Source organism: Cucurbita pepo, chromosome 18 (assembly GCF_057944985.1).
Source record: "Cucurbita pepo subsp. pepo isolate OVF chromosome 18, ASM5794498v1, whole genome shotgun sequence".
Lineage (NCBI taxonomy): Eukaryota > Viridiplantae > Streptophyta > Magnoliopsida > Cucurbitales > Cucurbitaceae > Cucurbita > Cucurbita pepo.
Genome location: NC_141815.1, coordinates 618,117 through 690,205, shown reverse-complemented (window position 1 = coordinate 690,205; position 72,089 = coordinate 618,117). Strand labels below are relative to the sequence as shown.

Here is a 72,089-nt window from a genome sequence, read left to right as displayed (position 1 = left end):
CTACACACTACCAACATGTGTGAGCGTGGATCCACCAGGCAGGTTTGCACACCCCCTAGACTTGCTGGTCGGGCTAACACTCTCTGGGCTATTGTCGAACACCCAAAGGGAATAGCTTCGGTCGTAGCATCATGGGAAACATAATGGTCATTTCAGTCTCATAATGTACACATCTGTTCTTATACAACTATGGATGAGGTTCCCATATTTTCTATCGTAGTGTAAATAATCATGCAAGACAACTCTCATTTTTTCATCATATATTACGTTCTATAATATGCGCACATAAACTCTTATAAAATCATTTTATTCATAACATAACTTTCAAATCATAGCATAGGGGTTGTGTTTCCTTATTTTAAAATATATCATAGTATGTCATATCATATCATGGTCTAACGTAACATATTATAGTACATCGTGACATCTCATAGGATAATGTAGCTTATCGTACGTAACATGAACTTTCATTTATATCATAATATTATTTGGCATATCATATAGCGATATCTAACATAACATCACATATCAAAGCATATCACACATACACGTGGAGGACCACTGGGCAAGGGTACCATGCATAAAAGATAACAATACTCTAAATCGTGCTAAAACGATGTCATATACAAATCAAGCTTATTAACTCACACTCTATTCGAGTTTCTTGGGTCGGACTCAACCCAACGTGTGTACACCCGTAAGAAAATAGTTAGAACTATCGTTTATCGCCCTCCTTCAATTGAGTTTAAATTTTATGTAAATTGGAATATATGATAAGAAAAAGATAATTAGATATTAATAAAAGGGTTAGGTATGGAAGAATAAGATGACCCTTATTTCCACATTCACATCTCTCATTCTCTCTCTCTTCCTCTCGTGGCATGAAGGTTCGTGGTTCGTTCTTGGCTATGATAATTGGAAAATTCATTAGTTCCTTATTACTCTTATAAATTCATCCTTTTTGGGTGTTTTCTTCTTCACTCACCCCAGCTCGAAAACCCCACGAACCTTCTTCCAAAGAATTCCGTGGGGCTCCGTCCCAACAATCCTCTCTTCATGAGGTCAATAGAGCCCTTGAAAAACTTCTCCTTAGAGGCTCGACTCCTTTCTCTAGAGACATCGACACTTGAGGATTCTATTGGCATGGCTAAGTTAAGGGCATGACTCTGATGTCATGTTAGAAATCGCGACTCTCCAAAATGGTATGATATTGTCCACTTTGAGCATAAGCTCTCATGACTTTAATTTGAACTTCTCCAAAAGGTCTCATACCAACGGCGATGAAAGTTCCACATCGGCTAATTTAGGGAATGATCGTGGGTTTATAATCAAGAAATATTATCTTCATTGGTGTGAAACCTTTTGGGAAGCCCAAAGCAAAGACAAGAGAGCTTATTCTCAAAGTGAACAATATCATACCATTATGGAGAGTCAGTTAATCTAACAACCAATAGTAATAAAATTGTTGGGGCTGCATATCGTTTGTTGTCGCTCTTGGTTGAGGTGATCGTGCTTGATGGAGAATTTGATGGTGAACGAGCTCACTAGAGTGTTTGAAGATTTCGAGGAAAGTGTCTCAATTCGACCTGACCCAACCCAATCCACGAGAATATTGGATCGGCGTCTCTTCTATAGACCAAATCTTTAAATAATAATTAAATTGACAGAATACGATGTGTGATCATAAATATGTTATCATTAACCATCATTAACCGTTGAAAAAATAACATTGATCTTGATAAAAGTGATAGTTTTCACTTTCCAATGATTGGCCCAAGTTGTGGGGTTTTGTGTAAATATTTTAAAACCAAAGAGACAATTTTTAATAACTCATTCAAACATTATTCTTAACTTAGCTATTTAATGACAACCTAATGTGAATCTTATTCTTAGGGTAGTTGTGCACGGGTTACGTTACAAAAATCTTTTGGACTAACCAAAATTTTGAGACTGTCGGGTTGATGCAGCTCGAATAGAGTTCATAACCCAACTCAATCTAGCCCTCTATTTTTAAGTTAGGCTGTCGGGTTGTTTTTTTTTTTTTTTTTTTTTTTTTAATTATTTTAAAAAATTCTACTTATCTACCATACATGTTACATTAATAATTAAAATATTAAACATTTACAAGTCACAACACATTATTAACATCGACTATAAACGTTAAATATTTTTTTTTAATAGGGTAGAACTGTATTGTAAACCCTATTTTTAGATGGGTCGGGTTTAGTCAATAAAAAAAATGTAAATAAGCAAACTAAACCAAAATTTCAATTTCCCAAAAACTCAAACCAACCGAACTGAACAAAAAAAATCTAACACAATCCAACCTTTATGATTTGGGTTGGATAGTCCATTAGTCCAATTATCGATTAATATAAACACCCTTATTTATTCCGACATTAGAAGGGGAAAATGGGTGATAAAAATGTACAAAAAAAGTTAAATAAAAAACATCTTACAACCCACTCCAATAACTTATAAACTCAACTAATCTTGTCAACTGGATTACAATCAACTTGATTACAGTTCAATTGGTTGATACATAGATAATTGATAAATTTTGTTTAACCTTAACTCCCAAAGCACTCGTGACCTCTACATGGGTTCTATTTAATAACATTGTTTTCATTACTTTGGTTTAGGCACCAACTTGATTCTTGTTGGTTGTATTGGTTGTATATGCTTATATCGTTACGATTATTTGAGGTCAAAGCTTCACCGTGTGACAACAAAGATTGAAAATCTGCATACGAAAATGATATTTATACATATGATATGATAGCGAAGAAGAGATAGCAAAAAAATAGTTGCAATACCTTCTAACGTGAAATCATAGCCTTGATATCCATCAAAGCCTGTTTGGGGTAACCCATGGCTATCACTTATAATAATTTGTGGGTTGCCAACCTCAAGGCTTTGATAACAAGTAGTAGGAGAGTCACATTCCAAAGCATTATCAACCATTGCCTTCCATGTCTTGTTTGGAACTTTATCACCAAGCAACTACCATGCATGCAAATGAAATTAGTGTTTGAAATGAAGTAATTAAGGATGGTAAATTTTTGTAGCTACCTTTCTTAGAGAGCGAGAATCCTTTTTATAAGCGTTTTTGAATTCCTCCACACTTTTGATACCTTTGGACGATAAGTTCTTGTGATATTTACCGTCTTTTCCTATCCCTTCGAGTCTCCATACTTCATCTTCTCCCTTTGGTGGATGGTTCTTCTTGATTACTGATATTTCAAGTCGAGTGTTAAAATATTGATATAATTACGTTTACGAAGAAAGAAACGAGATACCTTGTCCACGGTTATCCATGACTCTAAAAGGTTTCGATATAGCTTCTCCGATTCTCGGGTACTTGGCTAAAATATCATTATCAATGATCCTTACTCCCAATCGAAACGTTCTCGACCGCCTCCAGCTTGAGTTGTCGGTGAATCTCAAATGTTTGATGACCGCAACTCCATTTTCCAGACGAACCCTAAGATCGTTACCAACAAGTAAAGGTCTTTTTCCCTCTCTTTCAATCAAAATGCCTTTCTTGAATTCGTCAACACTCCAATGAACTTCGTCGTCTCTTTGGGTAGAGCCAAATTCTCCATCAATGACGACAAACTCAATCAGGGTTGATAATAAAGGATCTGTTGGAGTGATGTCGTTGCAGTTGGTGGGATCAAATAGCGCAATTCGTAGTGGCTCACCGTTCTCGACTTCGATGTCGTTGTTGGTGAAAATAACGGAGGGAATCTTGTTCATGAAACGTAACTTCAGCTTCACTGTTCTAGATTCACCAACGTCTTCGTCTCCCGTTTGATCGTTAACAGTTAATGATCTGACAAATGTTAGGATGGTTGTGAACTAGGTAAGTGATTTTAACAATTTCAAAGTCGAGATTGTTAGACGAACACGACTCTCCACAATGGTATGATATTGTCCACTTTGAACCTAAGCGCTCCAATGGAGTTAGTATTCCTCACTTATAAAACCATGATCATTCCCTAAATTAGCCGAAGTGGGACTTCCATCATCCAACACCTCCCCTCGAACAAAGTGCGCCTTCCCTTAATTGAGGCTCGACTCCTTTGGAGTCTTAGTCATTTTTAACTGCCTTCGAGGAGGCTTGCTCCTTTTATTTTGGAGTTCTTTGTTCGATATTTGAGGATTTACCAATCTATTGGCACGACTAAGTTTAGGGCATGACTCTGATACCATGTTAGACGAACACGACTCTCCACAATGGTATGATATTGTCCACTTTGAACTTAAGCTCTCATGGCTTTGCTTTGGGCTTCCCCAAAAGGCCTCACTCCAATGGAGTTAGTATTCCTCACTTATAAAACCATGATCATTCCCTAAATTAGCCGAAGTGGGACTTCCATCATCCAACACCTCCCCTCGAACAAAGTGCGCCTTCCCTTAATTAAGGCTCGACTCCTTTGGAGTCTTAGTCATTTTTAACTGCCTTCGAGCAGGCTTGACTCCTTTTATTTTGGAGTTCTTTGTTCGATATTTGAGGATTTACCAATCTATTGGCACGACTAAGTTTAGGGCATGACTATGATACCATGTTAGACGAACACGACTCTCCACAATGGTATGATATTGTCCACTTTGAGCATAAGCTCTCATGGCTTTGTTTTGGGCTTCCCCAAAAGGCCTCACTCCAATGTAGTTAGTATTCCTCACTTATAAAATCATGATCATTCCATAAATGAGCGGATGTGGGACTTCCATCATCCAACAGAGATAAGACTCAATTTAGTGGAGAAAAAATCAACCTCAACTTAGTGTAAGACTCAACATTCTTCTCCACCTCATCACGAACCTGAGAAAAAAAAAGAGTTTAGCTCTAAATTTGGAAAGACTAAAAGATGGTAAAGAGAAAGAGAAAGAGAGGAGTTTGAAAGTACCACATGGCGAAGGAAAGTTTCAATATTAAACTCATATTTATCATAAAACCCCTTATCTCCATCGACGGATTCAGCTCTAAACCTGAGAAAAAAAACCCAAATCAAGATCGTCAAAAACAAACCCGGAGAGAAAAAACATTAAAAAAAAAGTTCAAAAGTTCAAAACCCGAATCAAAATCCTCAAAACCCGGAAGAAAAACGTCAAAACTTCAAAACCCAGATCTTGATCCTCAAAACCGAGAAGAAAAACATAAAAAAAACTTCAAAAACGGAATCAAAATCCTCAGAACCCAGAAGAAAAACTTCAAAACTTCAAAACCCAGATCATAATTGTTAAGAACGAGAAACAGAAGTGAGTTCGAAAGTGCAAGAATCATAGAGGGGATCAAAAGTTCAAGAAATAGAGGTGGGATCAAAAATCTCAATCCACCTATATTTCTCTAACTTTTGATCCCAAGCTATGTTTCGAGCAGTTTCGATTCCACTTCTATTTCTCATTTTTAACATGGTACAAGAGTATATTCTTAACCATGGTCCTCTGGATCCTCAAAACCCAGAAGAAAAACATAAAAAAAAAAAAAAAAAAAAAAACTTCAAAACTTCAAAACCCGAATCAAAATCTTAAAAATCTAGAAGAAAAACGTCAAAAATTTCAAAACCCAGATCATGATTCTCAAAACCCAGAAGAAAAAAAGTAAAAAAGTTGAAAACTTGAAGCCCAAATGAAGATCCTCAAAACCTCAGAAAAGGAAAAGAGTGGCTAAGACCTTTTGGGATAGGGTTGATGATCCCGAACATGAAATGGAAAGCCCCTCTTTTCCATAATCAGAGAATTAGAATTATGGAAGTGTCAAACAAACAAACAAGTTTGGTGGTGAGAAGTTGATTGGAAATGAGACATTTAAATGAAGTTATGGAAGTGAAATTTAAGGTTAAATTTTGTTCCATTTTCAAGGAAGATACGAGGAAACATCCTTCGACCCCAAAGCGTGTGCGCTATGAGATTGGGACAAAGAGTTGAGAAGTTGTAAAGAAGTGGAGGGAGAGACGACTTGGGTCTCCTTTTGCTTTCCCTAACCCTTCCAATCCAATATTAACCCTTAACTAAACCTTAATCATAGTTTTTAAACAATTTATGTAATGTTCTAACCCGAGATTTTGTTGAGAATTATTGGGAGTGAGTCTGCTAATTTAGGGAATGATCATGGGTTTATAACTGGGGAATACTATCTCCGGTGTGAGGCCTTTTGGGGAAGCTCAAAGCAAAGCTATGAGAGCTTATACTCAAAGTGGACAATATCATACCATTGTGGAGAGTCGTGATTCTTAACATGGTATCAGAATGAATCCTCAAATATTTAACAAAGAATTGTGAGCCTCGAAGGTGTAGTCAAAAGTGACTAAAGTGTCGAACAAAGGGTGTAATTTGTTTGAGGGCTCCAGAGAAAGGAGTCGAGTCTTGATTAAGGGGAGGTCTCCATAAGCGAATTAAGAGCCTCGAAGGTGTAGTCAAAAGTGACTAAAGTGTCGAACAAATTGTGTACTTTGTTTGAGGGCTCCAGAGAAAGGAGTCGAGCCTTGATTAAGGGGAGGTCTCCATAAGCGAATTGTGAGCCTCGAGGGTGTAGTAAAAAGTGACTAAAGTGTCGAACAAAGGGTGTACTTTGTTTGAGGGCTCCAGAGAAAGGAGTCGAGTCTCGATTAAGGGGAGGTCTTCATAAGCGAATTGTGAGCCTCGAAGGTGTAGTCAAAAGTGACTAAAGTTTCGAACAAAGGGTGTAATTTGTTTGAGGGCTCCAGAGAAAGGAGTCGAGCCTCGATTAAGAGGAGGTCTCCATAAGTCTGTGGAGGCTTATAGGGTACTTTGTTCGAGGGGAGGATTATTGAGAATTATTGGGAGTGATAACAAAGAATTGTGAGCCTCAAAGGTGTAGTCAAAAGTGTAATACTATCTCTATTGGTGTGAGGTCTTTTGGGAAGCCCAAAGCAAAGTGGACAATATCATACCATTGTGGAGAGTCGTTATTCCTAACAAATTTGAATTAGGATTCAGAATTCGGATTCAACATCTAATAGCCCTGGTGACATAGTCACGTTGTTTACTTCGAGCAAAACACACTTAACTTTAAAGTTCTTATAATTGAGTCACCCACTAAGAAGGTGCACCTTTTTCGTATAAGTAGTAACTTAAGTAGTAACTTATAATTGAATCTTAAGTTAAGAGTGAATTAATGGGGATATAAAAGAAAAATATTAAGAACCATGAGTTAAGGGCCTGAACCAAGTGTTTTTCTCTAGAATCAAATATCGTTAAAATAATCTTTTAAAAGAACTCCGCCGCCCTTGAAATATTAAACCAAAGCACAATATGACATGCTACAGTTATATATGAAATGTAATGATCATTTTGAGACGGGTAAGTGGCTAAACTAAGAAATGCAAAATGACTGAAATGCTCGTATGACCGTTACCTTCGATTTAAGACCTAAATAACCTCTAAATATCATAAAGATTTATAATAACACTTATTTCATGATGAATAAGGTTTATCTAAAATTTCAAACTCATTGAAACACGTTTAAGGTCTAAACCAAGATTTAAGGGTAAAATGACCATAATGCCCCTAGGGTTCCTCATGGCATTTGAAAACCCAAAATATTCTCCAAATGGTTTAAGACTTTAAGTAATACTTATTATAAGGACATGAAGATATGTTCGAGATTTCTGACCATAATAATATAAGTTAAAGATATAAATTAAGCAACAAGACTACCTCTAACAAAGATATAAAATCTTTCTAGAACTGTGACCAACATGACATGAAGAAGTTAATGGTTTGTGCTCACTTTAGGAACTTAAATATTGTTAAATCATAATTAGGGTAGTTATAAGGTGCGGGGTTAGCCTTTCATTTTTAAGCAACTAAGAAGTTACCCTATGATTAAAAGGAGCTCTAGGTTCATCCTCGATTTTAAGTAATTAGTATGTTATCTCGTGATAAGCTATAGATTAGCCCTTGGTTTTTAAGCAACCAGAAGGTTATCCTCAGATTAAGATGAGTTCTAGACTCATCCTTGATTTTTAAGTAATCAGGATGTCGCTTCATAATAAGCTTTAGGTTAGCCCGTAGTTTTTAAGCAACCAGAAAATTACCCTAATTCAAGATGAGCTCTAGGATTACCCTTGATTTTTAAGTAATCGGACTGCTACCCTAATATTAAAATGAGCTATAGGTTCATTTTTTATTTTTAAGCAACCAAGATGTTACCTCATGATAAGTTTTAGGTTAGCCCTTGGTTTTTAAGCAAGTAGGAAGCTACCCTAACTCAAGATAAGCTCGAGGTTAACTACCCTAACTCAAAATGAGCTCGATATTAACTCTTAATTTTTAAGTACTCAGGATACTACCTCATAATAAGATTGAGATAGTTCTTGATTTTTAAGTAATACATGGATACCCTAAGTTAAAATGAGATCTAGGTATGCAATCATTGATCAAGATGGTGCAAGAGGTAAGTCTTAGGTAGCCTTGATTTTTTTGGTAATCAATGTGCTACCTTAAGACCAAGGATCAAGAAGATAGGTAGCATTGATTTTACCAAGGATTAAGAAGATAGGTAGCATTGATTTTTAAATAATCAATATGCTACCCTAAAGCTAAGGATTAAGAAGTCCGTTCTACTTAGCTATTGATTTTCTAGTAATCAATTTGCTACCCCACAGCCATGAATCAAGAAAGGAAACAATCTTTATGGATAGCCCTTGATTTTAAAGTGGTTACGAGACTACCTTAAGGACATGACTCAAGCCAAGTATACCACACCCTAAAGTAGCATTACAGAAGTCGAGTCCATTAAGACATGAAGACTGTTAGGTACCACGTAAGAAACAAGAACCAAAGACAAGAACCAAGAACAAGTCAAGAAAGAGTGTGGTACGCTATTATACCTTAAGAACATGATTAAAAACCTACAAGTAGGCTACTTACTGAGTCTTTGTATTTATTCAAGTTTTCTCATGTTTTTCAGGTGACAAGAAGAAGTTGGTTAAGGATGAATGCAGGTCTGGAGCAGGAGCCATACAGAGCCACACCGTTTTCAACTACTTAGTGTTTGTTTTGAGGCTCAATGTATTCAAACTTTAACTTGGATTTGTATAAAATATACTTATGTTCTGTTTTAAATGCAATATTTTACTTAATCTTTCAAGTTCTTATTAAAATAGTATCGACTCGAGTGAGAAAAATTGAGTCGTGACATCTTTCAACATGTATCATCGAAAGGATATTATAATTCCAAAACATAGAATCGCATAACATGGCATAACATAGTATACTGGTTATTAATGTAATATGTATCGTCGATAAGTAGAATTTTTTTTTAAGTAGTTAAAAACAAAACCCGACAACTCAACGAAACCCATCCCGAAAATAGAGGATTGAGTTGAGTTGGGTTGTGAGCTTTATTCATGTTACTCGAGTCACCGATTCAACCAACCTAAAATTTTGAGTCGTACTAACTTTGAAAAATAACATTTCCAAAACACCAAAAGGAATGAATGTTGAACTAATAACTTACTAGTAAAGTTATTTGAGGAATAGAAAAATTTATGACACAAAGGTACAAGTTCTAAAATTCAATGTACTTTGAATTCAAAACCAATAATGTGTCTTTGACCAATTTGGCAATACCTTTTGTAAAGCTATAATAAGAATATGATTGGTAAAGCTAACTCCCAAAAGTCTTTTCAACCAACTTGAATAGAGTTTACGATCCAATTCAACTCAATCCTCTATTTTAATTATTTTAAAAAATTAACATCCTTACATTAATAACTAAAATTTCATAAATATCACCCTAAGGTTTTGTAGACGTGAATAGGTTCGGGTTGGGTTGTCAAATTTTTTTTTTTTTAAGTTTTATTTATCCACAATTTATAATTATTCGGATACAATCTTGGATAAAAGGTATTAAAAGTTCAAAACACAAATTAATCTATAATTATTCATAAAAAAGAAAAAAAACAATTCAATAAAAAACAACGAGCGAAAATTATAACATATTAACATAGTTCAACATGGTCATAAAACTAAAGACAACAAAATACCGACATTTCTTGAGAATTCGTTAAAGTGGAAAAAATATAAGAATAGATCCTAAAATTAAATAAACAATAAAAATGATTAGTTTAAAGACATGGTATATAACAAAAATAATTGAAATATGCTTAGTAACCTTAGAGAGTCCTAAAATATTAGAAAAATAAAAATATATATATAAGTTGTGATATAATAATGTTGCAACAAATAAATAATAAATACATTAGAATATAAACCCTAATAACTTGTATGTATAAATCATAATTAATAAACTTAAACAAAATAATAAGAAAGAAACATGTATTTGGTAGGCGTGAAACTCTAGCATGAGTGTTCTTAGACTAAGTAGAGTAACACTCTGGCAAAAGAAACATGTATTTGTCGGGCGACAAACTCTAGCATGAGTGTCCTTAGACTAAGCAAAGTACCACACTCTGACTTATGACATGTGAACCATTAATATAGAAAGATTCTTAATATATTTTATATATTTTTATGACGGGCGTCAAAGTCGAGCATGAGTGTCCTTAGACTAGGCAAAGTACCACCCTGGCAAACCCATTAATACAGACGATTCTTAATACCACTCTCGAGATGATTTTACCACTCTCGCAAACCCATTAATACAGAAGATTCTTAATACCACTCTGGCAAACCTATTAATACGGAAGATTCTTAATACCACTCTAGCAAACCCATTAATACGGAAGATTCTTAATACCACCCTGGCAAACTCATTAATACAAAAGATTCTTAATACCACTCTAGCAAACCCATTAATACAAAAGATTCTTAATATATTTTATGTTTTGTCCCAATCCAACCCATCTCAACCCTTATAGTTCGGTTGGGTTGGTCCAGGTTGTCGGGTTGAGTGTACACCCCTACTTCTAAGGGAAGGTTTCCACACCTTTATAATCTGGCAAACCCATTAATACAAAAGATTCTTAATACCGCTCTGGCAAACTCATTAATACAAAAGATTCTTAATACCACTATGGCAAACCCATTAATATAGAAAGATTAAGACTCGAGCATGGCAAAGTACCTCTGGCAAACCCATTAATACAAAAGATTCTTAATATATTTTACGTTTTATGCCAATCCAACCCATTCCAACTCTTATAGTTTTGTTGGGTTGGTCCAGGTTGTCGGGTTGAGTGTACACCCCTAATGCTAAGGGAAGGTTTCCACACCTTTGTAAAGAGTACTTTGTTCTCCTCCCCAAGGAACAGCGAGAATCCTTACTAGCAGATATTTGTTGAACACAACTCACTGTGGGAAACACTCGCTCTCTTTATTAAGACCAATCGAGAAGAGAATACAAGACACTCTGTAGAATACTTCTGCTTTTTTATTGTTTTTGGATTTCTTGGATGAATAACCTAGGTAGGGTGGAGAGGTATTTATACTAAGAGTAAACAATCTATATTTTACCAATCTAAATCTAGACCTAACCGATTTGAATCTAGACCTAACAGAATCTTTCTCCTAAAATATCTAGATCTCTTCCTCCTGCAATCTCTACTAAAATAAATATACTAGCTCATACAATAATTGGGCTTGACTCTATTGGGCTAGTGATGATATTTCAACACTCCCCCTCAGCACTAGTCCTCATTCGCTGCACCATGTTGAGCTGACAGCGAAAACTCTCATGTTTGCCAGTATTCAGCCCTTTTGTAAATAAGTCTGCCACTTGGTCATCTGTCTTGATCTGCTGCATCTCAATTTCTTCCTTTAGGACCTTCTCTCTAATGAAATGGTAGTGCACCTCCACATGCTTTGTTCTAGCATGAAACACTGGATTTTCTGCAAGGCGAATCGCAGATTGGTTATCGCAAAGAAGTGATATTGGATAGTCAATTTTCTGGTGCAAATCTTCCATCAAGAGTTTCAGCCATGTACTTTCCTGAGCTGCTCCAGCCGCTGCTCTATACTCTGCTTCTGTAGTTGATAATGGTACTGTTGGTTGTCTCTTGCTACACCAAGAAATTGTTCCCGAACCAAACTTGAACACATACCCAGTGGTTGACCTCCGAGTATCGTGGTCTCCTGCATAGTCAGCATCACAGTATCCAACTAGCTTGCAGTCTTTGCTTCTTTTGTACAAAAGACCATAGTCGATTGTACTCTTGATATATCTCAAGATCCGTCGAGCTGCATCCAGATGAAACTTCTTTGGACTTTGCATGTATCGACTCATAACCCCAACTGCATAAGAGATATCAGGTCGAGTTAAAGTTAGGTAGATAAGACTACCTACTAGTTGTCGGTACGTTGTTTCATCGTTCAACTCTTTGCCTTCATGTGCACAAATCTTGGCATTTATCTCCATCGGTGTTGAAACTTGCTTGCACTCTAACATGTTGAACTTCTGAAGCATATCTCTTATATACTTTTGTTGGTAGAGACTTCCAGTACGGCTACCTTGTTACGACTTCACTCCAGTCACTAGCCTGTTCAGGGAGAGGAAAGAAAAGCAAAGAGAAGAGACCGACAATGAATAGGTTCCGGAGCTCAGCAGCTTTACCAACAGGTGGTGAAGGAGTTCAACAAGTCCTTCATCTGTGCGATCAACTTCTAGGCCTAAGAAGTGTTTAAGCTCTCCTAGCTCTTTTATCTGAAAGCGTACTGATAAATTTTCTCTTGTTTGATAAATTTCTCTTTCATCGTCCCCGGTGATAATCAAATCGTCCACGTAGACCAACACAATTGTCAAATTTCCTTCTCTTTCTTTGATGAATAGGCTTGAGTCTGCATGCGCAACTGAATAACCACTTTGGGTAAGAAATTCAGCAATCTTACCATACCAAGCTCTCGGTGCTTGTTTCAGTCCATAAAGAGCTTTTCTAAGCTTGCATACATAATTAGGATTAGCTGCACTCTCAAATCCCTTTGGTTGGTTCATATAAATCTCCCTGTCTAACTCTCCGTGCAAGAAGGCATTCTTCACATCTATTTGCCACAGTTTCCAATCTTTACTTGCTGCGAGTGCTAGCAGGACTCGTACGGTAGTAATCTTTGCCACTGGACTGAATGTTTCATCATAGTCTAGTCCATATTGTTGAGAAAATCCTCGAGCCACGAGTCGAGCCTTGTATCTCTCGATTGATCCATCCGGTTGACACTTTATTTTGTAGACCCACTTGCAAGAGATGGGTTTGACATCTCCTAGTCTTGGCACTAGTTCCCAAGTTTGATTCTGCTCCAAGGCTATAATTTCTTCCTCCATCGCTTTCTGCCAAACCGAGTTTTGTGATGCTTCTTCATATGTTCTGGTTCGTAAACTCTATCTTCTACAATAGCTGCATTTGCATACTTTGGATTTGGTCTTCAGATTCTATTTGATCGCCTAAGTTGTTGATGTATCGTTTCATTTTTACCAGATTCGCTTGATTGAGTCACCTCTTGCTTGTCAATATCAATGTCACTTGGATTTTCAGGTGCATCGACATTTGATTGAATTTGTGTAGTTTGCTCCCCCAGCTTCTATTGTAGAATTTCTTTGATGTTTGAATCTGGTAAGACTTTCTTCTCCGAGGACCACCATGTAGATGCTTCATTCAAAAACTACATCTCTTGATGTATAGTATTTTCCACTTGTTGGATCACAGCACCTCCATCCTTTTCTTTGATTGTCGTATCCAACAAATACACACTTGACTGCTTTCTTGTCAAACTTGCTACGTAGATGGTCAGGCACAAATACATAGCAAACACAGCCAAATACTCGGAAGTAACTAATTGCAGGTTTCATATCCCATAGTACATCAAATGGTGAGACGAACCCTAGCTTTGGTTGAGGAAGCTTGTTGATCACATGGGCAGCAGTTCGCATAGCTTCAGCCCAAAATCTTCCTGGAACATTCTTTGCGTGTAACATGCTTCGACAGGTTTCTGCAAGGTGTCGATTCTTTCTTTCTGCTACACCATTTTGTTGTGGCGTGTTGGCACATGTAAATTGACGTCGTATCCCCCACTCGTGTAAATATTGATCGAACTCATCTGACGTGTATTCTCCGCCATTGTCTGAACATAGACAACGAATCTTCGCTCCTACTTCTCCTTCGACCATCATCTTGAATTCTTGAAACTTTGAGAACGTGTCAGACTTTTCTTTCATAAAGAAAATCCACACATATCTTGAGTAGTCGTCAATAAATGTCACCATATACCGCATTCCGCTGATCGATGCTTGTTTGACTGGGCCGAACAAATCAGAGTGAATTAACTCTAATGGTTTCTTTGCTTTGAAACTTGACTCTTTGTATGGTAATTGATGAGCTTTACCATTTGGCATCCAGCGCAAACAACGTCTGTTTTGACTTCAAGTTGAGGTAGACCTTTGAGCATAGATTTCTCCATAATCAGCTTCAACTTATGGTAGCTAATATGTCCCAATCTTGTATTCCATAGATCTGTCGTCTCATTCTTTCGGGTCTTGTCAACATAGGCAGACTCTGCTGATAGAACGTAGATAGACTCTACTCTTCGTCCTTCTATTGTCGGCTTTCCTATTATCTTAACATCTTGATAAACTTTTACATCTTCTGGCCCAAATAAGACATAGCTTCCTGATGTTGTTAGTTGTGACACTGACAACAAGTTCTTCTTTATACCCGGTACATGATAAACATTATGTAGCGACACTGTATCAGACTTATTGCCAGGCATGATTGTCGTATTGCCAATTTGAGCAATTGATAACTATGTGTTATTTGTTGTACGTACCATACGACTTCCTTTGTACTCTTTCTTGTCTTGCAATTTTCTCTGATCGCCAGTCATGTGATTTGAACATCCTGAATCAACGATCCAGTCATTCTCATAGTTGATATGGTCTTCCATTGTCGCCATGAGTGCTAGCTCGTCTTCTTCTATGGGACATAGTACCTCTGCATCCCATTCATCTTCTATCTTCTTTTTGGATATTGCCACATTGTTTTCAATGGACTTTTTCCTGGACCAACAATCTCTAGACATATGGCCCTTTTTCCCGCAATTATAGCAAATACCACCAAATCTCATTCTTTTGAAACTCTTGTTGTCGTTCTTCTGAGCTCTCTCAGGTTGTGCAATCCCTTGGTGGCTTCTTCTTTTGTCACCATTGTATCCACGTTTGGTAGACGGCCTATTATTGCTCCGACTTTCACTCGTGTAGAGTGCTTCTTCTTCACCCTTCAATGTGAAGCCTCCCATTTGTTTAGCATGGCTTCTTGGCTGGCTAACAAATTTTCGAACTCTACAAGTGTTGGTTGAGTGGGCCATCCTTGTACAGCAGTAATGAAGCTTTGATATTCCGGTCGTAATCCGTGGATTATAATCCTCTTCATTCGAGATTCTACAATGGCGGACTTTGGGTCTAGTTCAGTAATCTCCCGACAGATTGATTTGACCTTGTGGAAGTACTGAGCAATTGTCATATCACGTTGTGTAATTGACAACAACTCATTCTCCAGAAGTTGTAGCCTCGTATCGTTCTTCTTTGAGAACAACATCACGAACGTGTCCCATGCTTCTTTCGGTGTCTTGTCATCCCAAATATGTTCTAACATCTCTTCTCCGATTGTGGTCTTCATGGCAAACATTGCTTTGCCTGCTTTGATTCTCCATTTGCGCAAGGCGCCGTTGGAATCATCCTCTGGTGGCGTAGTTTCGCACCTGCCAACGATCTCCCAAAGATCCTGTCCTTGTAAATAGGACATCATGCATGTTGCCCACGTGTTGTAGTTGTTGTTGTTGAGTTTCTTAATTCCTCCAACGATTTGGAAATCACCCATCGTGTTGGCCATACCTCAGTAATACCAAACAAGTTCTTTTGACACAAGACTTGCAGAGTCACAGACTTCTCACGACACAAAAGAAACTCACTCACCACTAATCTCAAGAAATCGTTTCTGATGTGGAAGATCAGACAGAGCTGCAACCACAGAGTATACTAAGGATTCCAAGAGATCAGATAACCTACACTAACCTCGCTCTGATACCAAATGTTGAACACAACTCACTGTGGGAAACACTCGCTCTCTTTATTAAGTCCAATCGAGAAGAGAATACAAGACACTCTGTAGAATACTTCTGCTTTTTTATTGTTTTTGGATTTCTTGGATGAATAACCTAGGTAGGGTGGAGAGGTATTTATACTAAGAGTAAACAATCTATATTTAACCAATCTAAATCTAGACCTAACCGATTTGAATCTAGACCTAACAAATTTGAATATTTATCCTAAAATATCTAGATCTCTTTCTCCTAAAATCTCTACTAAAATAAATATATTGGGCTCATACAATAATTGGGCTTGACTCTATTGGGCTAGTGATGATATTTCAACAGATATTGTTCTCTAGCACACCGCCTCGTGTCTACCCCCCTTCAAGGAACAGCGAGAAGGTTGGCACATCGTCCGGTGTCTGGCTCTAATACCATTTGTAATGGTCCAGATCCACCGCTAGCAGATATTATCCTCTTTGGGCTTTCCCTTTCAGGCTTTCCCTCAAGGTTTTAAAATGCGTTTGTCAGGGGAAGGTTTCTACACTCTTTGCTGTTTTGTTCTCCTTCCCAACCAATGTGGGACATCATAAGCGAGAAGGTTGGCACATCGTCCGGTGTCTTGCTCTGATACCATTAGTAACGGCCTAAGCCCACCCCTAGCAGATATTGTCCTCTTTGGACTTTTCCTTTTGGGTTTCCTCTCAAGACTTTAAAATGCGTATGCTAGGAGAAGGTTTCCACACCCAAAGGGTATTTTGTTCTCTTCCCCAATCAACGTGGGATATTAGAAAATCTCATTGCTATTACTCAAAAATGCATGAATGGTAAGCTGTGTATTCGTCTTTCAGTCCAAATCGGTCCAAATCGGATATATAATTATGGAAATAATTGTTAAGATACGGTCGAAAATCTATATGGGCCAGGAGGTCTTATAGAGTGGCTATTTGTTTACACCCCACATTCCAAAGGCCATATGTGGTAGGCCATCTAGACAATCTCATGTGTTCAGTATTGTGACCTTTGTGGGTTTTGTGGAGCCAAATTGAACATCCTAGTATGCATGACCGACCGAGGGAAGAAAGTCGTGAACGTATCACAAAATTAGATACAGCCACATTGTAATTTCTATAGAATTGACAAGCTACTTTGAGCATCTCATCAACGCTGCAACGACAGAAACCTTGAGTGATATTTTGCTGGGAAATGTCGTGGTCATCAGATGTTGAATTTGGATTTTAAATTCTGATTCGAATTTGTGTGTGGGTCGTTGGTATCAGAATAGTACCTCTCTCAATAGGATGTGGACAAATCAAAATGAAAGTTGATGGGCGTGGAGACATTGCAAACAATGCATGTGGGTGTAGAACGTGTCAAGGAAGCAAAGATGCAAGCCTGAAGAGAGAGTTCGAGGCTATCCGCATGAAAGACGGTGAGTCAATAGATGATTTTGCGATGAAGTTGACGATGATCGTCAGCGACATCCGTTTGTTAGACGATAAGGTGGAGGAGATCTCCGTCGTCAAGAAGTTTCTTTGAGCTGTCCCCCCGAGATTCATGCAGATTATTAACTCCATCGAGCAATTCGGCAACCTCAAGAACATATCCGTTGAGGAGGTTGTTGCTCATCTTAAGGTCCATAAGGAGAGACTTCAGGACTCCGATGACTGAGAGGAGGAGAAGCACCTCTTACTCACACACAAGGAGTGGCTCGCACGGACAAAAAAAAAAAGATGTGGTTGCTTCTTCGTTTTCAGGAATGAATGGACATGGCAACCAAAAAAAAAAAAAAAAAAAAAAAAAAAAAAAAAAAAAAAAAAAAAAAAAAAAGGTCGTGGGCATGGTTGGGGTCATGGCCACAGACATGGTGGCAGGGAGGTCGTGATAATACATCACAAATCCATGACAAGGTCAACCCTTGGAAGAACAAGAGTATGATCAATTGTTACTCTTGTGAAAATACACGCACTATGGGGTAGAGCATTGTATGAATAAGCTCGATGAGGAGGCAACATTGTATGAATAAGCTCGATGAGGAGGCAATCTCATACTCATACATGATCAAGAGCCCACAGTGATGTTGGTCGATAAGATGCCCAACCTGTTGATGCTCAACGAAGAGAAGGTTATGGCAAACCTTCTCACAGAAGTCAAAGACCGAGTGGAGACCAACATGTAGTATCTAGACAATGAAGCAAGCAACCACATGACCGAAGATCGAGTAAAGTTCAAGGAGCCTTATGAGAAGCTCATTGGAAACGTGAAGTTTGGTGATGGATCAATTATACTGATCCAAGGTAAATGATCTATCTTGTTCCAGTGCAAGAATGACGACCAACGTCTATTGATCAAGTATATTATATCCCAAGCTTGAACAGTAATATTATCAGTCTCAGTCAAATAACAGAAGAAGGTAGCATAGTGGAGTTAGTCAGCTCGTTACTCAAGATATTCGACAGAAATGGAGCCCTATTAATGAAGGTAAAACGGTCGCAGAACTGCCTATATAAGATGTTATTGAAAGACCATCAACATCTTCCAAAAGTATCTATTGACGTGGAGCAAAAATAAAAATAAATAAATAAATAAATTAAGAAGAAACCAATGGGTCGAGAGAAAAAGAAACTGAAGAACAAATCTAAGAAAAGACCAAAGGCGGCTTCAATCAGAAGTGTGACTTAGAAGTCGATGTATTTCATTAGACTTATTATCTCAACCAAAGAGGCCTAGAGAGGCGTAAGAAAAAACGGGACTTCACACTTGGCATGTACAATTAAATTACAACAAAAAAAAAAGAAAAAAACTAAACTTTTTTTCTCTCTATTACAAAATATACTTACACTAATTGCAATATTATCAAACTTTTCACGGACGTTTTAAAACTACTCTTAGAATATAAATCTGTTATAAGAACGTTGGACATACTAAGACCTCAAATGATGTGAACGGTGACCCAAGACAGAAATCGAGACGTGAACACGACCCCACGAGTTTTAGGTCACCTCCACACTCATTCTAGCTTCTCAACTTTCATCCAAAATTCTAATCGATTTATATTCGAATAGTAGTTCTGAAACAGGATCAAGAGTAATATCGCAACTCTAAACCGAACATCTACTCGCCTTACGTGCGTTTAGGCACCAACCCAGTCCAACATCGACCTTGATTATATTGTTCGTGAGTCATTACATTATCATTGTTATGGCTATCTGAGTTTGAAGCCTCTCCATGTGGCAACAATGGCGGATAATCTGCAAATGAAAGTAACTATTTTACCACAAAGATCATATATGTTCATGAACAAGAAAGAAATCAATAAGTTGAAATACCATTATCAAAAATGAAATGGTAGTCTTGTTCTCCCATCCCTTCAAAGGCTTGGCCTCCGATAATTCCTTCATAATTTCCCGACAAACGTTCCTACAACACATATCATACGTTAATATATCGGTCTAACGGGTCAAACCCAATAGTTATTTGAGCCAGTTATCGATAAAAATTTAGATATCTAGATATTTTATGAACAAATCTAAGAGACAAATGTATTGTCTACATTGTCCGACCTCTACTATATCTATAAAACAAAGTGTAATATTGTCATGCAGTGTCTGTGGGTCAATAAGCCTTAGTTATACTTTGTTCGAGGGCTCCAAAGAAACGAGTCGAGCCTCAATTAAGAGGAGACTGTTCCAGATCTCTATAGGCCTCAAGGGAGGCTCTATGGTGTAGTTTGTTCGAGGGGAGGATTGTTGAGAATTGTTGGAAGGGAAGTGGACAATAGCATACCATTGTGGAGAGTTGTGATTCCTAACATTCAATCCAATTCAAACCGTTCAAGAAGAAAATTATGAGCATAGGAAACCCAATTCGTTCAGTTCAATCCTCGTTCAAGTTCGAACTGAATCGAATCGATTAAAGACAGATATTCACTCGAGAGAAAGAGAAGAGAGAGACCTCAAAGGTTGGAGGGTAAGATACCAAGTCTTGAAGCTGGCCATCAAATCGTAGTCCATCGCTTTCACAATAATTCTTCGGCTCACTAACCTCCGAGTTCATGTCGAAAGCTTCACCTCCCATGTCTTCATTTCCCATCGAACGAACCCTAAAGCTCGGATTCGAGGCCATGGAGGCTATAAAGGCATCACATTCTAAAGCGTTATTAACCATCCTTTTCCATGTATTTTGGGGGACTCTCCCACCAAGAAGCTGCATGCATGAATTATCGAAATTAAGTGAAAATATTTGTTAAAACCACTCCACTCCAAAGTTCTCTATTTATAGAATCAAATAAATTATAAAGAAAATAGAAAAAGTAATAAATGGATAGCAAATATGATATGTATATAAATTGCAGTGGAAGGCTAAATATTATACAACATATTTACACTGAAGATCAAATATGATAGTTATGTAAACGGTAATGGAAGGCAATATCATACAATATATTTGTCTATAATAAAGGGTCAAATATGATAGATATGTTAAATCGGAAGACAAAATATCTTCGATCATACAAGATATTTGCCGATAATAAAAGGTCAAATACATACATACATACATACATACATACATACATACATACACACATACATACATATATACATACATATACATACATACATATATACATACATATACATACATACATATACATATACATCTACATATATATACATACATATACATTACATACATACATATATATCAACCCGAGGGTTTTGTCCCATGTACCCGAAAATGAACCGAGTCAGTTTGGATTCAGAAAATGAACCCAAAACCAACTCGAAAGCTAATCCAACTCAACCCAACCTTTATAGTTCGAGTTGAGTTGGTCCGAGTTGTCGGGTTGTCGGGTTGAATGTACGTACAGCCCTACATATACATATATACATACATAAACATTACATACATACATATATATCAACCTAAGGGTTTTGGCCCATGAACCCAAAATTGAACCGAGTCAGTTCGGGTTCAGAAAAATGAACCCAAACCAACCCAAAAAGCTAATTCAACTCAACCCAACCTTATAGTTCGAGTTGGGTTGGTCCCAGTTATCGGATTTTTTGGTTGAATGTATACCCCTACATATACATATATACATATATATATATATACATACATATACGGTTAATCATAATTCAGGATTAAATATGCATTAACATCGCTAAATATAAACTTGAGGATCTTGAATTTTTACCCTTCTTAGGTAGGTTGGACCCTTTTTGTGATAAGCCTTCAAAAAATCATCGACATTTTTTATGCCTTCGGACGACAAACGATTGTGGTATACGCCATCTTTGCCGATGCCTTCCAATCGCCATATTTCATCTTCCCTCCTCGGCGGGTGGTGCTTCTTGTAAACTAATGTCGTAACCAAAAGGAATTTTTTTTATTAATTAACATGATCTAAGATTGATTAAAATTAGCTATAATCATTTTTTTATAAAGACAATGATCGATATTTGTCGTGGTCCATCGCTATGGACCACGACTAATGTCAATTTGAGTCTATCATTACAGATTACGTCTAACGTCAATTGTTTATACCAACAACTATAGTTAACATTGACTCTAGTCTATTTGATAGAGCATCCGTCAAATGCAGTCAGTGACAATGATTGATATTAGTTGTGGTCTATTGCTATGGACCACGACTAATGTCAATTTGAGTCTATCATTATCTAACGTCAATTGTTTATACCAACAAACTGTAGTTGACGTTGACTCTAGTCTATTTGATAGAGCATCCGTCAAATGCAGTCAGTGGTGGTAAACTAAAGGTGTTCATATGATCTGATAATCCGACCAATCTAGACTACCGAACTCAAACCATAAAAGTTGGGATGGGTTGTGTTAGGTTAGGTTGAATTTGTGAAGAACTGAAAATTTGGCTTCGTTTGCAGGTTGACATTTTTTTGGTCGAGTTACTCGAAAATAGAGTTACAACTCAACCCAATTTAAACTTTCTTTTTTAAAAAATAAGAATATTTAACGATCGTAAATGTTAGTAAGAGGTTTTAGTTATTAATATAACATATATGGTGAATAAGTAGAATCTTTCTAAAATAATTAAAAAATAACCTGACAACCCAACATAACTCAAAAATAGAGGGTTGGGTTGTGAACTCTGTTCGGGTTACTTGGGTCACCAACTCAATCGACCTGAAATTTCAGGTCAGTTCAAAAGATTCTTTCAACCAACCCATGTACCGTTGACATCAATTTCTCGTGCCCTACTGGGATAAATTACCGTTGACATCAATTGTGATGTAATCACCAAAGAATCTGTAGTCATAGACCACGATTCTTGTTAGTCATGCTCTCGTACTAGACCATGACAAACGAGAGTCGGTGCTCTAACCAATAGTCGATACAAGAGAACCATAGTAGTCCCTACGACCGATTTTAAAACATTATTAAAAGTACAGTGACTAAAATGAAATAAGTTTAAAGTATTGGATCAAATATCGTTCGAGAAAAATAGGGTTAAAAACGACATACCTTCCCCACGATGATCCATCACTCTAAACGGTTTCGAAACAGCTTCCATAATTCTTGGAAACTTAGCCAAGATGTTCTTATCAACAACTTTTGCTCCCAATCTAAACTTCTTAGACTTAGTCCAGCTCGAATTGTCACTAAAGCTCAAACCTTTGATGAATCCAACCCCATTTTTCAAGCAAATTATCATATCATTCCCCACGATCAAAGGTCTTTTCCCCTCTCTTTTAGAAACAACATTGTTGTTAAAATCGCTCGAAGTCCACGAACTTTCGTCTACTCGTTGGTCGGAGCTGAATTCTAAATTGAGGACGACCAACTCGACCGACGCCGACGATAAAGGACCTGTCTTGATGATGCCATTGGAGTTGGTGGTATCACAAATTGCAACTAGAAGTGGCTTGCCATTTCTTGCTTCTATTTCATTGTTGGTGAAAATTGTTGGAGCTGTTTGATTCAAGAACAATAGCTTGAACTTTGAAGCTCCAAACCCATTTATTGTTGCTTCTTTTCCAATATGATTGCTAAGGTGGCTGTTTCTGTTCATGAAATTGATTGAATTTGATGAACAAAAAGGGTTTAAGGAGGAAACCCATGTGGATTAATATCAATTTAGTTCAAGAATGGCATACCTCGATAGAATGGAGTGAATGTAATAATTAACTTGGAGCTCCACCACCTCGTGCACCTATAGAAAATTATCAATATGAGAATTTTGATTTTGATTTTGTTCGATTTGGCAATCGTAGATCATCTCTAGGAGAAGTTATTGGTAACTCTCTCGTAAGTTATAGTGTAACTTGAGATTTACCATTTTGGCCCGTTAGGTATCGTCGTTAGCGTCACGGTTTTAAAACTCGTGTATTCGGGAGAGGTTTTCACACCCTTATAAGGAATGTTTTGTTCTCTTCTCTAACTGAAATGGGATCTCACAATCCACCCACTTGAGGGACAGCATCCTCGCTAGCACACTGGTCGGTGTCTGGCTTTGATACCATTTGTAATAGTCCAAGCCCACCACTAGCAGATATTGTCTGCTTTGGCCCGTTCCGTATTGTCGTCAGCCTCATAGTTTTAATACACGCCCGTTAAGGAGAGGTTTCCACATTGGAATGTTTCGTTCTCCTCTCTAACCGATGTGGGATCTCACAATCCACCCCCTTGGAGGTTAACGTTCTCGTTGGCACACCACTCGGTGTCTGCACTCGGTGTCTGCTGACACACCACTCCACTGGTGTTGGACTCTGATATCATTTGTAATAGCCTAAGAGAGAGAGAGAGAGAGAGAGAGAGAGAGAGAGAGAGAGAGAGAGAGAGAGAGAGAGAGAGAGAGAGAGAGAGAGAGAGAGAGAGAGAGAGAGAGAGAGAGAGAGAGAGAGAGAGAGAGAGAGAGAGAGAGAGAGAGAGAGAGAGAGAGAGAGAGAGAGAGAGAGAGAGAGAGATGAAATTAGTACCACTGATCGAATAAAACCTTCGAATATGGCCACTTGTCTAGCAGACAAACCCTGATATAGAACAGATTCAGCTTCCAAACTGAAAAAAACCCAACAGTTCCAAACAACACAAAGAGAGAGAAAACTCAGTAAAGAAACAATTTTTAAGCAATTAAAACAAGTATAAACAGAAAACAAAAGAGATCAAAGAACAAGAAACAAAACCCATTAAGAAAAATTGGGTGTGTTCTTGAGCTGGATTGAGTATCAACAAACTCATCGACATCCCAAACCGGCCCCTTGTCTTTTGCAGTTTGAGTATCCATTTTATATAAACCTAACCACCCTTGGCTCTTGTGGCTCAAACAAATGATACTCAAAGGAAGATGCGTGGGTAGCTTCTGCGCTATTGGGTGGTATTATTTATATATGATATTTGGAAGACTCTAGGCCATGTCTTTGTCCTCCTTCATTTCTATACAAATACAAGGAAGTTTCATGGCAGACAGATATTTTGACCAACATTAGGGTTTTGGAATTCTCGAGTAATTTCATTCCATAAAATTTGGGTTAATTTACGTTCAAAAGTTGTTCATGACATATGCCTAGCCTAGATATCTTTTCTTTCAAGATTAGTGGTGGGTTGCTTTCAATACTTATTTAAATAATACAATTATCCATGAATGTCACATAAGCTCGTTATTTGTGATTATTTTAAGCTCACCGCTATTAGATATTGTCTGTTTTGACCTGTTATGTATCGTCATTAGTTTCAAAGTTTTTAAAATGCATCTGTTAGGTAGAGGAATGTTTCGTTCCCCTCTCCAACCGATGTGGAATCTCACAATCCACCCACTTGGGGGCTAGCGACTTCATTCCCCTCGAGCCCACCACTAGCAGATATTGTCCATTTTGGCCCGTTACGTATCATAGTCAGCCTCACGGTTTTTAAAACACGTCTAGTAGGGAGAGCTCTCCACACTCTAGCGGCTTCGTTCCCCTCTCCAACCAATGTGGGATCTCACAATCCACCACCCCCCCTTGGAGGCTAGCGGCTTCGTTCCCCTCTCCAACCAATGTGGGATCTCACAATCCACTCATCTCCAACTTGGTGTTGGGCTTTATTACCATTTGTAACAGCCCAAGTCCACCGCTAGTAGATGTTGTCCGCTTTGACCCGTTACGTACCGTCGTCAATCTCACGGTTTTTAAAATGCGTCTGCTAAGGAGAGGACCGTCAATCTCATGAAAGTTTAAGTATATATTGAAATTTTTAATGATATATCTTAAGTTCAAGGACCAAAGTGTTCATGTACAGACATGTGAATATGAGTCTTATGTAATGAGTTTGTATAAGATTTAACCACGAAATACATTATTTCACTTTAACAATATTTTACAGGATGAATATATATGACTCGATCTTATGATTAGAGATTCAAACGACGCTTGATCATACGTTGTTACACTAAAATATATATGACTCGATCATATGATTAGAGATTCGGTCAACATTTCTCGTGTAGATTTTCTGTAGTCAATTGTCGCTATATTAGATCCTAAATTGAGTTTACGCTGACCTTCTTCTACCGCTGCAGATTCTACTATAATGAACATTACAGATAGTGACCCTAAAACTCATGCTACAAATAAAACCTCTCCCTAGTAGACGCATAAACTTATTCTACCTTGAGGAAAAGCTCGGGAGGGAAACCCCAAAGAGGATAGTATCTAGATGAGTACCGGTTCCGCTGCATAACTCTGAAAGACACGTTTTAAGACTGTGAGGTTGATGACGATGCATAATGGGCAAAAGCGGATAATATCTGTTAACGGTGTGCTTGGGTTGTTACATTCTCCCTAAATTATTACATTAAATCTTGAGAAGTACCCGTTAATTACAATTCGTATTATACACATCTTTTTAAATCCAGAATTATATTCTATCCATGTTTGAAGTTTGAATGACCAAATGTGTGATGTCCCACGTTAGTGCGGAGGAGAACAAAACACCATTTATAAGAGTGTAAAAACCTTCCCCTAACGTTTTAAGGCCTTAGCCCAGAACAAAACACCTTTTATAAGGGTGTGGAAACCTTCCACTCGGGATAAATTACTAAGGAAAATATTTAAATAAACACATAAAATATTGAATTGTATATAATAAAATATATATTAAATACATGATTGACTTTCAGTTATTTTATTTTATTTTATTTATAAATATTTTAATTAATTTATTTGGGATTATTAAATTAATTTCTGTTAAATCAAGAGACGTCAGCATGTTTGAAAGAACCCGAGTTTAGGTTTGTCTGTCCATTTAAAATATTAAATACTTTCTCATAATTTAATTTTTTACTTTCATTTTCCGTAGCTTAATGACACAATATTTACCACTCAAAACAACGGTAAATAGATCTGAAAATATTATTAATATAGAGTTAAGAATGAACCTTCGTTGATAATAAAATAAAATATACTACTAATCAAATAATAAAGAAAAAATATTAACCGATTAAACGTGTTTTACTTATAACAATTTTATGTTAGGTGATCTCTTCGTAATTTTCCTAGAATATATGTGAGTGAAGTCAAAATATGCTAGGCGGACTCGTACTGGTCTGTAGGGATAGTCTTCGCTCTTAAAAAGTAAGAAGTAGGTAACTTTACCAGGAGAACGTTGAGGCCATGAGGTACTGAATTTGGATCCCGAATTATGAGCATGGATCGGAACGTGTATACGATATGAAATATTTAATAAACAAAAATTAATATTATATATATTTTAAGTTAAATTTTATCAAAATGAACCCTATATTTAAATTTAAGTTGGATTAAATTTTATTTTATTTTAGATTAAATAAATAAATTCAATTTTAAGATTGGATTTGCATATATTTATAATTTATCAATATTAAATAATAAAATTATTAAAAAAAGAAAGTCTCTAGAAAATCAATCCCCATCAATTATAAATATATATATATATACACAAAGTTTAACTTTTTAATCTTTTTGGTTTTTAATTTTGAAAAATGGTGATGGAATTCTTTAAAAAAAAGAAAAGGTTGCTTAAACGGATCACAAAATAAAGTTTGTTCACCAAACAATTGTCAAATAATAATAATAAAAGATAGAATCCATAATTTTCAAGATGTTCGAGATGATGTGTAACGACCCAAAATTTCTACATATCTAGAGTTACCATTAACGTCTCATGTTCATCTCTAATGCAGACTATAACTCTAAGAATGCTCGTCTTTATTAGCGGGAAAATTTTAAACTTCAGAAGACGTTAATACATTAGAAAACACTGTCAAACTTACGTGTTTCAAACATCATGCTGGAGTTCAAAATAAGATAAAACAATTACAAATTAAATAATTTAAATAAATGAAATGCAAACATCCTATCCTAACCAAGACTAGGAATTTTAAATATGCAACTATCCTATGCACGCGCCACAGTCTCTGATCATGATATCGCTGTCAACCGTACATGGGTGTCTTGCCTTTACCTAAATAAGAATATAGCACACGACCTTAGTATTTCGAAGAGGTACTCAGTATGTGACCCCACTATAGGGGTCATGCTAATGCAAACACATGCAATCATGAATTAAGGACCTATCGCTAATCATCTTAAGGGTGACCTCCAATCTCAGACAAATTGGATGTGTAGTACTTCCCTACATACGACTCACACGTGCGAGTGTGAATCCCCAGGGCGCTCGCACATCCCCTGGAGCCACTGGTCAAGCTAATCTGTAGCGACGTTCAGAGGTCAGCGGAACCCCATAGTGTCATGCGCCTCATGAACATCCTCATATGTGTGTATTCGCACCTGTGCGCATTCACACTCAGGTGCGCGTCCGCACTCATCAGCCCTATGCTTATGAACATACAATATGCATGAGGTCCCTCTAAGTCCAATTATACATCTCTTCTGACACAACCCTCTAGTCTCATCTCTTGGTTACACTATGTAACACGTGCTCGTGGATATTTACATTAATATCACTTTCATACTCTTAGGGTTGTATCCTATGTTGATCTAACGACATGATGCAATATGACAAACAATATCGTAAGACATGTTCAACATAGAAAACATCATCATGCATACATCATAGTCATCATAGAAGCCATTCAGTGCATCAGATATAACATGTACGTCATGCATCGAAACATAAATAACGTACACTTAACATACATCATAACACAACGTCATACTCATACATCATCATAATTCAAACAATCTTTAGTCTATCCTATAGTAAGACCACTTACTTGGTAGGCCTTGGCTGAAGTATCCCCTAATTAGCTAAACGTAAGCTCTCGTTCCGTGAGAGCTGCTTTATATGTTGTCGGAGTTTGTTTCCTATCACACCGTTCGCCACCTTCCGTTAATATTTTACAATTAATTTACTAATAATTCAATAAATATGAAATATTGCTCTAAAAGAGCCTTGGATACCTTAATCGGGGCCGAAAACAAGTCCGGGAGGGTCAAAACAGGGAAACTGGGCGAAAAACAGGGGAGCCAAATCGAATAGCCGCTAGGAGCCGCCGGAGGAGCCGTCGAGTCGTTTGCGCCGAGCAAAGCCGAGGGACCACCTGTGCCGCTGTATGCCATGTGGCAGAATCAAAGCACGCCATGTCGCGCGGTGTGCGTCGGGTCGAGGCGAGGGTCGCACTCCGATTTGGGTCGACTGCTGCAGAAGGCTACTGGGCCGGGCTGGTTGTTGGGCCTCGGTTTACTAGATTGGGCCGCAAGTATATGGATTGCAGGCTAGTTCGATTGGACCGTGGGTCTGGTCTTGGGTCGGTTCAGCTGAACCGTGACTTATGGGCTGGATTGAGGTTTGGGCCGCTGTAATTGGGCTGGGCCGAAGGCAGAGGCCGAGAGGAAAGAAGTCGGGCTGCTCTATCGGGTTTTGGGTTCGGGTTGACCCGAATTCGTGGATCTCGTCTTCCTTACCCAACTTCGGCCGATTTTCTGGCGCATTTTCTCTCTCCTTCCTGCGGCATTTTCGTTGCCGATTTCGGTCCTCTTTCTTCCTTTTCCTCTTTGTTTGTCGTCCTTCTTTCCTTCCTCGAAGTTTAGTGGCCTAAAAGTTCCTAAAACCACATATCTATGAACGTTTAGGAAAATTCAATTTTTCGACCTTGATTACCGACGACGGCGCTTACGAAAAGGCACAAAACGTAACCTGAATTATTTTGTTTTCGTTAGGGATCCTTCTCGTGGTGGTAACTGAGCGTTTGGCGTCGATTTTAGGGTTGTTTGGGGCTCGTCGGAGGGATTGGAAACTCGCTAACGTTATTCAAAATCTCTCTCTCTCTCGTATTTTCATTCTTTTCTCTGTTGCAGGTATTCTGATCGATTCTAGGAGTCGTGGGCTGAAGGCTGAGCGAGGTGTGGCTGTCTTTCGCATGGGGTCCGCGAAACTCAGTGGTTGCCGGAAAACTCGCGATGATATGTGGAAATCACTGCAAGGGGAGTAAGATTCGGATTATCTTGTTGATCGAATATCTCAAGGCAAGAACATTGTTTAAGATTCGAATCACTCCACAAGCAAGATTGATCATGTCGAGTTTGAATGATTCTACATGCAACCTAAACTACATCGAATTGCAAAGAAACTTAGTCATTGGCTAAAGAAAGCACAAATGCTCCTCTTACTATATTTTTCAACTCTACTTACAAATACAACATACATAGCTTTGACCATAATTAACCATTATGTAATTGTAACCTAAAGTAAATAAAAAATCTTAAAATACATTAATGAAATACAATAACTCTAAATTATAATCCACCCAAAATTTATAATATGAAATTTCATTCTTCTTCGCTGTGGCATGAATTGAAATATCTTTTGATAATTTCAATAATATTTTATTCACATCTTCATTGAAATATATTGTATGATGGATGTCTCTTGGTTCATATCATTCTCCACTTCTTCAAGAGGATTCGTCCTCGAATCTATTTGTGAAACTTTGCTGCAAAAAATAAGTTATGGAAATACAAAGGACCTCATAACATTCTCTCACGAGTATACACTCAAGGAATTTTAGGCCACTCTTTTTGCACTCATTTACACAAATGACACTCATTCTCACCTTTCAAAATTTTAAATAGAGCAAAGATTTTGAATTTTAAACTCTGGATCGATTAAAAACTAAAAAGATAAAAATAAATAAAAAACAAATTGAGAAGAAACGCAAACGAAACATATATCTGATATTGAGCCTGAAGCTCTGATACCAAATGATATATGGAAATCACTACAAGGGGAGTAAGATTCAGATTACCTTGTTGATTGAATATCTCAAGGCAAGAACATTGTTTGAGATTCGAATCACTCCACAAGCAAGATTGATCACGTCTAGCTTGAATGATTCTTGTTGATCAAATATCTCAACGCAAGAACACTTGCTTGAGATTCGAATCACTCCACAAGCAAGATTGATCATGTCGAGCTTGAATGATTCTACATGCAACCTAAACTACGTAGAATTGCAAAGAAATTTAGCCATTGACTAAAGAAAGCACTAATGTTTTTTTTTTTTTTACTATATTTCCCCAATATCTTACAAATACAACATATATGGCTTTATACAGTCTCAAAATGAAACTATTAAACGCATTCCAAGAGTTGTAACATTTATACTTAATGGCCATAATTAGCCATACTCGGTGACTTAGTTTTTTTTCTTTTTCTTTTTTTTTCCCGAATCGTTACACGATGATCTTCATGATTTTTCGTTTAATTAAAAATAATTATTTGATTGAATTATTAATTTGGTCTAATTTTTAAGATTTTTGGTTTATTATATATTTTTAAAGTTTAATGATAAATAAAGTTTAAAGGGGTTAAAAGTGTAATTTTCACATTTTGGATTAATTAAGGTTGAAATTAATTAAAAAAAAAAAAGTAAAAGTATGATGAATTTTATGCGTCTTTGACTAAAATTAAAATAAATAATGAATAAGTAGCCGAGGTGTCATTTTCTACTTTTCCGAAAAAAAAAATAAATAAATAAGTAAAAGTCCACAATGCCCTTTACAACAACTCCTCGACAATTTCCTCGTATATGGAAAATTCTTCACTTCTCCTCCAATTGAGTGGTCGTTTTTTTTTTTTAATTAATAAAAATATCTTTAAATTTTGTAATTTATTAAAAAAAAAAAAAAAAAATTGGACGTAAACCATTAGTACAATATTTTTTTATTTTAAAAAGTTTTATTAATATTTTTTATTTTTTAAAAATTTAAAAAATACTCCGTCGGGGACTGAAAATCCTCGTATTACCAGTTCAAATCCGCTATTGACAATAAGGATAATGTGTAGGAAAGAAAATGGCCGGTATAGCTGAGTCAATAGAGTAGAGGACTCAAAATCCTCGTATTACCGGTTCAAATCTGATATGAAAATAAGTCTAATGTGTCGGAAATGGCCGGGATAGCTCGGTTGGTAGAGCATAGGATTGAAAATTCAGTCATTGCTAGTTAGAATTAGTCCAAATATTCATAATCAGTTAATATTTAGAGAATATATTAGTTATGGAATATATCTTAGATATTCGTTAATATTTTTATTAATAATATTTCTTATTTGTACGTATTAGTTGGTAGCTTGTATTCTATTTAATGTTATTTTTGAAAATTTCTCCGTACTAATAATAAAAATATTTTGAACTTTTTAAAAAAAAAAATTAAAGGGGTTTTAAAATTTTTTTAAAAAAATTTAAAAACATTTAAATTTTATTTAAAAGATATCTTAAAAATGAAAAATTGCTATTTTTTTATAATAATAATAATAATAATAATAAATAAATAAATAAAATAATTTAATTTTTATTTTATGGCTTTTTGAAAGAGATGGATCAATACCATCAAACCATGGGCACACCTTGTATTGATTATTTTAAAATAGATATTAAATTTAAGGAAATGAAAAGGAAATAATTATATAAAATTTATGTTTGATTTGACCATACTTTTGAATCTCATTTATATTCTAATATGTGGAGGTATTAATATTTGATTCAATGGCCGATTCGGATTATTCAATCTGAACTATAAGGTTGAGTTAGGTTAGATGAGATTCTGCATCGATTGAAGAACGGAACGGAACGTTCTTTATAAGGGTGTGAAAACTTCTTCCTAGCATACGTGTTTTAAAATTATGAGGCTGATGACGATACCTAATGGGCTACAACAGACAATATATGTTAGCAGTGGGCTTGAGTTGTTATAAATGGTATTAGAGCTAGACACCGGACGGTGTGCCAGCGATGATATAGGCCCCTAAAGGGGTGGATTGTGAGATCCCGCACCGGTTGGAGATGGGAACGAAAATTTGTTATAAGGGTGTGAAAACTTCTCCATAGCAGACGCGTTTTAAAACTGTGAGGCAGACGGCGATATGTAATGGGCCAAAATAGACAATATATTATTAGTAGTGGACTTGAGTTGTTATAAATGGTATCAGAGCTAGACACCAGGTTGTGTACCAGCGATGATGTAGGCCCCTAAAGGGGTGGATTGTGAGATCCCACACCGGCTGGAGAGGGAAACGAAAATTCTTTAGATGGGTGTGGGAACTTCTCCATAGCAGACGCATTTTAAAACTATGAGACTGACGACGATACGTAATGGACCAAAACAAACAATATCTGTTAGCAGTGGGCTTGAGTTGTTATAAATGGTATTAGAGCTAGACATTGGGTGGTGTGCTAGCGATGACGTAGGCCCCTAAGGGGTGGATTGTGAGATCCCACACCGTTTAGAGAGGGCGACGAAAATTCGTTATAAGGGTGTAAGAACTTCTCCATAGTAGACGCGTTTTAAACCTATGAGACTAACGACGATATGTAATGGGCCAAAACAGACAATATCTGTTAGCAGTGGGTTTGGGTTGTTATAAATGGTATCAGAGCTAGACAGCGGGCGGTGTGCCAGCGATGACATAGGCTTCTAAGGGGGTGTATTGTGAGATCCCACACCGGTTGGAGAGAGGAACAAAAATTTGTTATAAGGGTGCGAAAACTTCTCCACAGCAGACACGTTTGAAAACTGTGAGGCTGACGATGATACGTAATGGGCCAAAATAGACAGTATCTATTAGCAGTGGGCTTGGGTTGTTATAAATAGTATCAGAGCTAGACACGGGGCGGTGTGGCAACGATGACGTAGGCCTCTAAGGGGGTAGATTGTGAGATCCCATACTGATTGGAGAGGGGAACAAAAATTCGTTATAAGGGTGTGAAAACTTCTTCATAGTAGACGCGTTTTAAAATTGTGAGGTTGACGATGATACGTAATGGACCAAACAAACAATATCTGTTAGCCGTGGGCTTGGGTTGTTATAAATGGTGTCAGAGCTAGACATGGGGCGGTGTGGCAGCGATGACGTAGGCCTCTAAGGGGGTAGATTGTGAGATCCCATACCGATTGGAGAGGGGAACAAAAATTCGTTATAAGGGTGTGAAAACTTCTTCATAGTAGACGCGTTTTAAAATTGTGAGGTTGACGATGATACGTAATGGACCAAACAAACAATATCTGTTAGCAGTGGACTTGGGTTGTTATAAATGGTGTCAGAGCTAGACACCGGGCGGTGTGCCAGCGATGATGTAGGGCCTTAAGGGGGTGGATTGTGAGATCCACACCAGCTGGAGAGGGAAACGGAAATTCCTTAAATGGGTGTGGGAACTTTTCCATAGCATATGTGTTTTAAAACTGTGAGGCTGATGACGATACGTAGTGGGCCAAAACAGACAATATTTGTTAGCAGTGGGCTTGGGTTGTTATAAATGGTGTCAGAGCTAGACACCGGGTGGTGTGCCAACGATGATGTAGGCCTCTAAGGGGGTGGATTGTGAGATCCCACACCGGTTGGAGAGGGTAACGAAAATTCGTTATAAGGGTGTAAAAAATTCTGCATGGTAGACGCGTTTTAAAACTCTGAGGCTAATGATGATACATAATGAGCCAAACAGACAATATATTTGTTAGCAGTGGGCTTAAATTGTTAAATGGTATCAGAGCCAGACACCATATGATGTGCTAGCAACGTAGGCCTCTAAAGGGGTGGATTGTGAGATCCCACACCAGCTAGAGAGGGAAACGAAAATTTCTTAGATGGGTGTGGGAACTTCTCCACAATAGATGTATTTTAAAATTGTGAGATTGACGACGATACGTAATAGGTCAAAACAGACAATATCTGTTAGCAGTAGGCTTGGGTTGTTAGAAATGACATCAAAGCTAGACATGGGGCGGTGTGCCAGCGATGATGTAGGCTCCTAAGGGGATGGATTGTGAGATCTCACACCGGTTGGAAGGGAACGAAAATTCGTTACAAGGGTGTGAAAACTTCTCCATAATAGACGCATTTTAAAACTATGAGACTGACGATGATACATAATGGGCCAAAACAGACAATATATGTTAGTATTGGGCTTGAGTTGTTATAAATGGTATCAAAGCTAGACATTGGGCGGTGTGTTAGCGATGATGTAGGCCTTTAAGAGAGTGGATTGTGAGATCCCACACCGGTTGGAGAGGGGAACGAAAATTCATTATAAGGGTGTGAAAACTTCTCCATAGCAGACGCGTTTTAAAACTGTGTGGTTGACGACAATACGTAATGGGCCAAAACAGACAATATTTGTTAGCAGTGGACTTGGATTGTTATAAATGGTATCAGAGCTAGACACCGAACGGCATGCCAGCGATGACGTAGGCCTCTAAAGGGGTGGATTGTGAGATCCCACATCGGTTGTAGAAGGGAATGAAAATTCGCTACAAGGGTGTGAAAACTTCTCCATAGTAGACGCGTTTTAAAACTATGAGGCTGACGACGATATGTAATAGGCCAAAATAGACAATATCTGTTAGTAGTGGGTTTGAGTTGTTATAAATGGTATTAGAGCTAGACATCAGACGGTGTGCTAGCGATGACGTAGGCCCCTAAGGGGGTGGATTGTGAGATCCCACACCGGCTGGAGAGGGAAACGAGAATTCCTTAGATGGGTGTGGGAACTTCTCCATAGCATATGTGTTTTAAAACTGTGAGGCTGACGACGATATGTAATGGGCCAAATAGACAATATTTGTTAGCAGTGGGCTTAGGTTGTTATAAATGATATCACAGCTAGAGACACCGAGCGGTGTGCCAGCGATGATGTAGGCCCCTAAGGGGGTGGATTGTGAGATCCACACCAAATGGAGAGGGGAACGAAAATTTCTTAAAAGGGTGTGGGAATTTCTCCATAGTAGACACGTTGGTAGACGACAATACGTAACGGGTCAAAGCGAACAACATTTGTTAACGGTCGGTTTGGTTTGTGGATTGATATCGTTTTGGTTGGGTCAATCTGACCAACATGAAAATAGGGTTATAAACCAACCCTACCTTGTTTTTAAAAATAATAAGACTATATATCGTTGTAATTGATGTTCGTGATTTGTAAATGTTTGATATTTGAACGTAATAAGTAAGATTTTTTTAGATAATTAAAAAAAAATAAATCATGCACGATTAATTAATAAAATTACAATTAAGTTCCCCAAACATTCCAAATTTACATTTTGACCCACAATCTTTTGTTTATTTAACACTCTTAACCATGGAATTAGCTAATCTAATGGGTCGGTTCAAGACTCAAACCCGACCCAAAGAGTTTGGGCTGGGCCTTTATTTCACGTCGGGCCGGTCGGCCCAATAACGAGGGTGAAACGTGGATTTGATCAAATTCATAATCCTATTAATTTTTAATAATTTTCAATAATCCGTTTCTCTTCTTCCATCTCTAAATTTGATGAACATCGATAGAGATGTATAAATGTATTATAAATTTGCATCCGTGTTCTTGATGCAGTCGAAGCGTACGAACTCGTTAGAAGAATTTTTCTTCCTCAAAACAACACTGATTGGATTCCTTCTTGCTTGATAAATTCTGTCCTCGTTGTGTTGATTTGCTTCTCTGCGTTTTTTCGCTGAGATTTTTGACGAGGAGAGGGAAAATCCGGGACGAAATTCGAAGTTCTTCGAGTTTGAGGTGGTCTACTCATTTTTCTTCCCACCGCATTTCGGAAACTATGGCAATATGATCGTTTAAGGTTGATATTCGACTGTTATTGTTGACCTCGCTTGAATGTTTCGGGATTACTTCTGTTTGCTTCGGATTTTGTTCAATTTTTTTTGGAGCTCTTACATATTTCTCTTTAACGACTGATCTTGAAAACTAATTTTGTTCTCTATATTGCAATTTCTCTTCTGTTCTTTGCTTATTTCTGAGTATTGACCATGAGTATGTATGGTGTGTTGTGTTATTCTTAGAGTGTCGTTTCTTGTCAGCTTATTAGTGTAAATAGTTTAGTTCTTCTTCATATATATTTCAGTTTGTGAAGTCAACTGGGGTCTTTTGATTTGACTTGTGGGGTAAAAGTAGGGAATAGATCTTATAGTTAAAGTGATTGATAAAGAAAAATATAAATAAAAGTTCACTGTTCTTCTGTGAATAGAGAACTCATCTAGAACTCTATTTGTACTTGTAGGCTGTTTAGGGTTTATGTATAAAAATAGAGTTAGGTCTTAAAAATTAAAATTATCGATATCTTTTTTTAATAAAAAGTTTCATCTTGATTGCTTGTTTGACAGTAATTCTTAGAAAAGAAAAATTAAGAGAGACAGTAGGTTTTAGGGGCACATAACAGACAAGTGTAGAAGGTTCCTGAAGGCAAGAGGCATAGTCAGAGCAAAGCCCTATTGGACTAAGGCTTTGTATAGGCTGACGATCATAGTCTTTAAACAAATTTTCTAAGGATAAAGCTACTTTTTAAACAAATGTTCTTCTTTTAGGATGTAATTATTAAACGGATTATTTATTAGAACTATTGGGTTCATAAAAATAGATGCAGAAGATGAAAAGGTAGAAAATTATAAAAACAAATAAGGAAATGTTGAAACTTATCAAGATCTGAACTCTGATGCCACTGTACATTCACGAGTGCTTATAATCAATGGAAGCAGAAAAAGAGCTTAAATGTTACTTAGGAAAGAATTCTGTAGCAAGCTTGTATTTTGACTACTTCGTGAATTTGGCTGTGGAGGAACAACAAGATCTTTAGAGGGACTTTAGAAGTTGGTTTGGTTTAACTATTTGTTATGGACGGCAAGAGGGCTCCATTCCCCTTTCCCATTTCTCCATCTTGCCAATATCTCTAGCTACTTGCTTCATGAAGGCTTTTGGCTAATAGAGGAGAGATTACACATTTGCAACTTGCTGAAGATACATATTTTGCTTGGGCGACTTAACAAACATTGAGAAATTCATTTCTCCATATTGCCAAGTGTTGATGTTATATGGGAAGAAGTAATATCTTTTGCTTACATCCTTTCTTGTTCTGATAGACCCCAAATTACTAAGGTCTACACTCGGAGAAATATGAGGGAAATAGGATGGCCAAAATGATGTAATTTGTGAAGAATGAGAGTCGTTATCCGTAGGTGTGAGTGCGGGGGATTGTGTGGGCCCATAGGGGTTCTGTTAGTTTGGAGAAAAGCCCTTTTATGGGTCAGTGAGGAGGGAAGCTGGTTTCTTCATGTTTTGACATTTTGCTTTTTGTAGCTATTGTTGAGCATTTTGAAGAGGAGGGAGTTCTTGAAACTCGCTTGGCTTTGCCAAATTAGTAAGTACATAATTCGAGCTCTATCGTGTTCTTACTTTAAATGGTCTGTCAACTACCTAGTGCTTCCCCTTGGAGGCAACCCTCACTCACTGATTTCTGGAATCACATGCTGGAGAAAAGTAAGGGGAAAACATAGAAAATGGAGGAAGGGGAAGACTTACCCTCATCCCAGCTACCCTTTCTACTGTTTTATTATAGTGGATGATCTGGTGCTGCACTGCATTCTTTTGATGAATATTTGTGATATTGTGAGGCTTTCAACTTTACTTGGTACAATCATCCACATGGAGGGGGATTTTATGGTTATAGGAAGTATCTTTGGCCTCCATGGTAAAGTTAGAAAATTATAAATTGAAATAGTTGTGATTATTTGGGTGTTTTGGCTTGAGGATAATCATATAATTCCTTGGCTCCTTTGGAAAGGGAAGGGACTCTAGAATTTTATCAGATAAGAAGTCTAGTTTTTCTTTCTTTTATGATTTCGTACAACATACTCTCTCAACTTGGAGAGTTCAGCATAGGCTTCTTTGTAATTACTCCACAGACTTCTTCGATTGGTAAGTCTTTTTGTAACTCTTCGGTTGGGAAAAGGGATGCCTCATTCCTTTGTCCCCTAGGTTGTTTGGTTTGGGTTCGGCGCTTTGGATGAATCTCTCTCTTATTAGATAATAATAATAGTAGTAATAATCAAATGTCTTAAAATATGATCTCCCTTTTATAAGTAATGGTGGGGACAATTATTTTTTGGTCTCTAGATGACGGTTTCTTCTTTCATTTATCTTCCTTATTGGTTGTGTTTGAAGCCCATACAATAAAGGTTTTTCGTTTACATGCTATGAGTTAACATGGCTGTGGTCACTATCTCATGAAATGTACAAATGGAAAAAAAATGGTGAGTGATACAATCCAATAGAATCAAAATGTATTGCAATATAAAAGATAAAGAACATAGAAGGTAAATCAAGTCATTTGAGGTATTTGGACTCTCCCTTCTTGAGATACCACTCAAGCCCTAATTCACTTACCAAATGCTTACCGTCCACTCTTCTGAACCACTCTATTTATGACAAAAAATCTTCTAGCAAACTCCTTAGCCAATTACTAACATTCCTAATAGCATTCCTATTAATAAGAGGCAAGCGCCTACTTGAAGTTGATTGTCTTAGAAGATGCTGAGGCACACACCGCCTTAATTTCCATGCCTTTCGCTGCAATCTTTCACCTTGAAGACAGTAGCAAAAGAAGAGATGGTATTTTGTTACTTTCACGTGTGTTCATATGGCTGTCTTCTGAGTTAATTGTTTGCACATAGTTATCAATTGCTTTTTTAGTATATCTTGATTTAAATATCTTATGTTTTAAAATTATTTCATACTAGAAGTACAACGAAACAAAATACTGGGAGATCTTTTTTAAATTAAATGAAACCAGTCAATTTGCAAAATGATTTTAAGATCAATGTTTAGAAGATATATTTGAATACCCCTTCAATTACTTTTCTGTTCTGAGTTTTTTTGAAGCTGCTATGTGCTTTTCCTGTTTTTATTGCTGCAACTTTGCTTTGTATCAGCAATTAAGAAGTAATTTCTTCCCGTTTAGTTGGATGTTGGAGCTATATATGTGACATATATCTAGTAGGTTCATGAAGAAATTAGGGAAGAGGAAGTGCTTTTATATTGTTGCAGTTAGATTTATAACCAAGGAGAATGTATTTAGTATAATTAGCTATTTCATTATCGATGATAGTCCAGTTGGATGCTTGACAAGATATGCTATTAACTTATTTTGGCATATTTGTAATTTTTCTATATGAGTTAGATAGTTGTTGGTATAGTAGGGTTACTCTAGGCTTAATTCCTGATAATTGTGAACTAATACCAATCCAAAAATTGAATCCTATATGCAATGGTTTATGGTTTCATTGCTCGATTAGTAAAATAAGTAGATCCATTTTCTTACCACTCTCACGATTTTGATATTTCTAGAAGACAAGAACTGAGACTATCTGCATCATGAATCATTGTTCCTATTTGATTTCCAAATTTGGCTCATGATTTTTGCTTAAAAGTCCCTTTATCATAGGCCTTGCTTACAATTTTCAATTTTAAATAATTTTAGTCTGAACCGTCTAGGACTTTTATTACTCTAACTCTCTTTTTGTTTTTAAAAATATTGAAGTGACAATGTTGGCTATAGTTTCCCGAGATTATGTTGTAGCATTTTAACATCGGCTCTTTAAATTGCACAAATCATTTACGTTGCCTTTGATCAAGAGTTGTGTTGTTTTAGTGGAGCCAGTGCATATATTATTATTATTATTATTTAATCATTGTCATCTTTATCCTATATTCAAGTTTTTTTTTTAATTGTTTAGGACCATTATTTTCTCATTGGCATGGGGCTCGATCAAACTGTTGCTGAACCACTTGACCCTATAGATCAAACTCATCTTGCGTGGAAAATTGCTGTGCATTCTCTTTCCGATCTATCTTATATATCCCCTGTTGTATTCTTATACCTCCTAAAGGAATGTTATATTCGTGGTATGTCTCCCCTATTTCTTATGATGTATCATGTATGTAGAAGTTATGTTGTTTTGCTGTACTTTTTATTTGGGCATGTGTGTATTTGTGTATATTATTTGAACATTTTTATTACATGAAATGAAATTTTTTGTCTTACTTTGGCTGTTTTTATTCACATGTGGTTTTTTATACTAGAGGAAACAAGATTTGATGGATGTAAAAAATAGGAAGAAAAGTTTTCCAACTGGTTCATATGTGAAAATATAATATGTCTAACCTTGCTCTTCACTGTGTAAAAATAGCTTTCTTCTTTTGGTGATGATATCGAGGTTCACTTTGAAGTAATGGTGGCCAATACTTTCTTTCCTGCTTTTAAATGGTTTTGCGTAAATATTTCACCCGATATGCCGTTTCTTATATTGAACCTTTGCCAATCACAAAGTTAGATGTTTCAATGTATACAGCTCATCAAGTTTGCATTTTTATGTCATATCTGTTTAGGAGGCATTTTGGTTTATCTCATTCTATTTATGTATATTCTTCATTTTTAATGTCAACGAGTGCAAATGTAGGCACATTGAAAGCAACTAAGAAGTTTCGATCTCTTCAGCAACAAGTTCATCTTGTACTTCATAATGGTCCCCAACCTGGACCAGCTACATTTGTTATACATTGCCTATATGTCTTGCCTATTTTTGGGCTATATAGTGAAGGATTCAGTCACTTGATTACATCAGCTTTTCAACGTTTTTTGAAAGTAGTGACAACCCTAACAGACCTTGACAAGGCAAAGAACCTAGCTGCTCAGCTATTTGTGGATATTGTTGGAGGATTCATTAAGCATGATGAGAGGATAGTTGTGAAGATTTTACAGGTATTTGACATTCAATTGACCAACATCGAGAAAGTTCGGTTTGACTCGAAGGCAAGAAATGGGTGTTGCTCTAGCTCAGCTAAAGACTTTGTCGAGCAATATGTTTCTGAGTTAGTAGAAACTCAGTCTTACACGACAGCAGTTGATGTATTGGAGCATTTCTCCATTCGCCAATCTGGGCAGTCTCTTCTCTTTAGCATGTTGCAGAACAATGAATTCAAAGCAGCTGAGAAATGGGCGACATTCATGGGAAGGCCAATGTTATGTCTGCTTGTCCAGGAGTTGATGAATAGAAACAAGGTAAAAAGTGCATATGGCATTGTAAAGACAAATGGTCTTCAGACGGAATTCCCTGATGTCTATCAGAAGTGTAAAGAGAGGTACTTTGATGATCCATATGCTGGTTTTTTTTTTTTTCTTTGAACTCAAATTTCTTTGCTTTTGGTATTGGCCTATGTCTCCATTGGCTGAAAATTGTATATGAATAATTATAATTCTACCCTAGCTCCTTGAAGAATTTAGCTGAAAAAGGATGCTGGGATGTTGCTGAGGCAAAAACAAAGAGCAATAGACAATTTCTAGAATATCTGGTGGGTAGCCCTTGGATTCGTTACTCATCTTTGGAACATTTGTAAGGAATATATATACTTTGTTATGAGGAAAATGTTTTAACTGTTGAATGTGAGTTTTGAGTTTTTAACAAATGGTTCTTAAAGCTTAATGTCTTCGTATTCTTACCTAAGCTTTATGTGTTTTAAGGTCTACTTGGCATTGGAGGCTGGTTATTTCGAAAAGGTTGATGAACTTTGCAATAGGTACTCCCTTACAGGTTTTTTGAATATCAAAGGTATACCATATATACAGTATTCTCTTGATCACTTAGATGTTTCATTGTGTATGTCTGGCCGTTTTCTCCAGCTTTGTCAAAATCAATATCTCATATCCGATTATTAGTCTGAAGTGGGAAACTACAGAGCTATCTTGTAGGCTTAGCTTTGTCCATTACTTATTACCCTAATTCAGGCCTCTTTACTTTCTGTTCTTTATTGCCCCAGGTTCGTCCACTTTATTTATTTCTCAATTTGTTAAAATTTGAACAATGCAAAAGAAAGAGCTGAAAGTCCCTAAGATCCAAAGGAGGTTGCAAGAAATCACTCCAATTCTTATAGTTAGAAAAACAATAATAATTGTAATTACAAAATAATTTAGATATTCTAGACCAAGTAATAGGAGCCAGAAATAATTGCTAAATCTTTCACGTCTTCCAAATCTGAGTGTGGTTGAAAACTTTGGCCCTTTCTACCAATAAGTGCAACACTAGAATACAAATTTTTTCTTTCTTGAGACAGCGTAGTAAAATTGGGTTGCTCACTAATGGTGATAAGAATTCTACCGGCCTTCATTGGGTTATCGATGGGAGAAGGAAAACGCTTGTAATGAGGTGCATTTTAATTACAAGTTTGAGAGGCCTGGTGTGGAGGGATGTATTGTGAGTTCCTGGCAGAGCTCAGTTGTCACACCTTCAATTTGCTCAGTTGTCTTTCTTTGAAGCTATTTCAGGCCTATGAATTGATTGTCAGAAAAGCACAATTTTTGGTGTGAACTAAGCCTGCTAAGTTCAATTATTGGGCCTCTTTGATCAGTGTGAAGTTAGTCAGTTTCCAGGTGCTTATCTCGGTCTTCCTTTTGGAGAGAACCCGAGATCTCTGCATTTTTTCTCTCTATAGGGGAAAGGCTGACTTTGATTCAGTTAGTGTTAAGTGAAATTTGATTATACTTCCTCTCCCCTTTTAGGATGCTTGTCTTGGTTTGTTAGAACATTGAAAGGTTAATGAGAAATTTTAGTAGGAAGGGATGGACAAGGGGGGAGGGGCTCAATTAGTTAATATAGAACTCTTGCCACTCTCTAAAGTGTAAAAGTCAATGAATTTCAGAAAACTCCCTCAAAACTTCTATATAATAATGGTACGAATTCCTCTCTGGTGAAGACAGGTTTGAACTCGAGTTTTTCCAACGACTTTACTTATTGAATTCCTCGTTAATATTTCATTTAAACTCGAGATTATCAGCTGTAAACTCATCAAAACCCTCTAATCCACTGCCCCAGCTTCTTTGCCATGCGAAATTAGAAAGAAACACATATAATTTTAATTCTCTCCTTCAAAGCAGCTCACCTATGGTCCAATTTAGGAGGTTGTTTAGCAGCTAATGGAGAGTGGGACTTTAGTATCAGAAATCTGTGGTTACATTATGAGGCTCTCTTAGTGAAATGGTTGCAGTATTTCAACTTGGAGCCTGATTAATTGTGGCAGAGAATTATGTATGGACCTCACTCTTTTGAATGGGTCTCAGGTAGTAGGTTTAAGGATTCTTGTAAGATCCCTTGGTCTGTTATTGGCTCAGGCAGTCCTATATTCTCTCAGTTTGTTAGGTGCTCTATCAGGGATTGGTCGAATACTTATTTTTGGGTGGATTTCTAGGTGGAGAGAAACCCATGTTCTTTGTTTCCTCATCTTTATCATTTGTTTGATAAGAGAATGCACTCGGTGACTTCTTTTTTACCTTCCTCTGATACTTGTTCCACTTTGTCCCTGGGTTTTTATCAAACCCTTCTTGATCGTGAGGCCGGTGAGATGGTTAGCTCTTCTCAATTATTTATGACCAGGTTAATCTTGGGTTCTAAAGCCGTTCAAAGGTTTTCTAGTAGTTTTTTCTTTTGGATTCTTTGCGCTTCTCACCCCCCCCCCCCCCCCCCCCCCCCCCCCCCAAAAGCCCATGCGTTTTCCTCTCTTTAGAAAGTTAAAATCCCTAGGAATTTTAAAATTCGTTGCCTTAAAAGTTTGTCTTGGAGAGTGAGCACTGAAGACTGTATCTAGAGGCTTTTCTCCATGGTGCTACAACTTCAATGGTGTATTTGATCTTCACCACTTGCTTTAGGATTTTGATTTCATTAGCTGTATGTGGAATCGATTCTTTAGGACTTTTGAAGGTTGCATTGGCTTGTCATAGGGGATGTTGTTTGATGTTTGATGTTTTTTCCTTTTTGCTATGTCGTGGGGCATTTGGCTAGAGAGAACACTTCGATTTTTCGTGGGTTGGAGCGGTCTGAGGAGAATATTTGGAATTCGGATAGATTTAACTCCTTTTTGTGGGCGTCTGTTAATAGATCTTTTTTTTTTCTTAACTATTAGCTTAGTGTTATTCTTTTTGGATTGGGATCCCTTTTTGCAATTGGGCGTGGAGTTGTTTTTTTGTGTGCCCTTGTATATCTTTTCATCATTCTCAATGAATTCTTAGAAAAAGAAGTAAAAAGCTCCAGGCCAAAAAAAGGTTCCACGGGCCAAATGCTTTTCCAAAACGTAATACAACATACAGAATACTTCTAACTCCTCTAGCCTATTGCCGCATCAACGTGTTAGAAACGAAGACCAAAAACATGAGATATTGAAACATAAAGGGTAAAGAACTACAAGAAAAGGGAAGTAATACAAGGTACTAGGATTTCCCTCTTGAGATTACTCGAGCCTAAACGAACTAAATCAATGCATACCCTTACCCTTTCTCATGCACTCTATTTATAACAAATCTCAAGAACAATTTCCCTCTCTAATTACAAATGTACCTTAAACATCTTAATAATATTATCGTTTCTTTTCTAATAGCATTCATCTCAACCATCTAAATTCCTGCAACGTTATCTTTTTTGCGGCTTGACTAATCTTGTGAAATATTTGAGTAACCATCCATTGAGCTGTAAATTATCATTGGGTAACCTTGGATGGTTTCCACATTTAAGACCAAATCTTTGTTCCTGTACATTATCTGGGTTAACTGCTCTTGGGCATTCCCATATAGAGCCTTGAATCATTTTAGTTAAATTTTATATATATTGCACCAAAATTTACCTGTTCTGATTCATATCGGTTATTCTAACGTTCCTATTGGTTTTCTGTAGAACGCGAGGGAGCTTATGGACAGAACCACTATCTGAATCTTAATCAACTAATTACTGGAGATATATTGTGGGTCGATAAAGCTGATGCTTTACATAATGCAATATGCCATATTGAGGAATGTAAAGTTATTGGTATTGATTGTGAGTGGAAACCTAACTATATAAAGGGCAGGAAACCGAACAAGGTAATCATTGATAAAATTCTTTCTACTCTCTGCAATCACATTTCTTCTCCAATCACTTTCTCATACACTGTATCTGCAGTACTGGTTGTTGTATCTCCTTTTTTTTTTCCTTAAGAATCTTATAAGAACAGTGAAGCAGTGCGCCGGTTATTTTACTCCTTTGGAATGAAAGGAATAATAGGCTTTTTAAGGACAAAGAAAACTTTAGTGGGAGCTTCTTGGACCATGTTTTTTTTGTAGCCCTTTCATGGTATAAAATCTACGCCCTTTCAAATCTTACCATCTAAGTGAAAGAGTTTTTTTATAACTTTCTTGGCTTGGGACTATTTCTTCTTACCAAATAATAATAATAATAATAACAATAATAAATAAAGAAAGAAAGAAAGAAAGAAAGAAAAGAAAAGAAAAGATGTTTGGATTGAGGATTTTTGTTGGTATTCTTTAATCTGCAGAATGCAGAGTAATTTGTTGGTCGTAGTTGCTGGCATTCAAACTGCAGTTATTGACTTCCTTGAAATATTTATATTGTTTTACCTGTTTTTAATTTTTTGAGAGAACTGACTTTATGCATATACCTCTCTTGATTATTATTTTTTTGTGTGTGTTAGTGAACGTTTCCCTTTTGTTTCATCACATTTATGTTCAGGTATCTATTATGCAAATTGCTTCCGAGGAAAAGGCTTTCATCTTTGACTTGATCAAGTTATATGATGATGTCCCCGACATTCTAGACAATTGCCTGACTCGCATCTTGCAGTCTTCTAGTATTTTGAAGCTTGGTTAGTGATATCTCAATGTTCAACTTCCTGAAATCACTTGAAGCCTTACTTTTTCCATACACGTCCAGAAGTTTTACTCTTATTTATCGATTGATGTGTTTTTAAATTATTTGATTCTTTTAATGTGAATGTGAAGTTAATTATTCCAAACATGCGTCTTCGTCTGTATGTTCATTATAGAATACACTCCTTGATCTCTTAAAATGTGCCTGTGTTAACCACTGCATCTCTATTTTCATGTACCAACTCCCCTTTTTTCTCGGATGGCTAAGTTTGACTAAATGCTTTCTTGCCTTTGTAGGTTACAATTTTCAATGCGACATAAAGCAACTGTCCCATTCATATGGATCATTAGAGTGTTTCAAACATTATGATATGTTACTGGACATTCAAAATGTATTTAAGGACCACACTGGAGGTCTATCTGGGCTTGCGAAGGTAACATAACTACAGTTATACGAAAGTCTCTTCTTCCTTGAATTTGATATGGTACCTAATTTGTTTACTATGACCTATACTGGTACAACTCCTTTATCAAGCACTGCTTTATTTGCTTTTTAGATTTTTTCCGTAAAAAAGAAAAAAGAATAATCTTTTGAAATTACTGTATGTTTTCTTTCATGTGGTAATTGTTTTAGAAAGTATTGGGAGCTGGATTGAACAAGACAAGAAGAAATAGTGACTGGGAGCAGCGGCCCTTAACAGTGAATCAGGTCAATTTCTTTTCTTTCCTGACATATCATATTTGTTTCGCTTCTTCATTTGCCTCACACCACTACTAGTAGATATTGTCTTCTTTGGACTTTCCCTTAAGGTTTTTAAAACGTGTCTACTAGGGAGAGGTTTTCACACCCTTATAAAAAAAATGTTTCTTTCTCCTCCCCAATTGATGTGAGATCTCAAAATCCATCCCCCTTTGGGGTCAGCGTCAATCGATGTGGGACCCCCCCAATCCACTCCCCTTCAAGGCCAGCGTCCTTGTTGGCACACAGCCTCATGTCTAACCCCCTTTAGGGCTCAGCCTCTTCACAGACACATCACCTGGTGTCTGGCTTTGATACTATTTGTAACAGCCCAAGCCCATTGCTAGTAGATATTGTCCTCTTTGGGCTTGGATTGTGAGATCCTACATCGGTTGGGGAGGAGAACAGAACATTCTTTATAAGAGTGTAGAAACCTCTACCTAGCAGCTGTGTTTTAAAAATCTTGAGGGAAAACTCGAAAGGAAAAGCCTAAAAAGGACAATATCTGCTAGCAATGGGTAAGTGAGAAGAACATCAGAATTTTATGGAATATTGTTTACGTGTGTGTGTATATATATATATATATATATTTAACCATTTGATGCGAGTTGGATAATATTTTGTTATTATTGTCGACAAAAGGTGAAAATGGGGTATAAGCAAATTTGAATCCACAATGTGCATTTTATTTTAAATAATTGGACTTTGTTAGTAAAGCTGTCACGGTTGAATGGATATTTATGGACGTTTTTTCAAGTTCTGGATTAAAAAGTAATAACCGAGGAAAATGTTTCTTTTCTTTTCTTCTTTTTCCATATTCATGAATTTTGTAAAAGAGGTTGAAATTAGAAGATGCTGTCAAACTGGTTTTTCTCGTGTTTCCTTGTAGATTTTAATTTTTTCCTTTAACTTCTCTTCTAAAGAGATGAATTGAAACATTCATCAGACTAAAGTAGTGTTGTTGAATTTGGAGCAGCTAGAATATGCAGCTCTTGATGCTATTGTGCTCGTCCATATCTTCCGACATGTTGGAGATCAGTCACAGCCATCTACGCCAGCCGAGGGGCAAAAACGACTCGAGTGGAAATCCTTTATTGTAAGTCTTCTGTTCATAGATTTGTTATCAGCTCTGCCAAAATATGAATATTTTGAATCCTAATCCAAAACGACTCATTGATTCAAAGCCAATTTTTCACAACCTTTCATCTTCTTCCGCTTGTTCTTTCTAAACTCTGGATTAATTTGTAGGTCTCCCACATGGATAACCCCCCGAAACCGAGGAAAAAAAACAGAAGCAACATGGAACCAAAAGTTGCAACCAACATGTGATGTTAATCATCTTAGGATCTTTATGGTACACTTCTGCCCTTATGTACATATTTAACATATTTAGATCAGAATTATCTGTTGATCTTCCATGTGTTTCTGTTGTAATAGTACGTCTGTACATTATTAAAAATGGTCTTGCTACTATGGATGATGCTGGAAATTCTGTTTAAATATTATCATTACCCAACCCCAACCCTACCGCTATAAAGGATGTTTCATTCTCCTCCCCAACCGATGCGGGATCTCACAATCCACCCCCTTCGGGGCCCAGTGTCCTCGCTGGCACTCATTTCCTTCTCTAGTCTATGTGGGACCCCCCAATCCACCTCCCTTTGGGGACCAGCGTCCTTACTGGGACACCGCCTCATATCCACCCCCTTTTAGGGCTCAGCTTCCCTTCTCGCACACTGCCTCTTGTCCACTGTCTTTCTGGGCTCAGCCTCCTCGCTAGCACATCACCTAGTGTTTGGCTCTAATACCATTTGTAATATCCCAAACCCACCGCTAGCAGATATTGTCTTCTTTGGGCTTTCTCTCAAGGTTTTAAAACACATATTCTAGGGAGAGGTTTCCACGGGATCTCACATGAATGATATTATTAGTTCCCTTTTTTAGTCCTTTTTTTAATTCAAAGAATCGGCCTTCATATCATATTCCCAACCTTACGTACCCAACAGGCAGTTGACAAAGGCAACAGGAGTTCTAAATTATTAAATTAAGGATCAAGCCTGTAGTTGAACTAGAACACACGATCTTAGATCAGATAACTCAACCAGAATGATTGGAAAAGACAAGAATGCAGCGTCTCTAGGTTTGCCAGGCAAGAGGATTTTTAAAAATAATTTATATAATTACTTATTTAGTTTGACAGTGTATTTATGTTGAATAAGTATATCATCAATTAAGGTGAATCCTTGTTTTATGTACCTTGAGTATTAATTGTAAATTATTGCTCGGTTATTTTTAGGAAAAATAGTTGAATTTTATCACCACAACTAAAGCTTGATAAGTTTTATAATGTTATATTGAACTTGAATAAATGTTATGATTTTTACCTTTGAAGTTTTGTTTGAAAAATGGTTTCTGAAAATATATGTGCTCCTTTCTTTTGGTTTAGTTTTCGGTAGCATGAGTTTGTGATAGCTCGTAGTCAAGCCTAGAGGTACGTGTACGAACCCGCTTAGTAGGTACTTGCACACCTGAATGTGCATCCAATCTTATTCAGAAAAGAAAATTGGACGTAAGGAACAACCACAAAAAAAATAGACAAGTCTCACTTTGAACTATGATTATACGTGATTTATTTTTTTTTTACTCCAATAATGAGATTACTTATTGTGTATTAGACTCTCCGGTTAGGATAGTACAAGATAGTTGAATTTTTGCATATAAGTTGGAGTCTTTAGGTTAGGATAGTACAAGTAAAGACAATGTTGTTTTCCTATTTTAAATTATGTTATTTCAATGATGTTACTTTAAATTTTAAGTGAATTTTGTGAATGATTTAACCTCGAGCTCTAACCTATTTGGATCAATCTTGGTCAACCCTTGATGCATGCATAGATCCCTACTAATCAAGGTAGATTCACTATTAAGGTTATCTAGCTATCCCTGATAGGCCCTACAAGGCATCAACAAGGATAAAAAGGTGACTCAAGTCTCGAGAAAGCACAACGTGCCCCCTTCTCGATTGATGCGAGTCCATAAGTCCTAACATAGGGAATATGATAGACGTGATTTTAATTCCTTCTTATGCTTGAGTTTTCCCACGTTCAGCGAGGTATCTAGCTTCTTTGTCCTTACAGTGCATTTAGTTGGTTAATTCATCACATAATGTTCTAACCATCATTGGATAGTCCTCAATTCTATCTCAAAATAAGGGGCATAACATAACGTTACAGGGCAAATAGATTAAATCATCTAACATGAGTTCATATGATCATTAATCTAGGTTTCATGTTTTTCTTTTAGAGACTTATCATGAATTTAAAAGACTTGAATGAACATATTTAACGACTTTGTTTTATTTAAAACATGCTCGAGGTTCAATTTCATCCTATCGGTTCGTATTGATCAACAAGAGTTCATACATGACGGTTTGGAGTTGAACAATTCTACTATTGAAGGTCATATGCCCAACCAATATATATATATATATTACATTCCTAGTCAATTATTTAGAGTATTTCTTACAAAACTCCAAAGTGGATACTTACCGTTGGTGATGTCTATTATTTCTTCCTCATGAGATTTGCCTTCTACTTTGATATGAGTTGCTCCAAATCTCCCTAATGGGTCCGAGAAAAATAAAAAATTAAGAACGATATAGGAATCCGATCGAAAAATAGACAAATAGAAGTTAAACAGGACAAAAGTACTAAAGGCATGGACCCCACACACAATCAGGGGCGCTCCTAATAGTGTGATTGTGACACAGGGTACATATCATTCACATAACATACAAGTCATCTAACTAAGACGGTAGGTGTAGAACCACTTACATGGTTGGTTGGCCTATATCAGAGTTGCTAATTATTCTAATACTAGCTTGAATCCACTCCTCATAATCCATTTCAATCTATGTGGATCCACGACATCATATTTGAATACATTAAAAGGTTTAATTCACCTAATGACATCATTTAATCATCTAATTTAGCTTCAAATATTTTAAATTAACCAAACCAGAGGTCATATTAACATCCAACACCTCCAATAATGTAAAAAAACGACATTGGAACGATCCAAATTAGTAGATAGGGTCCGAAACTGTGGAATGAGATTCAACTGGAGTTAACCGAACCGAATAAGCCAATTGGAACTCCAATGAATACTCCAATCATGTTTTTGCTTGGGTTACTAAAATAAATGAGAGTATGGTTTACTTTAAAAGTCTCATTCCTTCGTATGGTAAAATAAACAACCTGCTTTTTGTAAAACTAAACAACATATTTTTGGTAGCAGTCCTAGCTAATCTAGGTTTAAAAAGTCGGGTCGTTACAATAGTTCATTGGTAGAGAGTTCAAGTTTTCATGTAATGGCCTAGATCTACCGCTAGTAGATATTGTCATCTTTGGACTTTCCCTTTTGGGAAAACGCTTGCACTTGGGACTCTCAGAATCTTTCCCTTTTGGACTTTCCCTTTTGGGCTTTCCACACCCTTATAAAGGGTGTTTCGCTCTCCTCCTCAACCAATGTGGGACTCTCACAATCCATCCCCCTTCGGGGCTAGCGTCTTGCTTGCACTTGTTTCTTTCTTCAATCGATGTGGGACTCCCACCAAATCCACTCCCCTTCGGGACCCAGCATCCTTACTGGTACACCGCCTCGTGTCTAACCCCCTTCAGGGAACAGCCTCCTCGCTGGCACATTGTCCGGTGTCTAGCTCTAATACCATTTGTAACAGCCCAGGCCCACCATTAGCAGATATTGTCATATTTGAACTTTCCCTTTCTAGCTTCCCTTTAAGGCTGTAAAACGCATCTGCTAGAGAAAGGTTTCCACACCCTTAAAAAGGGTGTTTCGTTCTCCTCCTCAATCAATGTGGGACTCTCACAATCCACCTCCTTTGGGGCTAGTTTCCTGCTGGCACTTGTTCCTCTCCCCAATCGATGTGGGACCCCCACCAAATCCACTCCCTTTGGGACCCAGGATCCTTACTGGCACACCGCCTCGTGTCTAACCCCCTTCGGGAAACAGCCTCCTCGCTGGCACATTGTCCGGTGTCTGGCTCTAATACCATTTGTAACGGCCCAGGCCCACCACTAGCAGATATTGTCCTCTTTGGGCTTTCCCTTTCGGGCTTCTCCTCAAGACTGTAAAACGCGTCTACTAGGGAAAGGTTTCCACACCCTTATAAAGGGTGTTTCGTTCTCCTCCCCAACCAATGTAAGACTCTCCCATTTCGTATCCCAATTTGTTATACTTAAAAAGGGAAAAAAAATATAGTAAAATAGATTTTTGAGGACTTCTTTTATTTTTTTGTTCATAAAGTAGCCTTTAGCATGTGAGTTAGGGCAGGTTCTCAATTTTAATATAGACTTTGGGAAAAGCCCTCTTTTTTTGGGGTTGCATAACTTTTAGAGGCCCCATGAAAAATTTAGGGGATGATACAAAAAATCATTGGGTGAGTGAAGCTATGAACAAGATATTATAAATTATTTCAATTAAATACGATAATTCATTATTCTTCCCTAAAACATGTGAAGATTCCTCGTTTTACGAGCTAGTAAATTTTAAGATAGATATCACGGGTTGAGTTGAGTAGCCTTGTTGATGATTGTTGGCTAATTAAGAGACCGACCGTGCGTTTATAAGTAAGGAATACATCTCCATTGCCAATACGGAAGGAATACTCTGACAAACCCATTAATATAGAAGAATTCTTAATATATTTTATATATTTTTATTTGGCTCGGGTCAACTCGAAAGTTTTGCCCACGAACCCGAAATCGAATCGATTCAGTTTGGGTTTAGGAAAATGAATCCAACCCTACCCGAAATGCTAATCCAACCCAACCCAACCCTTATAGTTCGGGTTGGGTTGGTCTGAGTTGTCGAGTTGTCGGGTTGAATGTACATCCCTAACCATTGGTACGAGAATTTTTTGGAAAAGCTAAAAGCAAAGTCATGAGAGCTAATGCTCAAAGTGGACAATATCATACCACTGTGGACGTCTGTGGTTCCTAACTGGAATTTCGAGTTGGTTAGGTTAGTAACATGAGCAACCCGGATAGATTTTACAAACCTAACACAATTCTTGATTTTCCAGATTGAGTTGGATTTGGTTATCGGTTTTTTTTTTTTTTTTAAAAAAAATTATGAATACATGTTAATTAATAACTAAAATCTTATAAAGTTCAAATGTCGAAAATTCAACCCAATCCAAACTGGAAAAAATAAAAATCTAACTTAACCCAATCTTTATGACTTAAGTTGGTCAAGAACTTGAATCATATGAACACTCCTAATAGAAGATAAATGCGAGACCCTACATGAGTTGAAAAGTGGAACGGAACACTCTTTATAAGGGTGTCAAAACCTCTCCCTAGTAGACACGTTTTAAAATCATGAGGCTGACGTCGATGCATAATGGGCAAAAGCGAACAATATCTGTTAGTGATGGGCTTGGGCTATTACAAATGGTATCAGAGCCAGACGCCAAGCGGTGTGCCAGCGAGGGCGCTAGACCCCGAAAGGGGGTGGATTGTGAGATCCCACATGTATTGGAGAGTAGAACGAAACACTCCTTATCAAGATGTAGAAACCTCTCCGTAGTAGCAGCGTTTTAAAATCGTAAGGCTGAAAACAATACGTAACGGGTCAAAATAAACAATATCTACTAGTGGTGGGCTTGAACGGTTGCAATAAAGAACAAATATATGTGGAAGGAAAAAAGAATAATAATTTTTTAAAAAAGGAAGAATTATAGGAGGTAAGGTTCTTTTGACGGGGTTGTTTAGGAAAAGTCATTTCAAATGTCCTAATCAACCCGAACTTTTGGTAGGCTTGATCTATCTGTTTGGTAGGGGTGTATATTCAACTCGACAACTCGATAACCCGAACCAACCTAACCAACTCGAACTTTTGGGTTGGGTCAAAAAAATCCTTCAACCCAATCCAACCCGGATCATGTACACCCTATTGTTTGGTATAAAATTTAAGATTTTCAAATATGAACTCAATTAAATGACGGGAGGATTGTTTAATCCATATAAATAGAAATATTTACGGGACAGGGATGAGATAGAGAAGTCTTTCCGTCCTTGTTTCCATCTCTTATTTCATTCTTCATTTTATTTTTCATTTCGATATCTTAACCATAAGAACTCTAAAGTTAAGCACGTTTGACTTAAAGGAATTCTATCTTAGACGACCTCGTAGAAGTTTTCCTAGAAAGCACGTGAACGAGATCAAAGAATGTTAAAAGGATTTATGTTGACATGGTAGAGATAGTCTCCACTTTTAGAAAACGTCCATGTGATCCTTTAGAAATACAGTGAAATGTCGTAGTCATTAGATACTAAATTCAGATCCCAAATTCGATAAACGATTCGGTTATTTTTGTTTAGTTTAATTGAAATAACATATGATTAGGAGATTAGGGGAGTTCATACGACTTAAGAACCCGACTCTTAATTGTCTAACTCAAAATATAAACGTGAGGTTGGATTATTTTTTTTTTTTTTCTTTTTTGGGTTTAAGCTGAATTTTTGGAAAACAGAAAAGTTCGTGTAGGTTAGCAGGTTGACTTTTTTTTGGTCGGGTCAACTCAACCAACACGAAAATAGAGTTACAACTCAACTCTATAACCGATGTTAGCGATGCATTATAACTCGTGAATGTTTAATATTCTAGTTTTATGATATTTTAGTTATTAATGTAACATGTATTATAGATAAATATAATTTTTTAAAAACAATTAAAAAAAGAACAACACGACAATCCAACCCAATCCAACTCAACTAGGTTGAGTTGGTCGGGTTGTGAACTTCATTTAGGTTACTCCGGTCACCAACCCAACCAACCTGAAATTTCGAATTAATAGGTTGACATTTTTTTGGTCGGGTCAACTCAACCAACACGAAAATAGAGTTACAACTCAACTCTGTAACCGATGTTAGTGATGCATTATAACTCGTAACTTCATTTATGTTACTCCGGTCACCAACCCAACCAACCTAAAATTTCGAATTAACAGGTTGACATTTTTTTGGTCGGGTCAACTCAACCAACACGAAAGTAGAGTTACAACTCAACTCTGTAACCGATATTAGTGATGCATTATAACTCGTAACTTCATTTAGGTTACTCTGGGCACCAACCCAACCAACCTGAAATTTCGAATTAACAGGTTGACATTTTTTTGGTCGGGTCAACTCAACCAACACGAAAGTAGAGTTACAACTCAACTCTGTAACCGATATTAGTGATGCATTATAACTCGTGAATGTTTAATATTTGAGTTTTATGATATTTTAGTTATTAATGTAACATGTATTACAGATAAATATAATTTTTTTAAAAATAATTAAAAAAAGAACAACACGACAACCCAACCCAACCCAACTCAACTAGGTTGAGTTGGTCGGGTTGTGAACTTCATTTAGGTTACTCCGGTCACCAACCCAACCAACCTGAAATTTCGAATTAATAGGTTGACATTTTTTTGGTCGGGTCAACTCAACCAACACGAAAATAGAGTTACAACTCAACTCTGTAACCGATGTTAGTGATGCATTATAACTCGTAACTTCATTTATGTTACTCCGGTCACCAACCCAACCAACCTGAAATTTCGAATTAACAAGTTGACATTTTTTTGGTCGGGTCAACTCAACCAACACGAAAGTAGAGTTACAACTCAACTCTGCAACCGATGTTAATGATGCATTATAACTCGTAACTTCATTTAGGTTACTCCGGTCACCAACCCAACCAACCTGAAATTTTCAATTAACAGGTTGACATTTTTTTGGTCGGGTCAACTCAACCAACACGAAAATAGAGTTGCAACTCAACTTTGTAACCGATGTTAGTGATGCATTATAACTCGTGAATGTTTAATATTTGAGTTTATGATATTTTAATTATTAATGTAACATGTATTACAGATAAATATAATTTTTAAAAAATAATTAAAAAAAAAGAACAACACGACAATCCAACCCAACCCAGGTTAAGCTGGTCGGGTTGTAAACTTCATTTAGGTTACTCGGGTCACCAACCGAACTAACGAGTTGATCCAAAAGATTTTTCCAACTTAATCCACGTAAGCGCCAAGTAAGACGGAAAATGTAATATTGTTTATTAAGTATATATTTTATTTGGAAGTTGATGAACATTGAATTTGTGTCAACTTGGACGGCTGTGAATGTGTTGTGGAAAAAAGTTAAAGTAGGAACGATGTATATTATAAAAACTCGAAAGATATCGGGAATGGGAACATGCCACGTGACCCATTCGGAGGTGGCAGAACTGGGTGCTTTTTGACGTCATAATAAACATAAATTTAATATTATTATTTTTCTTTATTTTTCCCTTTTTTAATTATTGCAAAATAATTATTCATGTATTAAAATTCCTAAAGTCAAATATTAAAGATTTTGACTAAAAAAGTACTCCACAATAAATGATACCCAGTAGGAAGATTTCACTCTTTTCCTCTCCTGTAAACACTCAAAAAACGGGGGGCGAAGACCTACGCTCCTGCTTACGAACCCGGTAAGAATGTGGAGAAGAACTAAAACAGAAGGGCAACCTGCCCATACAGCCAGCGGGGAGGATGGCACTACTGGCAAAGACCGTCTGGCAGGAAGGGAATATCGGTGACGGTTCCGGAGCTATTTCAGGAGCTAGATCAGTTGCCGATAAACAAGTCAGAATTGCCTCAACAAAATCACTTTTTTTTTTTAATTAATTTTTATCTCAAAATTTTTTAATTCCATAAAATCGAAACATAATGAATATTGTCACGTGACGCTGAAGTGTATACGAGTAGTACAATTTTTTCTAGGGTTGAATTCTCGAGAAAAAAAAAATTAACGTGTTTAGCAAAACATGGAAGTAATTGATAGACGTGTTATATGGGAGCAACTGACTAAAAAACGTGTTTAGGTAATTTTGAACTGTCTGCGGCTTTGTTCCAGGACCTCCTTAATAGACGTCGTTAATGGTACACTGGGTCATTGTCTTTACCGGAAGAAATGTTAAAATCGGTATGAGTTTATAAACATACTCATTAAGTGACCCTACTTTAGGCTGCTCGATACACCCCCTATTGCTCCCTTCTCTGAGGAGGTCCCATTGGTTCCAACCACTAGTACAGAAGTCCCACTCAACCAACCGTTAGCCATGCCCACAGAAGAGATTTTTTAGACGTTCATGATGACTTCGATGGAAAATCAGACTCTGATGAATCAAATGATGTAGACAATGATGGCAGGGCAAGGGGCCAAAGATTCAGGGACTATGACTATGGAGTCCCGCTACCTAAAAGATTTCCAGAGGCATAAACCGCCTTCCTTTGATGGAGGCAAGGTGGATCCCATTGCCGCAGAGAATTGGGTAGAGGCCATAGAAACGGCCTTCCATTTTATGAACTGCCTGCTAAAGTATCAAGTCTATTGTGGGACGTATATGCTGAAAGGAGAGGTGCACTTCTGATGGAAGGGTGCTCAGAGGACCATTATACATGTAACATGACTAAAGAGGCCTAAAATTCATGATTGTTCTTCGGGTACGGTTTGATGCATAGTAAATCTCTACACGTTATCCATGCACATGCACGTGAGTCCACTAGATAGGCTCGTTGACGTATCTATTGGGCTTGACTATGGGCTAGTGCATGTTCACGTTGCTGAAAACTAATGAAAATAAGAGAATACGAATAATATATTGGGTACGCGTCTGAATGTAACATGACGAAGAAGTAATTCATGATCACATGACATACAACATACGTTAAGCTTCAACTGAGATTCAATTTCACCTATTCATGGAACCAACATAACTTAACTTAACTGATCATCCATACATATGTTACTTTTACCGCTGTTCTCTTACAATCTATGGGTGGCGAACCAGACCATCCATACCCGACTCGTAGCCTTACATACACTACTTTTACAGTTGTTCTCTTACAATCGGGTACTCACCGTCATGTACGTCCTCTAGCATGATCTTTGTCATAATACTTCAGGTGGGTAAGCTCCGTCTTTATGACATAGATGTGGTAGAGAATGCTCGTGTCCCCTCAAGACTTGGATCATCTTAAGCAATACATTTATACTATATTGCACAGTTAGGTTTGATCTATCTGTTGGATGAAAGTCCCTCCTCGGCCGGGATATCTCTTGCAAAGAAGAATTCATAGAGATTTTTCCAGAATCTCAGTCCAGCCTACCCGACTGATATAATCTAGTGCTCCTCATCTACCCGAATTTTACAGAAATCAGTCCCCCCTACAACTAGATACTTGATGGTGTACAATCTTTGCTTTCCTCTTTCTAGCGCTTTCACCAGAATCCCATTTTCCAACCCCTACCCTTTCCCTTTCAGTCAAGCCCCGACCTATGCCGTGTCGTCCAACGAGCCTAGAAGAAGGTGACTCGCGCAGACAGCTGACTCCTTTTCAATAGAAAGGAATAGCCAAACCAACCTAGCTGGCTGGTCAATCTCAAAGATCTTATCGGCTAGCAAACCAGAGACGGACGACCACGGTCCGCTCGTGATCAATCCATAGATACCGATAGAAAATAAATAGGCACTTAAAATAAGTACATGTTCGAGCATGATTGACCAACTCTTTATCAGTTCCGGTGTCATATAATTACTTAACTATCTGCATTGGTACGAGGCGTTTAGGGAAGGCCCAAAACAAAGCCACAAGAGCTTGAGAATATCATATCATTGTGTAGAGTCGTGTTCATCCACGTTTATAAAAAAAAAAAAAAACATTTTTAATTTTCATATTTATTTATTTATTTATTTTTTCAAATTGTGGTGGTGTGTTTATTTCTTTATTATTAATTAGAAGAGAGGTTCCATTGTTGTTCGTTGAAGCTATTTGAACGGAGCACCAAAGTGATGGAATCTCAGACTCCCAATCCCCAAAGAAACTCCATTGCAGACCCCCAAGCAGAGCTTCACTGCTGTATCAATGGCGAATCTCTCGATTCCACTGATGCCGACCTCTCTTTCGAAGATGTCGATAGCTCTTGCTCCACTCCTTACGTCAGTGCTCCTTCCAGCCCCGGCCGCGGCGCTGTTCCTGCCTTCTTTTATAGTGCTCCGGCCAGCCCTATGCACTTCGTCATTACCAAAAACCCTACCTCTTCCTCCTCCTCTTCCGCTTCCATGGATAATCATTCTTCTTCGTTTGAGTTCGATTTCTCCGCGAGGTTTGGCTCTAATGGCCGCTCGAGTTCCATGGCATCGATGAGCTCCGCCGACGAGTTGTTTCACGACGGGAAGATCCGTCCGATGAAGCTCTCCACGCACTTGGAGTTGCCGTTGGTGCCAATGCTGGACCTAGAGAATGGCGATGGAAAAGGAGACGGAATCGTTGAGTTTGTTCGAGGGAGGGATCTGAGGCTGAGGGATAAGTTTCAGCGGCGAAGAACTAGATCCATGTCGCCGTTAAGATACTCGCCGATTGAGTGGACGGAGAGCGAGTATGGAGATGGAATCAATGTCGAATGCTCTGTAACTGAAAACGAAATTTCTGGAGAATGTGGAGTAATGGAGAAGGTTGAAGAAATTGCATCCAACTCCGAGGTCAGTACTCCTTCCATTTCGGCTTCATCCTCGAGATCGTCTTCGGCAGGAAGGAGCTCGAAGAGATGGATTTTCCTGAAGGATTTTCTGTACAGAAGTAAGAGCGAAGGAAGAAGCAACAACAATTTCTGGTCCAACATATCGTTTCATGCGAAAGAGAAGAAATCCGGAGGAGAAAACCAGAGAATCGTGAAGCAAAAGTTCATCAATCCATTGGCGAGTAGGTCTTCAGAAGGTAAGAAGGCAAAAGGAGCAGTTGGAACAAAGAAAGATGGGGCTAAGAAGCCTTCAAATGGAGTTGGAAAGAGGAGAGTTCCGCCATCGCCGCATGAACGTCACTACGCTGCTAACAGAGCTCACTCAGAGGAGATGAAGAAGAAGACCTATTTGCCTTACAGGCAAGGCTTGCTTGGCTGCTTGGGATTCAGCTCAAAGGGATATGGAGCTGTGAACGGATTCGCCAAAGCTTTGAATTCTGTCTCTTCCAGGTAAAATCCCTTCTCAGCTATATACATTCTTGAAATAATGTCTTCTCCTCCGTTTTAGTGTGATAGAAAAGGTTGCTCTGAGTGATGGGGTTCATCCTAATGACTCCATTTTCGCCCCATTATGATGCTCTGTAAATTTATCTCTATGAAATATGAATTAGTTCTTCCCTGCATCTGTTTGATTCTCTCTTACTTTTCTGTGTTCATGTTGAATTAATTGCATTGAGATCTTAAGCTGATGCCAACATAGATAGTGATCTTGTTATCCATGATCTTAAGCTTGCCACATGACCATGCTTATATTGACATAACTTTTCTTTGGGACAAGCTTTTCTTTTGTTGCATCAAACCTTAGGTCCATGTTTTTGATGATTATGATCGTTTTGGATCATGTCAATTGCTGGGGTGATAAGAAAACAAATAGTTGATTTGGAGTGACCATTTTTGTTGGGTGCTGTTCTAACAATCAACTTCAACTTTTGTCTTCAAAACTTGTTTTAACAATAGCATTTGGATAATCATTTAGGTCCTAAACTTTAAATTAAAGTCTTAGTCTTACTTTTGTCTCTGTGGTTAATTTTTCATCAATTATCTAACAAAGATTTAAGTTTATTTAGAAACTCGATAGCTAACTTGTGGGAGGATGAAAGTCCCACATCGGCTAATTTAGGGAATGATCATGGATTTATAATCAAAGAATACTATCTCCAATGGTACGAGGCCTTTTGGGGAAGCCCAAAGTGGACAATATCATACCATTGTGGAGAGTCGTATTCATCTAACATGGTATCAAAGCTATGCCCTAAACTTAGTCGTGTCAATAGATTGGTAAATCCTCAAATGTCGAACAAAGGACTCCAAAAGAAAAAGGAGTCGAGTCTCGATTAAGGGGAGGTGTGATCATGAGAGCTTATACTCATATACTCAAAGTGAACAATATCATACTATTGTGGAGAGTCGTTAGATTCCTAACAATGATTTCACACCATTTTGTTCTTCTTAATGTTCTTTTCACAACACTCCAAAACAGCTTCACTTATTTGTAAGTGGATTTTTTCTTCTTATTTTCTGTTGTCTCTCGTTCTGGACATTGATGTATAAAGCAGTTTCAGGTCATGACACTAGTCAAATTATATACATGCTTTTTTGTGGAACCAAACCCGCATAATTTGTCTACTTCTTTTGCCTGTTATTGAATTGGCAGCTTCTCTTTAGGTTTCATCTTATTCCTGTCAGTCTTCATCATGTGATGCCTCAATCATTATTTGCTAATACTTCTCCATATTTGGAAGTTCATGTGAACTGGTCTAACATGTGACTACAAATATTATTGAAGCCATCCACTGAATCTTGGTAGCCACTTATTTAAGATAACGGACATTTTAGTGTTCTATGATAGAATCAAAATATTTTCTAATATGATTCTATGTTAACTAGTTCGAACATCACATTGCCTTCTTAGTATTGAGTTCCTTCGCATCAAATTAGGCTAACTTTTTTTCTCTTGGTGTCTAAGGGCCATTGCTAGCCTATATTGTCCTCTTTAGTTTTTCCTTTGGAGCTTTCCCTTAAGGTTTTTGAAATACGTCTGCTAGGGAGAGATTTCCACGTCCTTATAAAGAATGCTTTGTTCCCCTCTCCAACCGATGTGGGATCTCACAATCCACCCTTTTCGGGCCCAGCGTCCTCGCTGGCACTCATTCCTCTCTCCAATCGATACGGGATCTCATAATCCACCCCCCTTGAGGGCTAACGTCCTCACTGGCATGTCACCTAGTGTCTGACTCTGATACCATTTGTTACGGCTCAAGCTCACCGCTAATGGATATTGTCTTCTTTAGGATTTCTCTTTCGAACTTCCTCTTAAGGTTTTTAAAAACGCGTTTGCTAGGGAGAGGTTTCCACACCCTTCAGGGCCAGCATCCTCACTGGCACACCACCTAGTGTCTGACTCTGATACCATTTGTTACGGCCCAAGCCCACCGCTAACGGATATTGTCTTCTTTAGGATTTCTCTTTCGGACTTCCTCTTAAGGTTTTTAAAAACGCGTTTGCTAGGGAGAGGTTTCTACACCCTTCAGGGCCAGCGTCCTCACTGGCACACCACCTAGTGTTTGACTCTGATATCATTTGTTACGGCCCAAGCTCACCGCTAATAGATATTGTCTTCTTTAGGCTTTCTCTTTCGTACTTCCTCTTAAGGTTTTTAAAAACGCGTTTGCTAGGGAGAGGTTTCCACACCCTTGTAAAGAATGCTTTGTTCCCCTCTCCAACCAATGTAAGATCTCATAATCCACCACCCTTTTTGGGGGCCAGCATCCTTGCTGGCACTCATTCCTCTCTCCAATCGATGTGGGATCTCAAAATCCACCTCCCTTCGGAGCCTAGCGTCTTTGCTGGCACACCGCCCGGTATCTGGTTCTGATACCATTTGTCATGGCTCAAGCCCACCGCTAGCAGATATTATCCTCTTTGAGCTTTCCCTTTCGGGCTTCCCCTCAAAGTTTTTAAAACGCATCTTCTAGGGAGAGGTTTCCACGCCCTTATAAAGAATGCTTTGTTCCCCTCTCGAACCAATGTGAGATCTCACAATCAACCCCTTTCGAACCCCAGCATCCTCGCTGACACTCGTTTCTTTCTCAAATCGATGTGGGATCTCACAGTATAGTTCAAAGTCATAAGCGAGTGAATGGACTACACTAATTTAAGCTTACACTCAGCATTTATGTGACTTTTTTTTCAAATTGTACAAATTCATAGATCAATTTAAGGTCACATATACTTCAAAAGTTTGTGTGATTCATGAGTAGCTAGAAGCTGTCTGATAATTGGAGGTGTGTTTTAAAGTGGGGGGAAAAGTAAGCAAAATTGGCAGCTAAAACAGTGGGGAAAAGCACATCAGTGTGGTCCTAGGTACATTATTGGCAGGAGGGGCTGGGGTTTGGTTGTAATGAATCAGACATATTGATGCAAGAGAAAAGAAAAAGGGCAATGAATTGGTTGGGTCATTGATGTTGATTGGTCAAAATCTAAGGCTTACTGAAATTGAAATGACGAGGTCCCACTCTTTTCATTGTTATTGCCTACTCTCTGAATCCCCCACCTACCTCTTTCTTTACTCCCAAAAGTCCTTTTCCCATTGTTTCGTTTTTCTTTGTTATTTATACGTGGGGTCTAGGAATCAAAACTCTTCACAATGGTATGAATATTATCCACGACTTTGCTTTGGGTTTCCCAAAAGGCCTCATACGATAGAGATAGTATTCCTCACTTATAAACCCATGATCATTCCCACTCCGTTATCGGGAGTATACCTTCGAGGCTCACAATTACTTGTTCGATAGTTGAGGATTCTATTGACATGTCTAAGTTTAGGGCATGACTCTGATACCATGTTAGGAATCACGACCCTCCACAATGGTATGATATTGTCCACTTTGATTGTTCGATATTTGAGGATTCTATTGACATGTCTAAGTTTAGGGCATGGCTCTGATACCATGTTAGGAATCACGACCCTCCACAATGGTATGATATTGTCCACTTTGAGCATAAGCTCTCATGGATTTGCTTTGGGCTTCCCAAAAGGCTTCATACCAATGGAGATAGTATTCCTCACTTATAAACCCATGATCATTCCCACTCCGTTCTCTGGAGCCCCCGAACAAAGTACACCCTTTGTTCGACACTCTAGTCACTTTTGACTACACATTCGAGGCTCACAATTCTTTGATTCCCACTCCGTTCTCTGGAGCCCTCGAACAAAGTATACCCTTTGTTCGACACTCTAGTCAATTTTGACTACACCTTTGAGGCTCACAATTCTTTGTTCAATATTTGAGGATTCTATTGACATTACACCTTTGAGGCTCACAATTCTTTGTTCGATATTTGAGGATTCTATTGACATGGTTAAGTTTAGGGCATGAATATTTGAAGATTCTATGGACATGGCTAAGTTTAGGGCATGGATATTTGAAGATTCTATGGACATGGCTAAGTTTAGGGCATGGATATTTGAAGATTCTATGGACATGGCTAAGTTTAGGGCATGGATATTTGAAGATTCTATTGACATGGCTAAGTTTAGGGCATGAATATTTGAGGATTCTATTGACATGGCTAAGTTTAGGGCATGAATATTTGAGGATTCTATTAACATGGCTAAGTTTAGGGCATGAATATTTGAGGATTCTATTGACATGGCTAAGTTTAGGGCATGACTCTGATACCCTGTTAGGAATCAGGACTCTCTACAATGGTATGATATTGTCCACTTTGGCATAAGCTCTCATGGCTTTGCTTTGGGCTTCGCAAGAGGCCTTGTACCAATGAAAATAGTATTCCTCACTTATAAACCCATCATTCCCACTCCGTTCTCTGGAGCCCTCGAACAAAGTACACCATTCGTTCGACACTCTAGTCACTTTTGACTACACCTTCGAGGCTCACAATTGTTTGTTCGATATTCGAGGATTGTATTGACATGGCTAAGTTTAGGGCATGGCTCTGATACCCTGTTCGGAATCACGACTCTCCACAAAAGTATGATCTTGTCCACTTTGAGCATAAGCTCATGGCTTTTCTTTGGGCTTCCCAAAAGGACTCATACCAATAGAGATAGTATTCCTCACTTATAAACACATGATCATTCCCTAAATTAGCCAAAAATTAGCCAATGTGGGACTCACTCCCAATAATCTTCAACAGTTTTTCGTGTTTTTCATATAGATTGAGTGTGTGAGATGTGTGATCCTCTCTCTCTCTCTATCAATATAAATTCCATAGCTACCATAGAGTTTACCATCCCGGTATTATTAATATTTCTCTGTACGTCTTCTTTCTCTTGTTCTTCGTGTTCTTCATCTAGATTGAGTGTTTGAGTTATGTGATTCTAACACACTTAACACTTAACTTCTCTCTCTCTCTCTACGTCTTCTTTCTCTTGTTCTTCGTATTCTTTCATCTAGATTGTGTGTGAGTTGTGTGATCTTAATACACTTAACTTCTCTCTTGATCGAGATCGAGATTAACATGGGGCAAAAAGTTCCATACACAACGAGCTAAGCAATACACATTTTTCAATCTGTTAGGACTCGATAAATTGATATCTTAGTCATGATAGTTTGTAATGGATGTCGATTTAGTTTCTAGCATGTTAAAAGTTCGAATTTAGTGTTTGTTGTTTTATCACATTCAATCTAGATGATGACTGGATGGCTGAAGGGGTTATGTCAAAAGGAAACGGTCAACTTTGAATCAACCCAATTACCTTTTTAAAGGACTACTTTGAGGCCACGTGGAATGTGTCACAATCGCACCTTTAATGGCAGCGGACATGTGATTGTGCGGCACTCACTTTCCAACGACAAGACAGCTAAGCTAATTCGTTCTTGCGTCGCCTACGGCCAAGCGACGTATGCTCGAGACTCTGGCCTCGATTTTAAGAGAAGGTTTTAGAAAGTGAGGGCAAAGAGAGATTTTCGAAAGAGAGATTTTTGAAAGAGACGTTATATAAGTAAGAGAGAAATAACAACGGCGTACAGTATATAACTTTGGGTAGGGAGAAGTTGACAACTAGTCGTATCCCCCTATAGTACATTCGGAGGCATTTCATGTCTGATAGACCTAGACATGATATATCTGAAACATCATACTTCCTAGAAATACAAAAGGAAAACACTAGAATATGAAAAGACATAAAAGGTTGGGCTTGTCATGGGCATGCGGCCATGGGCAACACGCCTTGGACGAGCATGACCGTGACATAATGCACGTGCTTTGTTCACTTTAAAATAAATATAATTTAGGTTTTTTTAATGATTATTAAGGTTAAATTAATAAAACTATATATTTATTGTAAATGGTAAATTAGCGGGAGTCTTGCCTTTACCCAGAAAAATAGTAAATGGTGTTTAAGTGTTTAAAAATAATAGGACATATATTTTAGTAACTATTCCATAAGCTCTACATTTTTTTAGTAGGGTTAGATGCTCAGTAGGGTTACACTGCTGAAAACCAACAAAAAGAAAGGAATATGTATCATATCATGGTGTATACGTCTATACAAAACCAAAAAGAAAGGAATATGTATCATATCATGGTGTATACGTCTATACAAAACATTCATACAAGACTGTTCATCCAATCTAATCTAAATGTGCTCAAAACGTCTTCTGACTCACTATGAAAATTAATTTGTCTATTGGAGATGCAAAGTATCGATCCCTGTACTTCTTGCTTGCGAAACAAGCACCCTACCATTTGAGCTACATTCCCTTTGCATATATGAATGTATCGTATAGTAATTCTGGCTAACTCAAATAAATCTCCATAAAAAAAATTAATCTCCCGTAAAAATGCAGATCTCTAAATGTTATGAGGTAGCATTTGAGTAGTACATGGACGTGTTCACGTTACTTTTTATCACAATTTTAATAAGTATAAGTAAGTTAAAAAAAAGTAAAAAAACCAAACTAGAACTTCGTTTTTGGTAAGAGTTCATGAGTTTAAAGAGATGTATTATAGGGACGATTTATACGTAGACCGTAATTTTATGCATGATTTGACTAATTGAAATTGAAGAACTTTTGAATATTTTTATGTTATTTGTTTTTCGATATTTTCTACATCAACAGTAAATTTAAAAGAATACCGATGATATTTAAACTTGATTACAAAACTGAAACGTTAGTTAATGAGAAGTCTTTTAGAAAAACTCATAAGTCACTTTACAAATTATAATTTACTTAACCGGTAGCTCTAAGTTGATCTACTCAATGTCTTATAAAATTGTAATGACTCAGACCTACCGCTAGTCGAGGTATTTCCCTTTTGGGCTTCCCCTCAAGGCTTTAAAACACGTATGCTAGGGGAAGGTTTCCACACCCTTATAAATGGTGCTTTGTTCTCCTCCCCAACCAATGTGAGACATCACAATCCACTCACCTTTGGGGCCCAGCGTGCACTCGTTCCTTTCTCCAATCGATGTGGGACCCCACCAAATCCACCCCCCTCTTGGGACCCAGCGTCCTTACTAGCACACCACCTCGTGTCTACCCCTCTTTGGGGAAGAGCGAGAAGGCTGACACATCGTTTGGTGCTGGCTCTGATACCATTTGTATGGCACACCGCCTTGTGTCTACCCCCCTTCGGGGAACAGCGAGAAGGCTGGCACATCATTCGGTGTCTGACTCTGATACCATTTGTAATGACCTAGGCCCACCGCTAGCAGATATTGTTCTCTTTGGGCTTTCCCTTTCAGGTTTCCTCTCAAGGCTTTAAAACGCGTCTGCTAGGGGAAGGTTTCCACACCCTTATAAATGGTGCTTTCTTCTCCTCCCCAACCAATGTGAGACATCACAATCCACTCCCCTTTGGGGCCCAGCGTGTACTCGTTCCTTTCTCCAATCGATGTGGGACCCCACCAAATCCACCCCCTTCTTGGGACCCAGCGTCCTTACTTGCACACTGCCTTGTGTCTACCCCCTTTGGGGAAGAGCGAGAAGGCTGACACATCATTTGGTGCTGGCTCTGATACCATTTGTATGGCACACCGCCTTGTGTCTACCCCCCTTCGGGGAATAGTGAGAAGGCTGGCACATCCTCCGATGTCTGACTCTGATACTATTTGTAACAACCCAGGCCCACCGCTAGCAAATATTGTCCTCTTTGTGCTTTCCCTTTCAGGCTTCCTCTCAAGGCTTTAAAACGCGTCTGCTAGGGGAAGGTTTCCACACCCTTCTTATAAATGGTGTTTTGTTCTCCTCCTCAACCAATGTAGGACATCACAAAAATTCTATACACCATGTATCTAGTCTATAAGTTTCTCACCGGTGATAATCTAACATCTTAATCTCAGATCATCAATCATAATCATTATGAGTTAAGACTAAACGAACCCATCTTAACTTATGATTTTTCATTCCCTAGTTACATATCAACAAGCTCATTCGAGCTTATCTCAATTAGAGTGTATCTCAATAATTGAGTTTTCATCATCAAGCTCCTCTAAATAGGTGAGACACGATCTCCTTAACAATCCAAGTCTAAACAGGTCTAGTAACATATAACAGTTCACTCCTGGGGATTAATCGACGACTCACTAGTAGTCTTCATATAGTTATAACCATATGACTATATGAAGACAAACTATTTTGATATTATGATGACCTCTCTACTTAAGATTAGGTTTACTGCTATATGATAATCAGAGATCTTCTAAACAGTCCACACGTAATAACTTGATGGCACTAATCATATCTAGGGCACTAGTCCCGTACAATTATAATCATGTGACTGCAATCCATTGATGACACTAATTATTTATAGGGCAGGACCTTCTTACCATAAAATTCAACCCAATTCATTATTAAAGGTTAACGGGCAAGATAAAGAAGGGTGCTATGGTACTAGCACATGATACAAAATCGAAAATCTTATACACAATTACAGGGTGTAATAAACATGATTATTGTTGCTGAGAGTTTTTCAAATTCAAACCTATGACACAATAGACTTGAACATATGAGCATTAAAAGAATGAAAATTTTGGTTCTGAAAAGAGCTTTAGAAGATATGAAATCTTTTGATATGAATTTTTTTTGAGAGTTTCGTTATGGACAAACAGAAACGAGTTAGCTTCACAAAGATTGCCACATAAGTGAAGAAAGTACAGTTTCAAATAACTCGTACAGATGTTTAGGGATCATCTCTAGTTTCATTACTTGGTGGATCAAAGTTCTATATCACCTTCATTGATGATTTCAGCAAGAATGTATGAGTTTATTTCTTGAAACACAAATCAGATGTGTTTGTCATCTTCAAGTGATAAAACATTGAAAAGATGAATAGAACATTGAATGAGTGTACAAGGAGTATGAGGATTCATTCTCGATTGTTAAAGACATTATGGGTTGATGCTGTAAATATAACAACTTACTTGATCAATAGAGTTGTCATTACTCTGAGTTCAAGTTGCTAGAAGAGGTATCGACAAAAAAAAAAAAAAAAAAAAAAAAAAAAAAAAAAAAAAAAAAAAAAAAAAAAAATTTCAAGTATTGTCACTTGAGAACTTTTAGCTGTACTACATATGATCATGTTGATCCAGAGAAGAGACATGTTAAGTCTACAAAGTGCTACTACATAGGCTATGGTTCTTACATGTTCGAGTACAGACATTATGGCATAACATTTGATGAAGATGTCTCGTACAATGACAAAGAGAAAAAAGATTCACAGACTACGAATCAAGTTGGAGTTGAGGTTGAGCTGCAAAAAATTTCACATAATTACGCTACAACAAAAATACAAAAAACTCTTGAGACTATTGTTGAGGAACTAGAGGTAGACCAAGTGATACATGAGCCGGTGTTGAGGAGATCATCCAAAACCAGTTAGATATTCACCTTTATTACACTGTCTGTTGCTGGCTGATGAAGGAAGACAAGAGTCCCTTGATGATGCCCTATTGGTGGAGAATTCAACTAAGTGGTAATAAGCCATGGATGAAGAGATGAAAGATTTGGGTGCAACAAAGCAGATTCTTGGGATGAAAATTTCACGAGTAGATCAGTTGAGGAGCATAAGCACATGACATCAGTTCCATATGGTTCTGTAGTTGGAAACTTGATGTATGATATGGTATGCACTAGACCTGATATAACACATGCAATGGGAATTGTTAGAAGGTACATGAAAAATCAGTAAAAAACATTGGGAAGTTGTGAAGTGGCTTCTAAGATATCTAAGAGTTACATTGTAACAACTCAAGCACACTCCATTGGGGACGAGCATTCTCGTTGGCACACTACCTGGTAACTTGAATTTGATACCACTTGTAAGAGCCCAAGCCCACTGCGAGCAAATATTGTCCTCTTTGGGCTTTCCCTTCCAAGCTTCGTCTCAAGGTTTTAGACTATGTATGCTAGGGATATTGTCCTCTTTGGGCTTTCCCTTCCGGGTGTATGCTAGGGAGAGGTTTCCACAGCCTTATAAAGAATGTTTCGTTCCCCTCAAAATTTTAAGTCTTTCCCTTACGGGTTCCCCTCAAGATTTTAAGTCTTTCCCTTACGGGTTCCCCTCAATATTTTCTTTAAGTCTTTCCCTTACGGTTTTCCCTCAAAATTTTAAGTCTTTCCCTTACGGTTTCCCCTCAAGATTTTAAGTCTTTCCCTTACGGTTTCCCCTCAAGATTTTAAAGTCTTTCCCTTACAGTTTCCCCTCAAGATTTTAAGTCTTTCCATTACGGTTTCCCCTCCCTTACGGTTTCCCCTCAAGATTTTAAAGTCTTTCCCTTACGGTTTCCCCTCAAGATTTTAAGTCTTTCCCTTACGGTTTCCCCTCCCTTACGGTTTCGTCTTTCCCTTACGGTTTCCCCTCCCTTACGGTTTCGTCTTTCCCTTACGGTTTCGTCTTTCCCTTACGGTTTCCCCTCCCTTACGGTTTCCCCTCAAGATTTTAAAGTCTTTCCCTTACAGTTCTCCCTCAAGATTTTAAAGTCTTTCCCTTACGGTTTCCCCTCAAGATTTTAAGTCTTTCCCTTACGGTTTCCCCTCCCTTACGGTTTTCCCTCAAGATTTTAAGTCTTTCCCTTACGGTTTCCCCTCCCTTACGGTTTCCCCTCAAGATTTTAAGTCTTTCCCTTACGGTTTCCCCTCAAGATTTTAAGTCTTTCCCTTACGGTTTCCCCTCCCTTACGGTTTTCCCTCAAGATTTTAAGTCTTTCCCTTACGGTTTCCCCTCCCTTACGGTTTCGTCTCAAGATTTTAAGTCTTTCCCTTACGGTTTCCCCTCAAGATTTTAAAGTCTTTCCCTTACGGTTTCCCCTCCCTTACGGTTTCCCCTCAAGATTTTAAGTCTTTCCCTTACGGTTTCCCCTCCCTTACGGTTTCGTCTCAAGATTTTAAGTCTTTCCCTTATGGTTTCCCCTCAAGATTTTAAAGTCTTTCCCTTACGGTTTCCCCTCAAGATTTTAAAGTCTTTCCCTTACGGTTTCCCCTCAAGATTTTAAAGTCTTTCCCTTACGGTTTCCCCTCCCTTACTGTTCTCCCTTACGGTTTTCCCTCAAGATTTTAAAGTCTTTCCCTTACGGTTTCAGTCTTTCCCTTACGGTTTCCCTCAAGATTTTAAAGTCTTTCCCTTACGGTTTCCCCTCAAGATTTTAAAGTCTTCTTTCCCTTACGGTTTCCCCTCAAGATTTTAAAGTCTTTCCCTAGTCTTTCCCTTACGGTTTCCCCTCGATTTTAAAGTCTTTCCCTAGTCTTTCCCTTACAGTTTCCCCTCAAGATTTTAAAGTCTTTCCCTTACGGTTTCCCCTCAAGATTTTAAAGTCTTTCCCTAGTCTTTCCCTTACGGTTTCCCCTCAAGATTTTAAAGTCTTTCCCTTACGGTTTCCCCTCAAGATTTTAAAGTCTTTCCCTTACGGTTTCCCCTCAAGATTTTAAAGTCTTTCCCTTACGGTTTCCCCTCAAGATTTTAAAGTCTTTCCCTAACGGTTGTCCTTCCCTTACGGTTTCCCCTCAAGATTTTAAAGTCTTTCCCTTACGGTTTCCCCTCAAGATTTTAAAGTCTTTCCCTTACGGTTGTCTTTCCCTTACGGTTTCCCCTCAAGATTTTAAAGTCTTTCCCTTACGGTTTCCCCTCAAGATTTTAAAGTCTTGTCTTTCCCTTACAGTTTCCCCTCAAGATTTTAAAGTCTTGTCTTTCCCTTACGGTTGTCTTTTCTTTCTTTCCCTTACGATTGTCTTTCCCTCAAGATTTTAAAGTCACGGTTTCCTTTCCCCTCAAGATTTTAAAGTCTTGTCTTTCCCTTACGGTTTCCCCTCATGTGGGAAGGGTCTAGCTCTACCCTGACTTGTACCGATGATTAGCTGTTCACGGTTTCCTTTCCCCTCAAGATTTTAAAGTCTTGTCTTTCCCTTACGGTTTCCCCTCATGTGGGAAGGGTCTAGCTCTACCCTGACTTGTACCGATGATTAGCTGTTCAAAGGATAAGCGCTCACAAGCAAAAGTGATTATCGATCCCTGTACATCTCGCATGCGAAGTGAGCGCTCTACCATTTAAGCTACATCCCCTTTGCATTTGTAAAACAATTCATTACAAAAGTTAAACGTCAGTTCACGAGAAGTCATTTTATTAGATATTACGATGCTGTGCAGACCATTATAACTTGAGATAAGTATGCAAAGCACGCTCTACCATTTGAGCTACATACCCGCATATATAAGACTAACTACTTACCATGACCAACTGCAGCAACCAAGCCTTTACGTAGACAA

General features: G+C 37.8%; 4 protein-coding genes and 1 pseudogene across 8 annotated transcripts; 2 read left to right on the top strand and 3 right to left on the bottom strand.

Moving 5' to 3' along the window:
- Positions 1-2,369: 2,369 nt before the first annotated feature.
- LOC147786755 (calmodulin-binding protein 60 B-like) lies at positions 2,370-4,810 on the bottom strand. Its single transcript, XM_087119364.1, has 4 exons — positions 3,300-4,810; positions 3,073-3,233; positions 2,817-3,003; positions 2,370-2,743 (listed from the first exon to the last, which is right to left on the bottom strand). Exons 1-4 carry the CDS (start codon positions 3,757-3,759, stop codon positions 2,607-2,609), a joined length of 945 nt encoding a protein of 314 aa, XP_086975490.1. The 5' UTR covers positions 3,760-4,810; the 3' UTR covers positions 2,370-2,606.
- A 6,792-nt stretch (positions 4,811-11,602) lies between these two features.
- Positions 11,603-12,349, bottom strand: LOC147786754 (secreted RxLR effector protein 161 pseudogene; annotated as a pseudogene).
- Positions 12,350-18,821: 6,472 nt separating this feature from the next.
- Positions 18,822-24,322, bottom strand: LOC111780467 (calmodulin-binding protein 60 B-like). Of its 2 annotated transcripts, none has more exons than XM_087119362.1 (8): positions 24,168-24,322; positions 23,964-24,042; positions 23,142-23,197; positions 22,510-23,048; positions 21,206-21,369; positions 19,960-20,211; positions 19,335-19,425; positions 18,822-19,256 (listed from the first exon to the last, which is right to left on the bottom strand). In XM_087119362.1, exons 1-8 carry the CDS (start codon positions 24,266-24,268, stop codon positions 19,129-19,131), a joined length of 1,410 nt encoding a protein of 469 aa, XP_086975488.1. In that variant the 5' UTR covers positions 24,269-24,322; the 3' UTR covers positions 18,822-19,128. The 2 variants fall into 2 exon arrangements, with proteins under 2 accessions (XP_086975488.1, XP_086975489.1); XM_087119363.1 differs by having other exon boundaries at positions 22,510-23,042.
- An 11,447-nt stretch (positions 24,323-35,769) lies between these two features.
- On the top strand, positions 35,770-48,232 carry LOC111780626 (Polynucleotidyl transferase, ribonuclease H-like superfamily protein). Of its 4 annotated transcripts, none has more exons than XM_023661073.2 (11): positions 35,771-36,022; positions 40,030-40,198; positions 40,753-41,434; positions 41,560-41,644; positions 41,814-41,901; positions 45,010-45,194; positions 45,841-45,973; positions 46,275-46,411; positions 46,612-46,686; positions 47,693-47,812; positions 47,965-48,232. In XM_023661073.2, exons 2-11 carry the CDS (start codon positions 40,051-40,053, stop codon positions 48,043-48,045), a joined length of 1,734 nt encoding a protein of 577 aa, XP_023516841.2. In that variant the 5' UTR covers positions 35,771-36,022; positions 40,030-40,050; the 3' UTR covers positions 48,046-48,232. The 4 variants fall into 4 exon arrangements, 3 of the variants coding, with proteins under 3 accessions (XP_023516841.2, XP_023516840.2, XP_023516842.2); XM_023661072.2 differs by having other exon boundaries at positions 35,772-36,083; XM_023661074.2 differs by lacking the exon at positions 35,771-36,022 and adding an exon at positions 37,023-37,655.
- Positions 48,233-58,587: 10,355 nt separating this feature from the next.
- Positions 58,588-59,983, top strand: LOC111780388 (uncharacterized). The gene has a single exon (XM_023660769.2). The coding sequence runs from the start codon at positions 58,633-58,635 to the stop codon at positions 59,812-59,814; it is 1,182 nt and encodes a 393-aa protein (XP_023516537.2). The 5' UTR covers positions 58,588-58,632; the 3' UTR covers positions 59,815-59,983.
- Positions 59,984-72,089: the final 12,106 nt, after the last annotated feature.

Bases quoted from the DNA above. Each gene is read 5' to 3' on its own strand.
- LOC147786755 (XM_087119364.1), bottom strand. From the start codon at position 3,759: ATGAACAAGATTCCCTCCGTTATTTTCACCAACAACGACATCGAAGTC. The intron at 3,004-3,072 runs GTAGCTACAAAA...CATGCATGGTAG, and splicing joins ATTCTCGCTCTCTAAGAAAG to TTGCTTGGTGATAAAGTTCC. The intron at 2,744-2,816 runs GTATTGCAACTA...TTTCGTATGCAG, and splicing joins CTATGATTTCACGTTAGAAG to ATTTTCAATCTTTGTTGTCA.
- LOC111780467 (XM_087119362.1), bottom strand. From the start codon at position 24,268: ATGGATACTCAAACTGCAAAAGACAAGGGGCCGGTTTGGGATGTCGAT. The intron at 21,370-22,509 runs GTATGTCGTTTT...TTACGACATTAG, and splicing joins GATGGATCATCGTGGGGAAG to TTTACAAGAAGCACCACCCG. The intron at 19,257-19,334 runs GTATTTCAACTT...TTTCATTTGCAG, and splicing joins CCATTTCATTTTTGATAATG to ATTATCCGCCATTGTTGCCA.
- LOC111780626 (XM_023661073.2), top strand. From the start codon at position 40,051: ATGGGGCTCGATCAAACTGTTGCTGAACCACTTGACCCTATAGATCAA. The intron at 40,199-40,752 runs GTATGTCTCCCC...GTGCAAATGTAG, and splicing joins AAAGGAATGTTATATTCGTG to GCACATTGAAAGCAACTAAG. The intron at 41,435-41,559 runs GTACTTTGATGA...ATTCTACCCTAG, and splicing joins TATCAGAAGTGTAAAGAGAG to CTCCTTGAAGAATTTAGCTG.
- LOC111780388 (XM_023660769.2), top strand. From the start codon at position 58,633: ATGGAATCTCAGACTCCCAATCCCCAAAGAAACTCCATTGCAGACCCC.